This window comes from Furipterus horrens, unplaced genomic scaffold (genome assembly GCF_987537825.1).
Source record: "Furipterus horrens unplaced genomic scaffold, mFurHor1.1.pri manual_scaffold_11, whole genome shotgun sequence".
Taxonomy (NCBI): Eukaryota; Metazoa; Chordata; class Mammalia; order Chiroptera; family Furipteridae; genus Furipterus; species Furipterus horrens.
Genome location: NW_028327181.1, coordinates 75,452,353 through 75,513,300, shown reverse-complemented (window position 1 = coordinate 75,513,300; position 60,948 = coordinate 75,452,353). Strand labels below are relative to the sequence as shown.

The 60,948-nt window shown below is 45.8% G+C and overlaps 1 protein-coding gene across 1 annotated transcript; it reads right to left on the bottom strand.

Moving 5' to 3' along the window:
- Window positions 1-2,694: 2,694 nt before the first annotated feature.
- Window positions 2,695-43,911, bottom strand: FAM117A (family with sequence similarity 117 member A). The gene is made up of 8 exons (XM_090292234.1): window positions 43,681-43,911; window positions 18,912-19,081; window positions 10,626-10,721; window positions 8,960-9,070; window positions 8,398-8,532; window positions 7,167-7,368; window positions 5,868-6,018; window positions 2,695-3,094 (listed from the first exon to the last, which is right to left on the bottom strand). Exons 1-8 carry the CDS (start codon window positions 43,874-43,876, stop codon window positions 2,794-2,796), a joined length of 1,362 nt encoding a protein of 453 aa, XP_090148360.1. The 5' UTR covers window positions 43,877-43,911; the 3' UTR covers window positions 2,695-2,793.
- Window positions 43,912-60,948: the final 17,037 nt, after the last annotated feature.

Sequence of the window (60,948 nt, the reverse complement as noted above, 5' to 3'; positions counted from 1 at the left end):
TCTGAGCCACAGTTTTCTATCTGTAAACTAGGAATAGATAATTAGTAATAGCCACTTGTCACCTCTTGACTGTTCTGAGGATCAAATGAGCTGAGGTTTGTGAAAATGTTTTATAATTGTAGAGTGGGCTTTGCACGTTTAAAGCATTATGATTCATTCTTCTTTCTCAACCCTAATCTTCCTTCCTCATATCCTGGAGGTAGAAATGGAAGCTTACTGAAGAGAATTTTCTTTAGGGTCTCACAACTTAACAACCATGGAGCAAACCAAACCCTCCTGCTGCCCTCCAGATTCTTCCTGATTAATGAACTCCTCGTTGGAGCCCTCCCTTAGCCAAGTATTGGACTTCCACCTGCTGGACCAAGAACCAGGGAAGACTGACCCCAGGTTTTTCCACTACCCACCCCAAACCCTATTTATTTGCACGGGGGGCTGCTAACTGGGGAGAGGCGCTTTCTCCCCTTCCAGCAGCATGCTCCTCTGGCACACCCGCGGGCAAAGGAAGGAAACTCAGGGCAGACCACACCCATCACCCTGGGCCTGACTCACTAAGGCTTTGGGGAGTAGGCCAACTATCTTTGGGGGGTGGGTAAGAGATAGAAGGTAGGGTCTGTCCTCACCCCCCTCTCTCCTTTATATTAGTGGGGCAGGAGGGACCCCTACACATTAGCTTTTGCACAGTGTCTTTTGCACTGAATCAGTCAGTGATTCCAGGGCACCAAGCAGCAACAGGGTGAGAGAGACCTGGGTTCCAGTTCCTAGAATGACCTCTTCGCCAGCTGGAATTTCAAACAATTCACTTGACCTCCGAGTCAAGTTTCCTCATTTAAAATGAAAGGAAATATACTAAGTGGGCCCTGGCTGGTGTGGCTCAGTGGATTGAGGTTGCTGGTTTGATTCCCAGGTGGGTTGCAGGCCAGGTCCCCAGTTGGGGGTGTATGAGAGGCAACTGGTCAGTGTTTCTCTCCCTCTCTGTCTCCCTTCCTTCCCCTCTCTCCAAAAATAAATAAAATAATAATTTTTAAAAGTCGGGGAGTGGTTAGAAGCATGGGCACTGGATTCAAGTGATTTGGTTGCCAATCCCAGCATCATATCTTTGCCTTTGGGGTAAACTTACTCAATCTTTCTGTCCTTCCCTCATGAGTACAATGGGATCTATCGCATTTTTCTCATTGGGTTGTTTTAATATTTCAAAATTTTATGCAAGCACTTAACAGGGTTCTCTGATGCTTAACAAGCCAATGAACTGTAGTTGGGATAGCTGCCTTTGGAGTTTGTCTTGAGGTCTTTCAGACAGATACAATTGTAATTACTATGGCTGCCCTTGGGGTTGTCAACTTTTCATCCATACAATGGGGATTAATGTGTTTTGTGAAAACTCTGTAAATTGCAAAGAATCCCTCTGAATGTTGGCATGGTTATTCCCACTTCCCCCCAAAACCTAGAAGCTCTTACAGGTGTGGCACCATAATAGGTAGGAGGCAGCAAAAGGACAAGAAGTTTCTTCTACTAGTCAAGGAACACTCACAATGCTGAATTGTCTTCCGTGGGTCACCCTCCTTTCCTCTCTTGAGATCCATTCACCCTAGGGAGCTTTTCTGGACTCAAGAAAAAAATGGTTCCTTCACTGCAACTCTACCACACTCTTCACTCTGAATAGCCTTTCCGGGGATCCACTGTTTTTATGTCCCTGTACAGAATCCAAGCCTAGTAGCTTGAGGACAGGGACTCTGTTTATCTACAGCATTATGTGTTACATAAAGGCTCTTCTTAAAGACAAGTCATCAATATAATACCCCCAATTTCCATCCCACTCCCCACTCCCACCCCCAAATATTGAACAGAACCTCAAGCTGCTGGGAATACTTATTTATTTGGTCTATTAACAACAAGATCTGCAAAAAAAAAAAAAGACTTCTAAACACAGGATAAGAAAACTTGAACATTAACATTCTTCAATTTTGTGAAGCTCTGCAGTACGGAAAATATACAAACTTCAAACAGCTGCAAAAATAGTGTCTTTGGGAGAAAATAGAGTTTCTACACTGGTACAAGAAAAATAGGCATTTTTCTAATCCAACCCAGTCCTGGGGCAGGTGGAGGGTATAGAGTCACCACTTGCCACCTAGAGGAATGCTAGCTCTCCCTTCCCCCCCCCGCCCCTACCCACCTGGGGCTGGGCAGGCTGGGCTGCTGCTTAAGACAATCTTAGAATGAAAGCGAGATGAAAATGCCACTTGGGAAAACACAAGGTTCCCCCTCTGCCAGCAGCTGGATTGGTCAAGTGTTATGGCCCTTTAGGGCTGCTTTGGTCAGCTCCTCCAATGAGAGGGAAGCATGGGGATGGAGGCTGAGAGGGTGGGGGTGTCTACATTTGGGTCTCCTCTTCTGTGTCCGTGGAGGAGAGGGAAGGAAATCTGTCATGTCCTTGCTCCGCCAATCATGGCCAGCTTGCTCCATGACAAGGGCAAGGGCCCCATGTACAGTCCTTTGGACTCACACCCAGGCGTGGAGGACCCAAGGCTTCTGGGATAGTTTTCCACCAAGTAAGAGAGGTGGCAAGAACACAGGTGTGACTTGTGAGCTGCCCAGCTGCTAGTGGAGAAGGCAGGTCCCATCCCATTTGGAGGGGACAGTGTCCATCAGAAAGAAGACCCAGGGCTTTGACACAATAAATGAAAGTGCTCGAAGGCCGAGAGGGAAGGGCTCCTTTATCCCCCACTTCAGGGGAGCCAGGGAGGGGCCTGCCACCAAGGCACTGGTCTCCATGGTAAAGTGGTGGGGGTGGGGCCCTCAGACCACCAGGGAGCTCTGGAAAAGCACGGGCTCTTCTGATGGCGGGGTGTGCTGCCATGGCTCGAATGGCAGTGAGGAGGCCTTGGAGGCCTCTGGATCCTTCCGAGGCGGTGGCCTGGGACTGGTGGGAGGAAGGGGGGACCCCGGGCTTGAGGGGCAGTTACGGAAAATGAAGCCCATGCTGGGGAAGAGGGGCTTCATCAAGCTGACGGGGCAGAAGGCCGAGCCGGTTGGGTTGAAATGGACTTTGTTCTTGTCAGGACAGGAAGTCAGGAAGGCCATGTCAGGACCTGGAGACCTGCAGGATGGAGAAAGAAACACACAGATATACATGTGTGTGTACACACATACACACACAGAGAGAAGAGATGAGAGATGTCCCAGTGTCGGGGGAGCAGAGGAGCTGGGTCTCTGTTCAAACAGGATGGTAACTTGACCAAAAAACAGTAAGTTACTGAGCAACAACCAGTCTTTATGCTGCTCAGCTCTTCATGTTTTAGAAATATGGCTAACAGGAAATCTACTATAGCTGGAAACAGGAGACACTGAAGCTAGACAGGAAGAACTTCCTGACAGTGTGATTTTAGAAGAGATTAAGGAATCTCTTAACTTGGGAGATCTCATCAGTGAACAGTGATTTGGGGGCAGACCCCTTGCCTGAAAGCAGACATCCAGGCAAGTGACTTTCTAAGGCTTTGTGCAGTCTAAAGCAGGGTTTCTCAGCCTAGCACGTCTGATATTTTGGGCTGGAAAATTCCTGGTTGGGCGGGAGGGGTCTGTCCTGTGCATTACAAGATGTTTAACAGCATCCCTGGCCCATACCCACTAGGTGCCAGTAGCACCTGACTCCCTTCCCCTCCAGCTGTGACAACAAAAAATGTCTCCTGACATTGCCCAATGTCCTCTAAGGGTAAAAGCTGTCTGCCATTGAAATGTACTGTCCTAAAGATTCTCATTCTTGAGCACATTGGAAAGGTGTGATTTTCAAAATCCTTGCTGGGAGGGAAGGGTAGCAACTGCTGTGAGACAGGCAGCCAGGCCTTATTAGGGGATCTAGGTTCTAACTTACCACATGGTCTTCTTGGTCATGGCCTGAACTGTCTCACCTTCAACATGGACAGAATCATCCCTACCCTTCTGATCACGCAGGGGAAATGAAAGGATAAAAGGGGGTTAGGTCAGAGAATTCTAGAATAAGGACTCCATATGATAAAAAAAAAAAAAAAGAAAAGAAAAGAAAAAGAAAAAGTGTGTAACTATGTTTCAAGGGTGAAACAGCCTGAGAAGCTGCTGGTCGTGAGGATTCTGGATGAGAAGACAAATGTGTAGAAAGATGGGGAATCTCTGTCACCAATGGTTCCCAGTGACTACCATTTTCTTAAGTATAATATATACACAGAAAAATGCATTTAGTGTATAGCTTAATAAGTTGGTAATCATTTTAATTGTAGATTCTAAGAATTCCAAACGCAGGAAGGAGTGAGGCATGAGGAAGAGGTGAAAGGAAGTGAAGGCCTGGGATCCAGAAGACTCCCCAGTAGCAAAGTGTCCCCTGACCAAGAGGGTTTAAAAGGATCTTATTTTATGGAGGGGTTGGGAATGGGCAAGAGACGAAATGCTCTCAGTGTGCACAGGCGCGCCTGAGGAAGGTGACCCAGAGACCAAGTGACTTTGAGATGACCCTGAACAGCTCGATTCCCCCCCTGGGAATTCCAGGCCATCTCACAGGCTAAGCAGCCAGGAAGAGGAAAACGTGGCAAAAGAACCACTAAACACAAGAACTTCCCAACAATCAAGTTGACACAATGAAGAGACCCCAATGAGCTGAGAATTTCCATCCTGGGATATCTTAGAAATAAGTGACAGATCAGATCCTGTCTTAAAGGGTTGACAGAGGGGCAGAAAGCTAGATGAGGTGACTTTAAGACCTCTTCTGACCTTGAGTCTACAACGGAATCAAGACAAGCAACCACCTAATTTCCATAAGCATTCCAGGTTGTAATTACTCAGCTGTAACATGGACTGGGGGAGAGCCCAAGAGTCCAGTCTGCTACACAATCTGGTCTTTCCCCCCACATCACCCCAGAGAACCCAGGGTTCTAGAGAGATACCAGGTGCCAGTGATGATGCAAGAAACACCGGGTGGTTATGGTTTTCCCCTTTACTCCTACTCTGGGTTATGTATGTACCTCCCACTCCTACCATGGGCTGTCCTCGCCCTTACCTGAGATACACATGGAGCCCTCGAGGTCACAAACCCTGGCCCAGCTAAATGTCCACTCATACACTGTGACTAAAATTCCTGACTACCAAGGGCACTACGGCTTCCGTGGTGGACCTGCCTTAATGAATATTGAAGCTGGAGTGGGGAGAGAGAATGAAATGAGCTCTTAGGGTGCCTATCAGAGGGGGCTGGCTGTGTGGGCACGTGGAAAGATCAGCTCTCATTTCTCTCTGCTAATAAGAGGAAATTGCAGTAATCAGCATAAGAATGGCATCTGAATCGTTCAGTTGGCTTTGGGAATATTCCATGGCCCTCTCACTTGTAAGGACTGGAATTTCTGTCTGGACATTCATGACACTTGAACCCCTGCAGGTGCAGGGTAAAGACTTGACTCACAAGCACTTAGAAACCTGTTTAGGTCCCCTTGCCCCTCCAGGGGGGACAAGACACTTCTCATCTCTGCTTGAAGAGAACTACTAATATATTCTCTCTTTCTCTCTCTCTTTGATTATGTCTAGCAAATTCTCACACCTTCCCCAGGGATGGAAAAAAATAGAAGCAACAAAGGGTTTAGGTTTCAGAGCTCTTTCCTTTCCAGCTCCTGCTGCGCTTGTGGCTGGCATGTGGGCAGAGAGCAGGTTTCTATGGAGATAACGATAAGCAAAGATTTAAGCTCTCAGAGTAGGTAATGTCAACAAGTTTGATCATGGAAAATCCGCAATACCAATAATCTAAAGTTGACAGCACCTCTGGGACGAGGTAGAGAGTCAAGACTGAAGCAGGGCCTGTCAGGTGGGACAGCAGAGGGCTAACCCCCCATCCCAGTCCCTCCCTCTGATGTACTCACGTGGCCTCTTCAAACACGCGCACCCTCTCACAGCCCTCCGGGGGCTCCCGTTTGAAGACGTAGCTGTGATTGGGCCGAGGGGAGGAGGCAAAGGCAAGGACCGGAGATTGGCTGCCATCTTCAGGGAAGGCTGGGTGGCCTGGAGAGGAGGCTGCAAACAGAACAAGGCTGAGTGAGGCCAGTGAAGCTGAAGGAAAGACCACCATCCTCAGCTCAGGCCCTGGTGTAAAGGGAAGAAGCTGGGAGACATGATAAGGTCGGGGGCAGACTGCTTGTCTATACTCTACCTTAAAAGATCTTTGAGGTAGCTTACAAAAATTCATATCCTGTTACACAGGACAAACAAACAAAACAAAAAAAACCCAGTTGAACTGATGGAAAAGTCAGGTCTAATACCAATTTATATTCCCAGGAGATAAACAGTGATTGCAACTCCGAGTCTCGGACTTAAAGGAATCCTAACTTCTGTGTGTGCCTTCTTCCAAGACCGCACTGCCCTGCCTGCCAACATACCATGGCTTCCTCCTTTCCACTGCCTTGAAAATCTATCCCTTCTTCCAGGAAGAGCTCTTGCACTGACTCAGAGAAGCAATCTTTACTCAACCCCACTCATGGGATAAAATTCCTCTTGCTTTTCACACAGCGAATGTACTTTGCCTAAGTTGCAAATATTGACTTTATCTGTATTTATCTCACATTTATTCCTTATGACTCTATGCTCTGTTTACCTCTGTGTATTGTTAGATCATGCCCTTGCCGGCCTACCTCATGGGGTTGCAGTGAGAACTGAATGAGGCAACACAGGCAACGGTGCTTTATGATGTGAGGATCATGGCCACCAGGAGGAAGGACTCATAACTCGCCTTGTTCGTGATGCGGGAGCGAACAGACGGAAGGAGCGATTTGGAGTCAGAAAGCTTGGGTTTCCTTCTGGGTCAAACCAGGTGACCATGGGCACATTGTCTTACTCTATGTCATTTACAACAACTTTGACACCATGGACACCCGAACAGACCCTAGGGTTTACCAGCTATGGGGATGGGAGAAAGCGCTTCTCTGAATCACAGTGAGGATTAAATAAAAGTATAGGTGCAGGGACTTTATGTAAATTGTAAATCAGAATCAGTATCAAGACCATTCTTATTACTGGTAAAATATGCAGAATAAAGATAACTCACAAAGATATTCTAGTTGGCTAGTAAATAAAATGCCAGGCCAGAAATTGATCAGACAAAAAAGGGAGTGGAGGTGCCCCTGCACCCCCAAGTAGGTCCTATTGCCTCGGCCTCCTCAACTTACGTTTGTCGCTGGGGATGGATGCCAGCTCCTCAACTGCACCCCGATGTTCTTCATGGCTGGTCTGGCCAGAAGGCTGGGGAGATGCCAGGGGCATGCAGGGAGAGCTGGAGAGGTTGCCAGGCTCCAGGAGGAGGAGGGGGTGATCGCAGCTGCCACTCTGGGGGGGAGCTGGGGCACGGTGCCCATCAGGGATATCAAGGATCTGCCAAGGGAAAGGGTGGGTGATGACTCTCAGGCTTGTCTCTTCATGCATGCAGAGCTGCGGGGACCCTCAGGCTCCTCCCTTTGTCCTCATTGTCATCCTCTATTCATAACACAGAGCAACAACAGGACACCATTTCCTCAAGTCACTGATTGCCCAACCCTCCCCATCCCAATCTGAGGGATACCTCCTCTTATTTCTTCCCCTAGCTCTTCGTTCTCTTCTCTCGAAGTACTTGCAGACTAATTTATAATTATATATTTATTTGATGCTTTCTCAGTGTGTCATCCCCACCAGGCTGTAAGCCTTGCAAGGACAGGGACCTTCTATGTGCCAGCCACTAGGACACCGTAACCGCTGTAGGACACTGTAGGACAAACATCCCTCCCCTCCTTTCACATTTGATGGTACTTGTACTCAGAGCTCACCAAATTGTGTGCTTGTGTTTGGGTGGGTATAAGATCCTACATCTACGCAAATTTAAAATCAACCAGCAAGTAAATCATAAACTGAGGGGTGTGCCCACAAAAATAATATTAGTACTGCCCAACTGGCATTCCCCGATTGTACTGGGTCAGTATAAAAATGTGCCTGAGACTGCAGAAAAGGTAGTAAATAATTCTGCCTGGGAGTGGGGCAGGGAAGAAGGCACTGGGCATGAAGGACGATGAATGTGTGTTACCAGGTGGAGACGGAGGGAAGGGAAGTGGTAACACAGGCAATGGGGCGGCTTCAACTGCGCACAGGCGTGACAGTGCCGATGCCAAGTATGCGGAACAGTGAGCTGGTGCTTTGGCTGAAGAATGATGCCTTGCTCATTCCGCCTTTCTGGGGCCTTCCTCTTTGCCAACCCCTGCTCCTTCTCTGTCAACTCACCACCACCAAGCCCTCCCCAGGCACAGCCACCCAGCTCTGCTGCAGCCATGGCCTGTGAGCCCCGGAGGGCAAGAGTCCTGCCCTCCCAGCCCCCAAGCCCAGACTCAGCAGGACGCTGCCTGTCAGCACCTCCAGGGCGCAGGCCCCACTCACCCGCAGCAGCTCCTCTTCACCCTGCTCCTTCACAAACACCTCCTCCAGCTCTTGGTTGAGCCCTTCCAGGCTCCTGTGTAGGCAGGGGCTGAGTCGAAGGACAGGGGACCCTGAGGAGAAGCTGGGAGGCGACGCCTGAGGAGGAAGCGAATGAAGCACTCACTGAAACCCACCAAACCCGACTGTTGCCAGCTCTGACTGGGGGTAACAATCATGTCTACAAAGCCAAAGCAAGTGAGTAAGGGAGGATTTGGGGGCAGTTACTGACTGCAATAGGTCCACTCCGTGGGGTTTTCTCCAGAATTTGGAGCTTCGAGAGGTCTGGGTGACTTTAAAGGCGCAGGAGCATCACAGCCTCAATTGTACAGGGAATGAGAGTGGAGGAGAGAGAAATTAATTCAGAACAGTAGGAAGCTCTTCCAATGCCATACACCAAGTCCAAGTTTGCACTAAAGCTTCACCTGGGCACAGTGGTTCTGCCCACGTGGCGGGCGGGCGGGTGGGTGAGTGGGGGGCATGGAAGACGACAAAGGGGAGAGGGCAGGAGGCAGGAGGAACGTACCCTAAGTGCTCCCCGCACAGCATGGTCCCCTTGGAGTGGGGAGCCCCGCTCCTTCTCTTTCCCGCTGCGGCTCAGCTTTGTCCTCTGAAGTTGTTGCTTCAACTTGGTAATCTGGTGGCCCAGAGAGGGACAGGGCAGCAGGTGAAGCAAAGCAAAAGTGCGCTGGGTCCCTCCTCCCAGGCACGGCTCCCGCCAGAGGCCCATGAAAATGCATAAAATGGAGATGGCAGTTAATCTTCCATCTCAAAATACCTCAGTCATGTTCAAAACTGTGATGACAGGTTCACCAGGCAAGCTGGATACCTAATTGACTCGATTATTTGATTTTTTCAAATCACCATGTATTCCATAGATGAATCAGTTTCCAACACAACCATTTTTTTGTCTTTCAAGATTCCTAAGGCATGGAATACTACTCTCTATTAATAGAAATTGGAAATAATGTTTTTGAATTCACTCCCCAAGTACATTCACAACTATCTCATCGACTCTGGGACCAGGAAGGATGGAAGGATATCCCCCCCATTTTAAAAGACTGCACTGAGCAAGGAGCAACCTCTACAGAAGGAATATCAGATTTTTGTCCCAACTCCCATTTCCTGTAATAATTATGGATCATCATTAACAATTTTCAACATTAACTGTCACATTTGGAATTCTGGATCTACTTGCCTCAGCTGGCAAATGCTCAAGAGATGCAGAGCTATTAAATATGGGCCTGGGAAGGGCTGGGTGGAGGGGGACAAAGGAGGAAAAATTAGGGCAACTTTAACAGCATGAACAATAAAATATTTACATTTTAAAAAATAAACAGGTGCCTAAATTAAATGGAATTCAGAGGGTAGGTCTGCTGCCCACAGCCATGAAAAAGAAGACTACTGCCAAAAAGAAAGTGCTTTTAGATTCGCTATTGGGGAGCATTCAACCATGACTCCAGGCTTAGTGCAAATAACTTGCTTCCTCTGATAATTACAAACTTTAAATACTTTGTATTTTCCACTAGCCTGAAACACTTCATATTTTTTTCTCTGCTCTTGCAACCAAGATGGCAGAAGTGACTCTCCCTGTAAAGGGGTGGAGGGTAACTCCTAGCAAGCTGTCCCCATCAGGGGCTGTGCCGCGGCATGGCACACAGAACTGGTTTGGGAGTCCTGGAATTCCAGTCTGTGGCTTTTTCTACTCAGCCTCAATGACTGGAACCCTCCTAGGAGAAAAGAAGTGCCAAAAACTGCTTGGGAGCAATAACGATCTTTTTCTTCTTTTAAAACTAAGGCTGGATGAATAGTTAAGTATAATAGTACATGTGGCTGGGGCTTTTCAGTTCCCAGGAACTCACTCCGTATCTTTCTCCAGTCTCTGAACCGCTTATCTGGATCCGCCCTCAAAATAAAATGAGAACAATGGGGGCTCCCACCCTGTGCTTGACTGCTGCAGGGCACCCGCATTCACTGGCCAAGCCCCTGCTGCTGACAAGAGGGTCTTGGCTCAAAAGGTCTGGCCACCAGGCGGCTGGGGAGCAGCTGCGAAGGAGCCATCTCATTAGGGAAAGGCTAGGTGGAGACAAGTGAGATTGGAAGTATGAGTCCACTTTGGAGCAGGTGCACCCACGGTGCTGGGGGTACACAAGGGGCAACTATTCCGGCCAGGAAGTCAAATGGGCAGTTACCTCCTTGCGGTGGTCTGTGCTGCCCCAGGACGCTGAGCGCTTGTGCATACAGGAGCTGGCCCGCTCACCTTCAAGCTCTTGCCAGGACAGGGGGGTCTGTAGGGAGAGGAACCCAGTGAGATAGAGCAGCTTGTCAGGCAGACTCAGGGGAAGCAGACACACCCTTTCCTGGTCTCGGGCAGTGGCTCTTTGAAGTCTTCTCTGTCATCTGCTCATCAGCCTCCTCAGGACGGCCAGCCTCTATTATTCTTTCAGGCTTCTCCACCTGCACGTCCTCTTTCCCAATCACCTTCCTCCAGGAAACCTTCCCCGAGGAGCCAGGAAGGCTAACCTGCTCTTTCCTCTTGTATGACTTCTACACGTGGGTGACAGGCCTAGCTCTCCCAGGTGCTCCCCAACAGTGAGCACAAGCACTGCCCTCCCTGTCACCACCAGCTCCACAAGAGCACAGGCTCAGGGACCCACTGGCATCCTCGATTCCCATACCCTCTATGTGCCTGGCACAGGCCCAGGTTTCTAATGAAAACAAGTTACTAGACAGGACTCTATTAAGGAATCATTAATTGGTAAAGCAGGAAAAAAGGTAAACAGAGACCCCCCCCCTCCCTCCATCCCTGACCAAGCAGGAGACAGTCCATGAGGTGCGGCGCCTCAGACTTGTTCTGCGATCTCCCCCAGGACACAGAGTACTGGGAGCCCTCCAGAATGTGCAGGGGAGGCGACATTTTCAGAAAGGAGGGAGCCAGAATTCCGAACTCAGCCGTGACTCCTGACCCCTCTTGGCTTTATCACAGCTCCTTCTCCTGGGTCCTGCTCTGCCCCTCATGAGCACAGGGTGGTCAGCCTGCTGGCCTCCCTCCCCTGCTGCACAGAAGACAGAGTTGGCCCAAGATGGAGGCAGGGGGAGTTCCCGAGCCCCGACCCGAGGGAGGAAGCTGTTGGCTCCAAGCACGAAGCAGCAGGACAAGATCCCTCCCCACCAACATCCCTATTTCCAACCCAAGGGAGGGGCCCAAGGGGGAATGCGCCAGTGGAACCAGTTCCTCTCTAACTTCTTTGCACAAGCTGCCAAAACCATGAGGGCCTGGGAACCGTCTCCTCCAGCAGATCTGCTGACCTCCCCTGAGAGGTTGCTGCAAACAAAAAGGGGAGGAAAAGAGAAAAAAACCCAACGTCTCAACACCCAACAGCTGCTAAGAAGAGCTCAGCAGGGGCACCGAGCGGGACTGTGTGACAGCTGCCGTGGAGAGGGGCTGCTGAGGGCCAAGGCTCCTTGGCTCTTCCTTCTCTCAGCTGCCCACTGATCAGATGGACCTCTGCCGGGCCGTGCGACCCAGCCAGGGCGAGAAAACTGCCCTGCTTGCCTTCCAGAGGCCAGCACCCCAGGGAGACCATCAGAGATCCATCCCCCCACGATTCCCTTCTTTAGGAGAAGAGCAGGCCACACACCCTTCAGGCCCAGACCCCCGAGCTCCTGAGGGGAAGCTGGCTCTGACAGTCTACGGAAACCAAGCAGCTGTCTACTTCCAAATGCCTACATGTCTCTAAACCAGAGTTGGCAGACACAACCCCAGAAAAGGCTGCTGCAGAGACTGAAAGATGAGGAGGAAGCCCACCTCTCCCACAGATCCCTCGGCCCAGCAGACGCATGAACACGTCTCCTCTCAGGGCTCCAACGCCAACCCCTAGATGATGAGCTCTGCTAATCCAAGTGCCGAGGCCCCCACTAGCCTGTTGTCCTCGGAAAGGTGGCAGAAACTATGGAGGAGAGATGACAAAGGAGAAGGTGATGAGCCCAGTCCCCTCCTCCAGGAAGATACTGTGCTCACAGGTGGGTGGCGAGAGGCAAGAACAGTCACACTCAGGCTGCAGCCGGCTCTGCTAACACCCCTGGCAAGCTCTTCAGCTGCCTTCTTTCTTGTGAGATATGAGGGGGTGGAAGGAGAAATGTAGGCTCATGCTGGAGTTTAGGACATGAAAATTCATGGCAGCAGGGATCATCTCCTGTCAATCCATTTTACGCCCTGCTCTCTCTGCTCTGCAGTATCTCCCAGCAACTACTGCCTACTCTGTAAACAGTGCCACCAAGGCCATTGCTTTGCCTCAACAGCCCACCGTGGCCATCGACATCACCATCTCCCTCCACCCCATGGTCTCTCCTCTCCATTCTCTGTCCTGCCTTTTCCTTACTCACGCACTCAATAAACAGCTACTGAATGCAAACTGTACGTCCAGTACTGTTCCGGTACTGGGGACACCACAATGCACAAAACAACAAAAATCCTCATCCCCTTTGAGTTGACATTCTAGTTGGGGACACAACTTCAACATGCTAAGTACTAAAGAGAAAAATACACAAAGAAAGGGGCTGGGAATGCTGAGGTCGGCTGGGAGGGGGGACCACTTGATTTTAAATGTCCAGAAGTCTCAATGAAAAGGTAATGTCTGAAGAAAGAATGAAGAAGGTGAGGGAGAGAGCCACGTGGACATCTGAGGTACGAGTGATCCAGATGAAAGGAGTGGCAAGTGCCAAGGCCCTGAAGCAGGAGCAAGCCTGATGTGTTTGAGAATGAAGAGGAGGTCAGTGCGGCTAGAGCATAGTGAGCCAGGTGCACGGCAGCAGAGGATGAGGTCATTAGGTATGACAGATTGAAAAATGGTCCCCCAAAGTATAAGGTCCTAATCCCTGGAACCTGTAAATGTTACCTTAGGTGGTAAAGTTTTTGTGGATATGAGTAAGGTGGAAAGAGTATCTTGGGTTATCTGAGTGGCCTTAAGTGCCATTACAAGGGTCCTTATAAGAGAGACATGGCAGGAGATTAGATACACACACACAAAAAGGCAATGTGACCATGGAGGAAGAGAGTGAAGTGACATGGCCAGAAGCCAAAGAATGCTGGCAGCCGCCAGAGGCTGGAAGATGCAAGGAACAGATCTCCTAGAATGCCTCTGGAGAAAGGGCAGCCCTTGCCAACACCTTGATCTTGTCCAGTGAAATAGAATTTGGACTTCTGGCCTCCATTACTATGAGAGAATAAATTTTTGTTGTTTTAAGTCAGCAAGTTTGAGGTGATTTGTTACAGCAGCTTCGGGTACCTAATACACTAGGTTATGCTGTGTTTGAAGCTGTTTATATTTTGACCTTGAGAATTCTTAAGACAGGCATGTGCACTAGTATGGTCTTTGGCCCCTCTAACTGAACTGGGACTGCCAAGAGTGGGGACCATGCCTTGCCCCTTATTTTCAGTGCTCCTGGGTGCACAGGCCCTTCTTCCTCTGGGTCTCATCACAAGGTCTGGGCCAAGATCTCCTTGGAGCACAGAGAAGTCACAGCTATTGAAGGCTACCCTTCAAAGAGTGACCCTTTACGGCACAACAGGGGCCAAACCATGCTACGTGACAGCACTTTAAGTAGTCATTCCAGATGATCCTTTGGAAGCAGAGTAGAGCTTGAGCTCAGCAGGCCAAAGTCATGTTTGTCAAAGAGACTTATGCACTGGAACAGATCTGTTTGAACACCCTGGCCCAGAGCGAAGAGGACCATTTACTAGCCATGGGTGGTGTCAGCCAACTGTGCAGATGATGCTCGGATTAGGCAAAACTGAATGTGGGTTAGTTAACCAAGGAAGCGTTGCCTGAATTCTGGGATCCCAGAGCGACATGTGGAAGCATAACTAGTCATGGGGATGGTGGAGAGATTTCCAAAGAGCAGCCCAATAGAACAAAAAGGCAGGGCCCAGATGGAGCTGAAAAATCCTCCCAACTACAGTCAGTTTCTCTGCCCTCAAGTAAGTTTCTACCTGAACTCTGAGCTAGGAAGAGTCCTGGCTGTGTTGTCTCCAATGACATTGGCAGGACCCAGCTGGGCACTGGAAACATAACACAGTACAGTAGTCCCTCTCTATATCGTAGCTCACTTACCACGGGATTTTTAAAAATATTATATTTAGTTATTTATTGCGGATTTTTCGCTATGTTGCAGGACTTTGCAGTACTGTATACGTATGTTGTTAAAAGTTATGTAGGTTTAAGAGTGTAGAATATGTTTAAGAATATAAGTAGTGTTTATAAAAATGTGGAAAAGGTTAATAAGGGAGTGGGAAAGGTTAATAAGGGACTGGGAACGGTTTATAAGCATGTGGGAAGGGTTTATAAAGCCTTAAAATATATATAAATACTAAAATAAATGTAAGGTTCCTACTTCGCGGATTTTCACCTATCGCAGGGGGTCTAGAACATAATACCCGCGGTAAGTGAGGGATCACTGTACATCTGTGCACAGCACAGGGCAGCGTGGGGCCTGGCCTAGTACAGATGGTCAGTAACTACGTGTTGAAATGAAATCAAGCAGGAAATCAGCCCCCTGGGACTCTGGCCAGACAGAGACAGGAAAGACTCTGAGGGGGTCTGCTGGCCAACTCTGAGAACTCTGGCTGCAGGTGGCCAAGGCGACCATCTCTGGCCGCACAGTGACTATGCAACCCTCACACTTTCCATCATGATCCCATTTCAAACATTCTGTGCTGTTGTCACACCATATGCTGAACAACTGGTCCTGCTCATCAGTTTGGAAAACAGGCGCTGTGCCCAGGCCCCCACGCCCACCAAGGAAGGCCCGTGGTGAGCAGACCGAATTGTGTGTCATCACTGAATGCTGAGGCACTGGCTTGGGAAAAGGAGGAAGACACTACACAGGTAGGGCAAGTCCCAGAAAGGGAAGTCTTCCCAAACAAAGTGTGCCACCTCTGCCTCTGGCCTTCAGGACACTCCATGAGGTTTGTCAAGGACTTGTGCTATTTTTTTCCCCAAAGAGTAAATGAGGCCTAAAGAAATAAGTCTGTCCTGGAGGCTTTCCCACCTCACCTGGAACATGCAGAGGAAGTGGGGCTGGGGGTGAGTAGAAGAGGGGGTGGTGGTGGGGGTGGGTAGGGAGGCAGAGCAGGTACCCAGGGTCCCATCTCTGCAATATGAGAACACCAGCAGGGGAACTTTGCTCAAACAGTCATTCCAGCTGTGGTGAGACCACTTCCTCCCTCCAGAAGAGTATAAGAAGACTCAAATGCTTTGCAGAGCAAGAAGGGAGAGGTGACCGCAGCCGTCATGTGGTGCCATCAGCGCCCTGGCCCAGGCTTCGCTGCTAGGAGAGGCCAGCCCAAAGCACTCAGTGGCCAGCTCTGGTTTACCAGCTGACCTGGAGGAAGGGTGGTCCAGGGAGGGGAAAACATTCAAATTGATCTGGAGAATCCTGATAGTTATCCAGATGATGGTGACTCCGCACAGAGGCCCTCCTCATCCTCCCTGGCTGGCCACTCTGTGTCCAGTCCCCACTGCACCAAGCTCTTCCTTGGACTCACCAAGCTGGTCTCCAGGGGACTTGGTCATCCCTCTCCCATTGCTCATCCTGCCTCAGAATATGCAGTCACTCCAAGCTCTCCTCCCCCAATGACCACATTCACACCTCCTCTCCTTCCTAGAACAACCAGCTTCCCAAAATCCATCTACCTCTCTTCCTCCTCTGCCCTGAATGCTAGGGTAACCCAGCTCTCCGTGTCAGGCTGTAAATTGCCTGGGGACTACCTGTGCTATATTCTCTGCCCACCTGGGCCTTAAAACACAGCTAAGCTGGGGGGGGCGGGGGGGGGGGCTGGGGCTGTTGGCAACATGACATATTTGAGAAGAGGGAGTTTTTCACTCCACCCTCTGCCTTGTGAGGAAGCCTCTGAATGCAGCATGCCTGGCTATCTCAATGGCAGATGTTTTGTGCTTGCTGCTCAGGTCTGAAATTTGCTGAAAACAACAGGGCCCTTGCTTGCTCTAGGGGGGTTCAGAGACGGTAGTTGAACACTGGCTCCCTGCCTTCACTACAAAGCAGGCCCCCAGGAATACCAAGGCTGATGTGATCTCCAAACACACTCTGGCTGCTGGCTCTGGAGTTGGGGGTGGAGGCGTGGGCGAGTGAGAGGTGCAGAGGGAAAGGTAAAAGCACAGAAGTGAGGGTCAGCCAAACACAGTGGGTGTACTATACTGGTCTGGCTGGAGGAGAAACGGTAGAAGGTGGGGTAGGGGTGGGAAGAGGCCCCCTCAGCTCAAAAGAATTAGGGCATCGATCTATTTTTAACAATCAGAAAGCTTTCAAGGACTTTGGTAGATCCCACCTCCCTACCTTTCCTCTACCCTTCCCCACACTCCCTTTATCTCCCTCATCTCCAGTCTGTTCTGGGTGATATACCCGTGCTCAGCAGGGAAACGGCAGGAGAGCCTCAGGTAATCATGGTGTAATACCAATGCGGAAGAAGGTACTTTGTGCCAGACCAGGGACTCAAGCAGAAATTTGAATAGAGCCCAAAACCTAGAAGCAGAAAATTCCCAGAAGTCCAGGCATGAAAGATGGGCAGAGTGCATATTTTGGTTTGGATGCCTACATTGATCAGAATTCTCCCACCTCCTGACTGCAGCCACAATATTGACAGGTTGCTAAGAGTTCCTCGAGGGCTGGAGCCCATCCCAGGGAAAGAGGAAAGCTGCACGGCTCGGCCTTGCCAGACCCATGCAGGCGCATCGCTGACCTCTGTCTTGCCGTGGCAAGAAGCCCAGACTGGTTATATAAAAGATCTGGCCTGCAGCTGGAACCTGAGCAGCAACACACAGCCTAGAGCCCATGCCTCTACATCCAGCTAGGGAACACCCAAGGCCAACCTTGCCTTGAGATGACGAAGAGAATGCTACCTGAGGGGTGGGATGGAGGCTTCCTAGAAGGGTGGCAGCACGAGTGACAGAGACGGGTACATGGAAGCCTGCCGTCTGACAGAAAGGGTTGCAATCATGAGCTTACACACGCAAAGCAACGTCAAGTCCTGCTCATCCAGGAAGCTCTCTTTGACTACATACATTATTTGGGCTAAACATTGTAGCCTATCCTATTCATCCTTCTCACAGGGTACAGGGAACAACAGTGCCCAGGGCTCCTGGGAAGCAGACCTGCTCTGTTTGCTACCTGGAGTGTGCTTTCCCTTCACATTCTGCTCTTTAGATCTAAAGAGGGCCATTGATTTTAATTGTAGTAAATTCTTGTAGGCTCAAGGTAGGGTATTCCCAGGAGAATTCCCCTCCTCTGAAATGTGCAAGACATTTGGCCCCATCTCATCCCTTGGCTGCCTGTTCACTGGCCTTCATGGAACTGGCATCCAGACTCAGGCCAAATCTTGTTCTCATTTCCTCATTCTTCACTTCAACATGCCAAGAACAGTACTGGGCATTCAGACTTTCACTAATAACATTTGAAAATGGATCTCATTTTAAAAAATAAAAGAAAGGGACTGATGTGATGTGTTCAGAAGGGGAGGTAGGGTACAACGAGTGTACAAAACACTTTCACATTTGGCCATCACGCCACCTATGGGCAGGCAGAACGGGCACATGCCCCCCACCCCGCTTGTAAAGGAAGAACTGGCTTGACCAATATCCCCCAGGATGCTGCTTTGCCTCTGAGCCATATCCTCCTTCCTGAGGACAACTCATTTTTCCTGAAGTTGAACAGGAATGGGTTTAAACTGCCTCAAAAGGGAGAAATTTGACTCTTAACAACCTACTGCTAAAACTGTTGAAGTTCTGAATGAGATTAAAATATATCTTTGTATAATTTGCTCAGATAAGATGTCTTTTTGCTCACACTAACATTACCTTATTCAAAAACTGACAAATGGATTGGACAATCTGAGGAGATTGCTTCCAACTTTATGATTCTTAATGAAAAGACTGTCATGAAGAAAAGGGGACCTAGGCTCCATGGGACTCCTCCAATGGGTCCATGAAATCCCAGATGGGAATGCTGGCTAGGGATCAACTCTCCTATTGCCCCAGTGATATCTATTCTGGCTCAACACACTTTTTGGCCACCTCTTCCAGTTGTCCGGGGAATGTAAACTCAATTGAATGTTGGCCCCAGTTTAATTTTAGCAAGGTAAATTCTCGTTTTTTAAAATCTAGAATAAATTCCAAAATCAACACTTGCTTACCCGCACACGAATACTCAAGCCAAACCAACAAACCCAGATTGACTTCTCTCTCCCACCAGTCAGGTGGAATGCAAACTCATTTTTGCGTAAGCTTACAAAGAAAACCAAGCTGGTAAGACATTAGATGACGAAAAGCTACATGGTGAATATGTACAGCCAAAACCCAGGACAAATAATTTCAAGAACTGAGTGTTGGTAAGTAGACCAAAGGCCTCCTCAGCCAGCCCCCTCCCCCATCCTTATCCCTTACCCAGATGGAAGAGAGCATTACCTGGGTGGCCTTGTCATTGGTACAGCAGGTGAAGGCCCCATCAGCATCTCGTGGCCACTGGCCCAGAAGGTATGAGCTGAGGATGGTGTCCAGGGAGAATGTACGTCGGACCTGGGGTGGCTGAGGCCTACACATTGGCTTTTCTGGGGCCACCGAACATGGGACGCTGGCTGGAAGAGAGCACAGCACGCTCTTTGACATCGGCATGGTGGAAAGAGACACGGAAACCAACCTTCTCTCCTCTGGGAAGCCTCACCTTAGTGCCGCCCTTCACTTGTATCCACCTCCTCCTAAAGGAATCTGAAGCTGCCCCTAAAAGCACCTACAGTCTGCGGAGAGCTCTTGGGTCTTAACCAGCTGGCTATTATCACTGGAAACAATTTACACAATTTTACTTTAGACTGGGGTGACTTTATATGCATGTCCTCCATCTTTTTCCTGTTCCTAATGAGCGATAAACTGTCAACTCTGAGATCTCCATACTGAGTTTCCTGAGAGCAGAACTGTTTCTCATCATTAGAGAGGGATCTAGAAGTGGACAAAACCAAGTTTTCCTCCATCTTTTATCTCCTGCCCTTCTCCCTCCCTCCAGCACTCACTGCAGGGCTTCAAAGCAGGGCACAAATTCAACTAACTGAGGGACTCTATACACTTCCTTCAGGAATGGTTAGCCCCAGGGAACCTAGGTGCCTGAGACTAATGACTTTCAATTATCCGGGACTGAGGTATCAATTTAGGGGAATATCCAAGTCTTCTGGTTCTCTCCTCTATCTCTAACTTCTGGCTAAATGGGACAAAAATAAAACAATTATAAATGCTAAAGCTTTCTGGGAGAAGGTAAGAGTATAGACCATTGATAACATTTAAAGGTTCTGGAATCATCTGGGTGGACCGTGTTTTCCATGACCACATTCAAAACACTCTACTGACTTAAGATCTGTAAGACTCTTTCCTTTAAACAGAGCAAATGCTTTCACATCTGTCTAATCCCTTGATAATTCATGTGTGCATTAAGCACAGCAAAAGGAACTGGGGATTGTAGATATAAGTAAACATGAAGAGTTTTACATTAAAAGACACTAACAGGTTGGCAGTTCTTCAAAAAGTTAAACATAGAATTATCGTATGATCCAGCAATTCTGCTTCTAGGTATTATATACAAAGAATTGAAAACGGGGTCTCAAAGAAACACTTGTACACTCATGTCCATAGCAGTATTATTCACAATGGATTAGAAGGTGGAAACAACCCAAGTGTTCATCGACAGATGAACGGATAAACAAAATATGGTATAAATACGCAAGAAAATATTAGTTTCAAAAAGGAATGGAATCCTGATACATGCTACAACATGGATGAAACTTCCAACACTACATTCAGTGAAATAAAAGGCACAAAAGGACAGATATTGTATGATTCCACTTAGGCAAATTCATAGAAACAGAAAGTAGAATAGAGGCTACCAGGGACTGAGGGGGAGAAGTGATTGGGGGGTTACTGTTTAATGGGCACTGAGTTTCTGCTTGGGATAATAAAAACATTCTGGAAATGGAGTGTGATGATGGTCGCACAACACTGTGAAGGTGCTTAATACCAATGAATTTTAAAAAGTAGTTAAAAGGTAAATTTTATGTTATATATATTTTACCACAGTAAAATAATAATAATAATACAATCTATGTTCTCCAAATCCATTTAAGTATTTGCATACTCATACATTTTGACATAGTTGTAATCAATATGTAATGTACCTTATGTTCTACTTTGTTCTATCCATTTCATATATCCATTTCTAAGTATCAGCAGTCTACTACTTATTATTTTTAATGACTATATAATATTCCATTAGGTGGATATACAGTAGTATGCTTAGCCATTCCCATATTACTGGGCATTTGCGGGGGGTGGGGGGGAGGGGCAGGGGCGGTGTCCTTCCCTTCCCATTTTAGATAAGTAATACTGCATGGACTTTTAGTGTCAGTTTTTATTTAATTCCTGGCATATTTTAAGTCACATGCCTCAGCATCATGTAATATGTGCTAATTTAAAACAAACTTAAAATGATTTACAATTACAATAGTAGTAAGTATGAACTGTGGAAAAGTCAAGATATACACAAATATAAACAAAAGAAAAAAAAAAAAATCCTCAACTCTCAACACCCAGAGATAATCGTTGACAATACTATGAGGATAATATACTACCTTCTAGGCCTTGCCTTCTGCATGTCTATGTGTATGCTTTAAAATAAAAAATGAAATAATACTGTATATAATCATTTTGCAATGTGTTTTGGTCTTATATCATAAACACCTTTCCGAATCAATATATACTGACCTATGACACATCCTTTTAAATGATCTTAACATTTGTTAAAACTCTTTAAAGGCCCTCCTTCAAAGGTGGTAGTCAAAGTCCTCATGTTCTAGTCCCACCTACCTGTGCATTACATTTCACTCCTCTTCAAAGCCTCTATGTCCTGGACAAACTACTCTACACACTGTTTCCCACCCATGTTCTGAGCCTTCCCTACTCTGAGGTTTGCACATGTGTCAGGCTGAAATCTCATCTGTCCAGACTAACCTCCTGCCTCCACCTCCACAGAGCCTTCTGGATCCCCTGGAAGAAATGTCTCAGGATTTTCTGATTTCCTCCAGAACTTTGTGTCCTTCTAGTACTTGTCATCCTCTCTCTTGGATCATGGGTGTTTGTAACTCCTAGATAATGAACAACCTGCAGCCAAGGACTATCTCTAATTTATCTTTGTCCCCCTCCCAGTGCCTACAGCATAGGGCTGGTGATTGGCATAAAAATCAAAAAACTCTTATTGCAGGGTAAACCTGCTTTAATATCATGGATTCTGTTTTTCTGCACATCCAAGCTCAACCTAATCCCTGGGTGTAAAGACCCCGAAACTGTTTTTCCCTTTTCCTCTCTCTCAGGCTCAGAATAGCTCAACCGCTTCCCTCCTGATCCTGCGACTTGCCACCTTGTAAGTCAATGACAGGCACACTGGGGTCAAGTCCCAACTTCACCTCCTACACTAGCTTTTCAACCACTCAACTTCCTATTCTGTGCTTAAGATCAAAAAGCAGCAATCAGATATGTCCAGAAACTTCTAACCTATGCCGGCAGCCAAGTCAGACACCAAAATGCTGTCCCCTGTGGCCCTCCTACACTGTCTTTAAGGGCCCAGTGGTGAGGTGGGGGCTCTAGAAAAGCAAGTTTACAAGATTACATGACAGAGAAGCAAAGCAACAGGTGGGAAGCAGATGAGCAAGAGACTGGTATAAAGGCCAGAACGCCACGATTCCTAACGGCTGCGTCATCACGGGGCGAAGGGAGAGAGAGAGAGGGCTGTGACTCTGGGGCTGAAAAAAAAGTGATGGGGAGAGAGATTTCTTGGAGATGCCTCTCCTAGCCCCTCAACAGAAGTTGCTACCTGTGCTCTCCTGTGTTTATATAGTATTCAAGTTTCGCCCCATCCCCATAGTTTTTTAGTGTGTTTTATTTTCTAGCTCTCAAAGGTGCTAGGGAAAGATTGGTAAGGAAACCAAGGCACAGAGAATCCCAGACTCAGACTGGACTGTCACCAGGCAAGTCAGAGACAGTTCTAGATCTAAATTCAGGCCTCCTTCCTCCAAGGGGCATGAGCTCCAGGTCCTTTTGCATGAGATACACCCTGAGGCTGCTGGGACACCTGCAGGGACACCAGCCTGGACACCTGGAGGAAGGATTGTCCCTATAGCTCCTGATGATAGGCCTGACCTAGGGGTCTGCAATGACCTTTTTTGCTTTTGGATTTTTTTTTTTTGTTGGTGGTGTTTTTAAAGATTTTATTTATTTATTTTTAGAGATGGGAAGGGACAGGGAAAGAGAGGGAGAGAAACACTGATGTGGACCTGGGCTGCAATCCAAACATGTGCCTCAACTGGGAATTGAACTGGTGACCCTTTGGTTCGGAGGCCAGCACTCAATCCACTAAGCCACACCAGCCGGGGATGGCTTTTTTTGTTTTTTGTTTTTTGTTTTTAGTAGACATCTTTGAAACCTGGGATAAAGCATTCTGCTATCTCCTGGGGACAATTAAAAAAACACCCATTTTATATCAGTTCCTGTTATCCTTCATATCCCATCCATTCATGAGCTATAGTAGGACTCCAATCTCAAGGACAGCAATCAGACGTGGTACTTTACTCCCAGTACTCACTCAGCTAAGGAGGACCCAGAATCCTGGAATTTGATGTGAGACTCCAACCACCCACTTTGGTCAACTCTGCTTTCTGGCCACCTCTGACCAAAGTTATTCACAAAAACTCTGAGGACTTCATGGGTCCTGACTTACTCCTTCATATACCAGAAAAACAACCAAACAAACAAACAAAAACAAAAACAATACATACAAAAAAAAAAAAAAAAAAAAGCGAGGGAGGCAAGGAGGAAGGGGTTAGATTAGTTAAGGACATCGGGAAAAACCAAGCACCCCAATCCAGACCCAGTGGCCTCAGACACCCTCTTCTCTGCTAGATCTGCAAGGATCTCACCACAGCTAAATTGAACTAGAGGACTTGCCTCAGTTTCTTTTCCTTAAATGAGACAGCTGGGCCTCAGCCCTATTTCTGCAGTGACCACATCCTAGTGCAGGGTGTTGGCAGGGCTCCTAGCCAGCCACAAGATGACAATGTTACCTTCTGTCTCAGAGCCCTCAGCAAGGGCCTCCCCCCTCCCAAACCTCCAAATTCTTGGCATGTCCCGGCCCCTTGGAGGAGACTATAAAATGCCAATGTTTCCTTTATGACCAGAAAATAAGGTGGAAGGGCACTTAAATAATTAAATTTTGTTAGGATAAAAAAAATCTACCACTTATTTCAAAAACCTCATCCAAAATGGTTTGGGGAGCACCTTCTAACTGATTAAGGATTAAACCAAGGTGTCAAGTTCCTTCCAAATGCAATACCAACTAAAGCCAAAATGAGACATTGACATGTTTTGTTCCATCCTCAAAGGGGCTACAGGCTGAAGCAGTGTGGCCCCCGAATATCTGGGCGCTCAGGTGGGAGAGGTCTAGTTCTGACTGCAGCTCTGCCCTCACTGTGTGCGACTTGCACCCAACACCATGCAGCCTCCCTGGGCCTGCTCTCCCACTCGGCGAGCAAGAGCAGTCGGGCCTAAATTCCCTCATAGGGATGCTGTAAGGAACAGAAGATGAGATGCAAATACGCCTTAGAGTCTTCATTAGCTAGATTAAGTCAAATCAGCTGTCACTGAATCCCTCCCCCCCATCATCATCCTTTAGGATTGAAGGTGGGGGCGAGGGAGCCTAGAAAGAGGAGACTGTCCAGAAAAGAGAGCAGAGTGAGTTCCAGCCACCACTGCCTCCTGGGAAGGTGCGCATCTGCAGAGGCAAAGCCCTTCCTTTCCTAGGGACAGTCTAACCCAGCATGGACACTGCCTTGAATAAATAGTGCAGCTGGAAATGGAACTGCCCGTAGACGTGGGCATCAGCAGCGGCGGGTTGGCACTCAAGCTGTGCTACCCTCAGTTGGAAACGTCCCCTGCGCCATCTCACAAGTGGTGCAGTGAAAATAGGAACTCGCCAGCTTATCCCTCATGGGCACACCGGAAAGATCTGGGCAGCGGGATCTGCTCTGCAACTATGTGATTATGGTTAAAGGAGAAGAAGCACTGAAAAGTCACAACAGTTGCTTGTGGTTGGAAGATGAACTGGTTTCATTTCTGGAAAGTACCCCTCTCAGATTTGGGAAATGGGGAGGGAAATAAGACAATCGACTCTCCTATCTGAGAAGAGACGCCCGTATCATGACAGGCCATGACAAAGCAGCAGGCTGCCGGGGCACTGGCTGGGTGGCTGCGGGAGGGTGGAGTGTCCTGTTTACAGCTCTGTGGGGTATTATCGGCCCATCGCATGCAGCAGCCTCCGCGGCTCAACCACCTGGTGAAGTACCCTGGCACAGGGCCAGGCCATTTCACCGTGTAGCTGATCAGTGGCGGATGCTTTGGTTCTTGGGCAACAGCAAATGGAAAAAACAAAAAACAGCACACACCGGAGATAAGAAGCCTTAGGTGCTATCTTCCAGGGCCACTTGGCCCTGTCTCCCAACTGCTGCATTTTTATGGCTTTGGGGAGAGGGGCTCTGAGTGCAGAGGACCAGCAGTCAAGTGTCTGTGCACCAGGGGAGAGTCAAAGGGAGGGGAGCACACAAACGGTAGATAAGACACTGAACCAAGAGTGGCCACGGGTGCCTGGCACACCACCGTGGACGGACCGATCTCTTCAGGAAGCAGATTTTGAGCACCCACCACAAGCCAGATCTGCGATAAGCAATGCTGATACAGGAGGAGTAAGGATAAGACGCTGCTAACAAGGTTGATCCAATCCTTAAGCACCTGAAGTTACCCCAGCCAACGTCTCTTCGGAAGGATCAGCAAACTGCCTCTGCTGTTCTCTCATATCCCTGACTGGAAATCTGCTCCAGCCTGACCACCCCAGCAACCCGCACTCCTGGTACCCAAAGGAGAATGATGACAGCTCTTAGAAGGGCAAGAAGGGGTCAGGGGAAGGAGGAAAGCAGCAGATGACACAGGAAGTGAAGTGTTTGCAGCTGCCTTGTCAACTTGGCAGAGATGGACTGTGGGGTGGAGGCTTAGCAGCTTATGAGGAGAAATCAGGCTCTGACCAAAGGGTCGTGGCTGAGCATCTAGGGGGGCTACTTCATTTATTTTACACTCATGTAGAAGAAGCCTGGGAAATAAGACAAGGCTGCAGTCCACCCATCCTCCATTAGCATGAGGCCTAGTGATCCCCAAATACCCAAGGACTAGAGAAGGAAGAAGACGAAGACAGCCAATGAGACCTAACACATGGTAAGAACTCAACAACTAGCAGGTCCAACTAACAAGTAATAAGTCACTTTCTCATGTTGGGCTTTGAAGCCCTATTAGCGCTAGTCTTCTTGTCTTCCCCCTTAAAGAGAAAATAACTCTTATTTATAACAGAAACTGTGTGTTGGGGGAAGTTAGGAAAATGTGGATGAACAAAAACTGAAAAACAAAAACCATGCATGCCCCCACCCAGAAATAACCACTGTTCCCATCTTTCCTGGTCTCTATTTATACATAGATGTATGCATATATATTTTTAATAAAATGAGGTCACATTACACACGTTTTTCTACAATCTGCTTTTTTCAGTCACTGATCTTTACTTAGGAAGGCCACGCAGGCTGAGCAGGGCAGTCCAGGAGGATGAGGCAGGGCACATGGTTTGCACATGGAGGGAGCAGGCCCTGCCCTGTCCCGTCTCTTAGCTGTAATGCAGCAGTTTGGGGGGAGGGGGGAAGGGAGTTAACCTGGAGAAGAGCAAAGTAAAACAGGGATTTAGAATCTCTAAATATTTCCCCAATAACAGAGTTGCAGTAAGTAGGGTAAGTCCCTCCTAGCCGCTTCACAGGGATTATTTTTCCATTTCTGTACATGTGCTGGGATTAAACAATGCTGTCTTCTGAGTCCCCTGTGCTCCAGCACCACTTAACTGCTTAACTCAGGGACATGTGGGTTTTGGAGGGAAGTTGCGGTCAAACCGAAATCCCCAATATGACTGTATAAGAGTTAGAAGCCCTCCTTGGAAAGCCCAAGGAGACCCCATCCATCCCAGCTGGGAGAATTAAACTTGGGCCTTTGCACACTTCTTTCAACACCAAGCAATAGTTCATTTCAACCATCACAGGGAGGAGAAACCAAAGAAACTAGATTAACAAGAAAGAAATAAACAGTAAAAACATCATATTTCCCTTACCAGAAGGCGTACCCAAAGAGAAAAAAAAGTGATGAGATTTGTATATGCATGAAAAACTTCTCAGGCAGGCCCTCAATTAATTACTGACTCTATATTTAAGTGTGTAGCTCAAATGAAAGCATTTCTGGCTACATGTCTGACTCCCCAGGGTGCAGACCACATCTATAGGCAGCTGGAGAGAAGGGCCAAGGCAAACCCATCTGGAGATGTCATTGTGGGGGAAAAATAAGGAATACACTAAGTCTTCACCACCAGAAGAGGAAAATGGTGATGTGTGTGTGTGTGTGTGTGTGTGTGTGTAGAAAGAGTAGATAACAGTTACTTAAAGACTTTTTGTTCAATTCTCAAGAAGCTGCAGTTTGAGGAAAAGGAAGTGGGGTGAACTTTTCACCTTTTATCTGAATTCTATGAAGAGTTCTGTAGGATTTTGACATTCTTAAAACAAAATACTAGCAATTACTGATTGGAGCAGGCTTTCCGTTAGAATCTATTTGGCCTTTGTAAAAATAACATAAATAGCACATGGTCTAGCCCTATCTCCCTAAAAAAAAACCCTCATTCTGCAGTTTTGGGGAGTGATGAACTTCTGGGTGGCCTATAAACTTAGAGAATAGGCATAAACCCTCCCGTATCTTCACTTCTCACAATGATCTGATTCCTGTCAAGTAGAGAAGAAATCACAACACCCAATCAGCTCATAGGTAGTCTTTTAAGATAAATGAGGTGACGAAAGAACCAAAGATTGAGATTCATCTGCAACACATACTGTGAGAGGACAACTGTGATTGAAACTGCACCCTGATTTCTGTTCTGAATGTGTGCACCCCACATACTCTCATCAATTCTCCTCTGGAAGAGGGGGCAAAGCTTCCAAGTGTTACAGGTTGCAGTGGCGGGGGTCCACAATACACTCTAATGTAGACAGGTACTGACTTCTCCAGTGCCACAGAGCAAATTGAGACGCAGGCCTTCTTCCCCAATAGAAGACTTTTGAAACTACATTTCCCACCTTTGCATTTTATTGTCAGACTCAGCTGTCATATGACTGCCTGACCACCTTGGTCCAGGAACCTCTCCATGGATTGGAAGGATTCTCTTCCTTCTTGCTAGGAACCAGGATCATACACACCTAGGTCTCTGGAACACTGTTTTACCCACTGGCATGTTGGGCGAGGAAAGGAAAATAAGTAAGATATGAGGAATCCCTTTTCTAGTGAGGAAAGTGGGAAGTGAGTGAAAGAAAGAAAAGGAAATAAGAAAACTTTCAAATAGTCAAAATAATTTTTCCTTTGTGAACAAACCATGACTTATTTTTGGCTTCATTCAGCCTGCTTTCTCCCTGACCTCAAACTTCTAGACAACAATGAATGTGTAAGCAAATAATACTTAATTTAATATTAGCCCAAGTCACACAAAATACTTAAAACTTTGAGAATGTGATGGCCCCATTTTGTTGCTTTCCCCCTCAATGATTCCAAAACCCCCAATTTTTTAAACTCTTCTATTGAACTGCTCATGACAATACTTACATTCATTAGTATTAATTCCGAACTGGCTTTATTCTACTCCCAACAATATCCCAATCAGGAAGTCATCAATGGATGCCAGACTACTGGGAGAAAGGTTGTGGGGAACAGAATATTTACATAATGCCAGACTATCATCCTATAAACCACTTATTAAGATAATTTTTAATATTATTTTAGGTATATTTTTACAATGCGAAATTTGGTGACCACTACCTCCAGTGACCAAACTTAGCTAGGAATAGACATTCTGTGCTTCACCCATGAAATACTCTTGCCTAAATGTTTTATCTGAATCAATTCAGACCCCAGACCTAACTTCTCATTTGCATGAAATACAGGTGATAGAGGAACAAGTTAAATGCCACCATGAGGAAACAGAAAAATCAAGAATGTGGGAATGCTAGAAGACAACTGGTCCACACTTTTCAAGTCACTGAACCAAATATATGGTGATGGAAGACAATCTGACTTTGGGTGGCGGGCACGCAATGCAATATACAGATCATGTATCATAGAATACACACTTAAAAACTGTGTGACCCTATGAATCAATGTCACCCCAATAAGTTTATCAGAAAATAAAATAAAGTCATTAAAAAAACCCAACAAACTAAAAACAGGGGTGGGAGTGGAGTTCTAGATAGACTTTTTAAAAAGACATAGCCAAACAAGAACCTTGACACTGGATCCTGGATCCAAACCAAAACAAAAAGAGCCATCAAAGAGGAAACTGAAAATGCACTAGATATGGACTTATAATTTCTTTTGTGTAATAATGATATTGTGATTATGTGGAAGAATGCCCTTATTCTCAGGAGATGTCACTGAAGTAAAGGGCAAAGTGTCATTATATTTGCAACTTACTTTCAAATGGTTCACCAAAAAAGCACATATGGATGCACATATACATACTACAAAGAAGAGAGATTAGACAATTATGGCTCAAAGTTATCGGCGAATCTAGGTGATAATAAATGGGTATGCATTGTGCTTACAACTTTTCTGTAGGTTTGAAATTTTTCCAAAATAAACTGTGAAAAATTTTTTAAAAACCTAGTTTAATTTGGGAAGACAAAAATTCAGTTCATGCTGCAGAAAGAACCTAAACCCTTCAGCGTTTCAGTCTTAGCAGGTTATGGTCAAGTTCACCTGGGTCACTGCTCTGGGTTTCTAATTTGGGAAAGAGAAGATGGGCGAGAAGAAATGAAACAGTGAATGAGGCTTAATCCGAGGCAAGGAACTGAAAGACGTAAATCAGTACAAGGTAGAATAAAGATCCTACTAAATGAATGAGACTTTAAACCGTATTAAGAAGTGTCGTGTCTCAGTGGATTGAGCGGCGGCGGCCTGCGAGACAAGTGTCACTGGTTCGATTCCCAGTCAGGGCACATGACTAGGTTGCACGTCAGGTCCCCGGTTGGGGACGCGAGTGAGAGGCAACCACACAGTGATGTTTCTCTCCCTCTCTTTCTCCTTTCCCCTCTCTCTAAAAATAAAACAAACAAACAAACAAACAAAGAAGAAGTGTCACATCATCCCAGGAACAAGAGCAAGACTGGGTGCAGAATTAAAGTGTTCCTATAGGTCCAGAAACACAGTTGAAGCTGGATATAACCTCATATATGCCCAGTCAAGTTACCCCTGGGCATCCAATTTGCCATTATGGTTCTTCAAAAGGAATGTAGAAACCAGACAAATCCTAGGGAAGATGGATAAGAATGGCTAAAGGAAAGGCAGGTGGCTCCCAGGACAAAGGTGGAATGAATTAGAATTTATCAGTATTCTGTGCAGGTAAAAAAAATGAAAGACATTAAAAAGACTTTAGTTAGGAGAGTCTAGCTGATTAAAATGAACAACTTGCTCATCGGACGTGGATGAGGGAGATTGTAGAATCTACCCAAGAACAACTTCAGGAAGAGATAATTATACGCTCCCAGATGTCTCAGTGATCACCCCCAGAATGCAGGATGTTACATCAGAAGAGTCTGAGCCTCCACTAGTTCTAGAATTCCCCAACTATTAAAGGGTAAATAAAAGGTGGCTTCTGACCAATTCAGCTAAATTGAAAGCTCAGAGTTCATGCTATTATCTGGGGCAAAATAAGGGGAGAAAAAAGGCTCAAAGTCAAGGGAAGACTTGCTGATCAAACAGCTGTGTTGTGGGCTCCCAGATGATCTCTCTCGCCCCCGCCCCCCTCCCCCCAGGCAGGAGAGTTTAAATAGTGCTCAGTTTACCTGTGGCAAGCCACAAGCAGGTCTAATCACATGACTGGGCCAGCCTGGAGTAAACACCTGGTGGACATCAGCACTCAAGAGGGCAGGTTTGCTCACTTGCTACACCTCACTCGTCTGGAATCTGTCAGGACCTCTGCTTTTATCTCTGACTTTGCTGGGCTTAGAGTCGGGAGTAGGGCTATAGGGAGCAATTGTCAGTCTTGTTCCTCAGGGCCTGGAAGGTAGTCACAGAATTTGCTTTGCCTTCAGGATCTAAAATCCTATTAGGGTCACTCTGCTCAATTCTCACAGCCTAGAAAAGCTATGTGGACCATTTAGTACCACCAGCAGAAAGTCCTCTCTGGTTATCTCCATCTCCTTACTCAAGCTCTACTCTGCATCCTTAGCTGCAAAGAGGAGATACCCAAGAGACCACTGCACCCCATCTAGAGGTGCCCTACCTAGCCCCTGACATTCTGGCACTGACCCAGCCTGACTTCAACTCAGTGGCAAACTCCCAGGCTGTGTTCTACAGGTGGAAAAACCCCGAAGTGTGCTGGGCAACCTTCCAGGTCAGCCCCTGGTCTGAAGCCCTGGTCTTGCCTGTTGTTCAGATCTCCTGGGGGAGGCTCAAAGGTTGTGTAGTGCTGCACAACCTAGCCTGGAAAGCAAGATTAGATGGCCTTCCAGAAAGGGCGTTGAAGGGTCTGACACTGGGAAAATCTGTCCTACTATTAGTATACGCCTGACCACTGATACCTTCATAGCAGGATACTTGTCAGCTCACCTCACGTGTGCGTTCAGTCACTGAAGGTAAGTTACACCATCTTGCACTGTATAAGACGGGCTTTGTATCTGCTCTTAAATCAAGGGCTGCTTAACAGTACTGTCACCTTCTTTTATAAGTCAGGTAAAGAAAAGGCTTATCCTCCTGATGCAAAGGGAAACAGTTTGAAATATTAATTACCAAGATGCCCTATCCATGCCTCTTAAGAACTGGAAGGAAAAGGCTCAGTTTTCACTGTCCCCTCTAAGCACACAGCTTTGGCCATTTGTGCAGCTGCTCCAACACAGACCTCTAAGCTGCAGACAACCCCACTGGTTGTCATCCTCTACATCGTGCCCTGGTTCTGGATGCCCATCAAGCAGCACTTATTCTGGGGTAGGGCAGAGCCAAGAAGTAGCAGAGAATAGTGGGGATAGCAGATATAACTTGGTAACTGCCTAAGAAGCTGGGTAATAATATAGTAAATGTTCATGGGCATATTTTACATAACTGGCTGGAGCCTATGAAAAAATTCCCTTGATGCCAACTTAACCAGTCTCACGGCTCTAAAGTAGCTATAGGGAGACATTTCAGATAAAGGACACACACTGAAGCTGAAGACTTTAAAACCTGTTTTTTTTTTTTCTGTTAAGAAATACAGTAGAGTCCTGGCTGGTGTGGGTCAGTGGACTGAGCACCAGCCTGCAGACTGAAAGGTTGCTGGTTTGATTCCTGGTCAGGGCACATGCGTGAGTTGCGGGCCAGGTCCCCAGTTGGGAATGGGCAAAAGGCAACGGATTGATGTTTCTCTCGCACATTGTATTTCCCTCCCTTTCGTTCTCCCTCCCTTCCCCTCTCTCTATAAGTAAGTAAATAAGAAATACTGTAGAACTCATTTACTTACCCCAATTCTGGAAACTAGGTGACACATCAGCAAAAATGTCAGGAATAATTCAAGTGCCTAAATGGAGCACAGATGGATGTATAAAATGTGGTTTGATGTGAGAGAAGAGGAGCAAGGAAATAAAGATCAGTGTCTGAACCTCTAACACCGTCTGCTTAGCAGTGATTACGAGATCTACCCCTCCTTAGGCCCTGTAGTATGTGGAAGGTTTCACTGACTGAGAGTGAGACATGCCTTTTTGTTTGAAGTTGGAACTCCTGTCCACTTGGTAAGACATGCTGCAATAAACCATACAGACGCCCTCTCTCAGGCTCCTGTACGTTCACAAGGCAGTCAGTGCAACAAACCAACTGAGAAAGCTATCTGTCAGGCTCATAACCTGGCATCGCTTTCTAACCCAAATTCAACTTTTTCTCCCTCAGATTTCTACAATAAAAATACAAAGTAGTATTACTCCTTTGGATTTCATGTATTTTAAGAAATGAAGAATAGACTGAAGAGCAGAGTGAGAGCGTTTCTTAGAATAAGGATGCAGTTTACCCCAAGAAGGTATCTGGACACCCTGAACATGCTCAGTGCGTTTTAGGGCTGTTGCAACCCCACCGATCCCTCTGCTGGGTCAGCGTGGGGAATGCGCCGGGCTCGGGCACACAGCAGCAGGCACCCAATCATTCTCAGGATATGATGCCCACCTTGTTCAGCTTGACTAGTGAGGACAAGGTGAAGTCTCCTAAGAGGTGGTCTGCTATACCGGTCAATACCCGGGCCCAAATCCTGCCTCTGCCTCAACGTTCTACATGAACTCAAATGAGTCACTGACTTCTCTGGGCTTCAGTTGCTCTATCTGTTAAATGGAAAGAACAGGAGATGTTATAAGGATGGTAGAAGAAAACTTCTACCATGGTACAGTCGAATTAATTTAGCATGTATCCATTTTTTAAACTTTGTACTTGGAAATGATTTCAAACTTAAAGATGGAAGAACAAGAACAGTACATAGAACACCCATATAACCTTTAACCAGATCCGCCTATTGTTAAATATTTGCCCCATTTGCTTTATGCTTTATCATTTGCTTTCTTTCATGTGCACTTTTTCTCACATACATATACACTCTCCCACATTCACACCCAAGACACACACATTCAGATACACACACACACCATACCACCCTTTCTTGGGTTTCTGTGTGGTGTTCTATTTGAAAACAAGAAAGTATCAGAAGGTGGGAGGTTCAAGATGGAGAAAAAGCAAAAGGGGCCTTGCTACTTGGCGATGATTCCACAGCTCTGCTCCCTTCTCCCTGCCTCCAAAGCAAACAGCAAGCACTCAGGTGTTCTAGTTTAGAGGTGAACTCTTATGTGGACAGGGACCAGAAAAAGCACTTGTTACAGAAGATAGTTATTCTTATCTTTTTCTTTAAACAACAAAAACCACAAAAAACAACCACAAAACATTTATATGAACCATTGAAATTGCTTTATTATACAGAATCATTTTTATAAAATGTGTTACAATGGGATTTTATTTTATGAAGTTAGAAAGTAACTGGGAAAGAAAGGTTCCACGTAAGCATATAGTGATTAGAACATTCAAGAATTCTACACAGAATCTGGTTTTGTAAGAGAGGTAAGGAGGTGATACTGCCCATAACCCCTGTTGGGAGGGTTAGGTAACCTCTGTGAAGCAGGCCAGGCAATTCTCCGTGATACCAAGTCCCTAGGTGGACCTTCTCCTGCATTCAAGTCCCCGCTGTTCCCCTTTCTGGGCACATGCTTAATTCAGAAAGGCACTATCATGTATGACAGTGATTCCAGTCCCCGTTAACCTAAAGCTAGGAGAGGGAGACATGCTCAGGTAGGGGGTGGGGGTTCATGCCGGGGGAGGGGTCAGGAGAAGGTTTGCACTAGGGATTCCCTACCCAGAGGACTAAGTTGTCATGATGGAATGCCACCTGCACCTATCCCCCAACATAGGAATGCACCACCCACGTTTATTCCTAGTTGCTTTTCTCAGATTCCACATAATCACACATAAGAAAGACACCCTCTCCTATAAGCTCCATCTTAAGAGAATCTCCATATGATTCACCCAAGCTTAGGAAAAATGACCATGATGCCACAAGGCAGGAAAACCCTGCCTGCCTCCTGGGCCTTATCTGTCCCTGATTAGCTTCTCATTCCACATGGAAATTGCTTATCTCCAACCAGTTGAAAACACTCAAAAGCCACCACCATATCACACATAAAATGTAATAGCCACCATCTTCCAATTAGCCACACCAAGTGAATAGTCACTTACGGGGTGCTAGAGGAACAAATAGACTTCTCTGAAGCCCATTTTCCTTTCCAATTCTCTAATTTGGTCAACTGAACAAATAACTTTTTGCTCCTGGAATACAGGTACGTACACAGCAGAAGGGAAACCAAGACTGGGTATGTGCTGGGCAGGCAGCAGAGGCGGCCAGCCGAGCAGGACATTTCTAACAGGCTGTCCAGACTATGTGGGAAGAGCCCTGAGATCAGGAGCAAAAAGGCTTTCTTAGTCACGTGGTTTTGGGCAAGTCACTTCCTTTCTTGGCCTCAGTTTCCTTATCTGCAATAAAACTAAATGCCCCCTGCACCTGCAGGACTGTTATACAGATGCAGAAGAGAAACATTCTAGAGTACCGACTATGAGTAACAAAGCTAAACAAACGGTACACGTGGTCAAAACTAAAATCTATACCCTCCACTCCCCCGAAAAATACAGATGTATTTGGGGGTCTACCAGAATCGGGATTTACAAACTCTTCCTTTCCACAAGACACCTGTTTTAGTTCTCTGCTATGAACACAGAACTACCCAGGATTTCAATCCTAATAAGGAGCAGTCCAGGTGCTCAGCATAAAGGTGCACATTCCCCGTGGATGTGAGTCATGTTGCCCTTCTCTCCCAAGTCTCTGAATCCAGACTACGTAATCCTGTGAAAGCTCTCTGGTTGCATCCCCTCTGTCATGCCAAACGCTATCCACCTCCACCCTCCACCCCAGTGTGGATGTCATATCTGATGGGCAGGAGTTACAAAGACAATCCCAAACAGGGGCCATGCGGCAGGTTTTCAGCCAGGGAGCGCACGTGTTATCAACGGTGGTTCTCTCAAAGCCATGTGGGCGATCAAACATGTACAGAGCACAGAAAACCCTTAAAGGGAAGGCAGTGTGTGGGGTAGGGAAGAGAAGGGAGAAGGAGGTTAAGGGAAGCTGACTTTCTTTTCTCCCAATCACATTTTTACTCTTTTCAAAGCTACCTCCAGCCAAGGGGGTTTATAAACCATTTTGACTAAGCCACCAGTCCTGTGGTTGACAACTTGAAAGGCAGGGGAACACAGACTCCATGGATGACAGTGTTTGTGTTCAGGGCCTGAGGAATGATAATGAGATTCTCTTCCCAGGATTTTCCCACATGGCGAGGAAAGAAGGAGAAACAGCAGTGCTTTGTATCACAGGATGGCACCTGGCTTACGGGGGCGGGGGCTTCCAGCCCTATCGCACTTATGAAGCCACCAAAGGGGCCGACAGACAACTCTGCTCCCTGGCCTAGAAAACTCACCAGCTCAGACTTCATCTTCCTGCTTTCCTTTGCTGTATGTTTTAGCACTACTAGGAATTTGGTGCAAATCTGTCTGTAGTGAAAGGACATCCAGTATTCATCTCAGTCTCCTTGGTCTCTCACCCGTATCCACATCTAAGCCTAAAGCCAGGTAGCCTGGCTTTTTTTACAAAATCATTATAAAATCCTAAACATTGGCTGTTTCCATGGATTAACCTGGTAACTAACTACCCAAGTTACTCTCTAGCTTTGTGTGTGGGGAAGAGTCTACCAGCTAGCAATAACATCCATGGAAATGCCACGTCTTTGGCACCAGCTGGGCTTCAAGCCCAATGACCAGGATGAATAGTGATTGAGGGAGAGACAGAGACAGAGAGACAGACAGAGAGAGAGAGAGAGAGAGAGAGAGAGAAGAGAGAGAGAGAGAGAGAGGAGACTAACATTTGGGGGTGGGCGGGTGCTTGTAAGTAGCTGAAGAGAGGTATTATAAAAGGGGCACAGTGTACGGGGACCAGAAGTGGGAAAAAACACTTCAAGTGAGCCTGGGGGAAGTATGGCTCACTCTCCCCACCCCTGTCGCCTTTCCAGCAACTCAATCCAACAAGTATTTATTGAGCACGACACTCCCCATCTGCCCTGGCCCTCCCTCTGCAAAAACACTCAAATCTGTTCAAGCTGCAGGGTGAGTTCCATTGCACTTGAACTTGAAACATGAGGTGCCTACCTTTTAAAAAGGCAGGCACACAATTTCCAGCATGTGGCAGAGGGACTAAAGAGATTTGAGAAAGTTAAGGAACACAGCTGATCAGACAAGGCCACACCAATGCCACTTCTGAAAGGGAAAGGAGAGGAGAGAGTAAAAACCACCTTAGAGAGAATAATATGATGTCCAACTTAAAAAAAAAAAAAAGGCCCACTGGAGAGGTCAACGGGGAGGGAGAAGGAGGGAAAGGGAGGGAGATGGTACAGGAATTAAGAAGCATAGTAGAAGGAAGTGGAGTAGATAGGAAGATGTTGAGAAGAACTATATGTACAACCAATGGGCATGGACTAATGGGGAGGGGGCAGCTGGAGGAAGGGAAGCACTGGATGGAGGGGAACAAAGGGAAAAAAAAGTGGGACAACTGTAACAGCATAATCAATAAAGCATATTTTAAAAAAAAGCCCACTCAAAACCCACTAATTCTCTAGTTAATCCCACCTAACACTGAATACAGTATTCCTTCATCCTATGCTGCCTCTAGCTTGAATTTAATTTTATTCACCTGTGGACATGTTAGTTACTTGCTTTTAGAGTTGTATATTTAATCCTACACCTTTGCCTCTCAAGGAGGTTAGACCTCAATGCTCTCCTGCATGTTTTCTTTCAGGATCAGATGATAAGGGATTCAGGTGGCAGAGCTGGTGGTAAAGAAAGACCATGCTTGTTAACATAGTCCCCCTCCCCCACCCCCCAAAAAGCTACCCACCTTTCACAAAACCAGAAGTGCAGGGTCAAAGAAAAGGCCTCCCAAACTAACAATTCTGCACTGCCAAACGCTGAGCATTCTCTAAGACATCTTCAGTCCCTCAGAGAGAAATCCCACACCCCCCGCCCCTAAATCACAGGCTTGCTGCTTCAGATCAACCAAAACCCTTTAAGGAGTCTTCCCAGGCCTCCCCCAACCTCCACCTCTTTTCTTAGGGAGCTGGAAGCAGAACTGCTAATGTGCAGGCAGGGCTGAGCCCAAGGCACTCCATCCACCCCCAGTGTCAGCTGTGGCTCATGAGCAGGGCAGGGTAAGTGTCTGTACACACCCCAGACTGCAGTTCCAGGTTCCCTAGGGGCTGGAGTGAGAAGTTTTCCTATTATGAAATACTCTGATAGCATTAAGTCTGTTAAAGCTACCTTAGATTAGCTGTGGTGCTCCCACACACAAAAGTCAATTGAGGCTTATTGGAGCTTGAGGATAAACATTTAAATGGTTCCAAGCTGAGCATTCAGCTTTGTAGTGACCCTGAAGAAAAGTGTGGAGGAGGAAGCAAAGTGCCAGGATGAGTTTTCAAAACTGGGAGGTTTGATGGGGACCAGGAGCTGGAGGCCTGAGTGTGAGCAGCCAGCTGTACAGAACCTCCCACCATACAGCTGTTCCCAACAACGGCCCCTTTCCAAGCTCCCCCCGACTGGAGAGGAAATGGAGCACAGATAATTTATAACTTCAAATATGGTCCCAAACTCTTTTTTTCTCTGAGATCAGGATTATTTTTGACCTAACAATGTGAATAGGATCGGCTAATGTTTGGTTAATTCATAAACCTGCAAACCAAATAATGGGAGCCCTCTGTGAAGATTCAATTCAGGTGGACGTAGAAAGATGCCCAGCTTTCCCAAGCATCTTTTCTCTGCTTCCACTCTTCCCTGCTCCTTCTCCTACTCATCTCAGAGGGGAGTAAAACTCATTAACCCATGAAGAGATTGTCCCCTCTCACTAAACTAACTTCCTGGTGGGCACATATTTTGGTTCTGAACTGGGTAGGAAACACAAAGGTTTTCACTTCCAGCCCCTTAAAAAGGGCTCCTGTGAATCAAGAGTAAGCCCAAAGAAGTCAAGTAAAGCATATGAGTTAGTGTCAAGTAGCATTGGATATATAGTGTCAGCAAGAACTCAAAACCAGACCTGGCCCTGGAACGTGCCACACCCTACAGTCTGAATCCTCTGGCACAAAGGCTCTCCCTGAGAGCTGTGAGAATCCAGAGGAGAAAGCTCAATTTCTAACAGTTCCATTAAGATCGAGGAACAGTGTGGCCTTGGGGCCCATCACATCATTCAGTATAACTTAGCAGAAAACGCAAGGAACATGTTCTGTGGCTCTTAAAGCCCACCAACCACTTGGGCAACACTCGTATTTTGCAATCCTGCTTCACATTTTTTCGAGATGTATCTGTATCTAGAACCAGAGAAAATTATGTCTTCTTACCACCACACCCCACTGTTGTTTTCACCCCTCCTCCACAGACCTCAAATGGTTGAAAATATCCTAGCTCTGTGTTACATAAGTGGAGAACATCCCATATGTGCATAATCCTTTGCTACCCAAAATACGGAAGACCACATAGACCCACACTCCTTTGGGTACCAAAGAATAAAGCAGTTAGGCAGTGTGGCCCTCAATGTCAAGGATGCCATTGCTGATAACATTTAAAAGTCAGATACTTTAGCAGTGCATTTTGCTGACCATGTGCCTGGTACTGGCAAAGCTGTCAAAAGCAGTGTCAGGCTGGGAAGTACCTGGTGTTTCATGCTTCCCAAACAGAGGCTGCCTCACTCACAGGGTTTTGAACAACAACTGTAGCACTTAAAGGATTTTAACTGCACCCCCAAGCTCCATTATAGCAAGATGACTCTTTGGCATAGAAAAGTTGCACTCTAAAACCCTAAATAAATGGGGTATATATCTATAACTGTATAAAACATTTGTGGATAGGACTCAGTATATTAAAAATGATGTCATTTCCCCCCAAATTGGTCCCTAAGTTAAATACAATTCCACTTACATTGTGGGGCGGGGTTGCACTCTACCTGGCTGGTGTGGCTCAGTGGATTAAATACCAACCTGTGAACCAAAGGGTCGCTGGTTCAATTCCCAGTCAGGGCACATGCCTGGGTTGCAGGCCAGGTCCCCAGTTGGGGGCGCATGAGAGGCAACCACACATTCATGTTTCTCTCCCTCTCTTTCTCCCTACCTCACCCTCTCTCTAAAAATAAATTAAAAAAATACTTTTAAAAGTTGCGGTCTATTCTAATTTCCAGACTGCTCCTGGCACCAGTGTCCAAAAGGACCGTGATTTGATGAGGACTTCCTCTCCAGACCTCCTATAAGCAACCTCCTTTTACGTGGTTCCATATCTAAACACCCATCCCCCAAGAACTAAGTTTTCAAAGCATTGCTTGGAAAGGAATTGAATGACTACCAATAGCATTGCTAATAACAATGCTGCCTTATATTCACTGAAACTACCATCCTGGAGAACCTAATCAACATTTGAAATAAACCCTTTCCATGTCCCTGTGGGGAAGCCAGTATTTTAGGGCAGCCATGAATGACTACTGCCAGCTCACAATGATCTGCTCAGAAAAATAAAAGGTAACAAGAAAAATCCAAAACAGGAGACAAGCCTAAGGTAATTTCCATCTGATATGAAAATGTGTTCACTGCAGTTGTGAGTTGTTAGGTTCGCAAGGTGGGCAGGTGGGAAGGGGATGCAAATTTGCCTAACAGTTAAACTTTTATGTAAATCCAAATTAGTTTATGTCTACTGAACATATGTCACCTGAAAACAGAGGGGGTGGGCAGCCTGATCTTCCACAAAGACTGAGAACTGACTGGAAGCTGATAACCCCTTTTCTTTACTCCTAAAATACGCATGGTACACAGGCTTGTTAAGTTTTCTTTACCACCTTAGGATTTAAACAATGTTCCTGACCATTATTCCTATATAGAGATCAGTTTCAAATAATAGGAATAATGGTCAGGGACATTGTTTAAGACAAGAATAGGCCAACTTTTTCTGTTAAGTGCCATTTATTTTTGTCTTTGCAGGCCAAGTGGTCTCTATCACAATTACTCAGCTCTGTCATTACTGTGCAAAAGCAGCCACAGACAATACCTCAATGAAGGAGCAAGGCTATGTTCCAGTAAAACTTTATTTACAAAAACAGGCAGAAGCCTGGATTTGGCCTGTAGGCCCTAATTGCCAACCCCTGGTTTAAGAAGGTTCTGGTGGGCAAAGGAGGTACACAGGCAACATTTGGCTCCCCCAGAACCCAGTTGGCTCCAGTGGAGTAGAATCTGCAAAGCTAGATTAACTATTAGCTTCATTCTACGGATATGGAGACAGAGACTCTTAACAGGATAGGAAGACCGGAACCCAAAACAATTTACCTCCTAGTCCCATTTTGTTCATCATCAGTGGTCCTGAAAGAACATAAACATTAACAGCCTCCAAGAGACATAAGACACAAACAAGAATTTAATTAAAGGAGGAATTCCAGTAAGAAATTTATCCTGGGTTTCTATTGCCCACTAGTGACTCTTAGCTTTCTTAGAGTTGACCTTTATTTTTCTCTCTATTCTGTCTTCCACACCTCTAGCCCACGCTCATAAAGTGAAGCCATTCCTCACTTTATGAAGACATCCCTTACGGATGAATGGCCACAGAAGGTAAGTCCTGCTCTTTACAACAGAACCCTTTTTTACAAAGTCTAATGTATCTTGTCAAGAACACAACAGGGAGTGTGGTGGAGAGATAACTGCACAGCACTGAGAGCTACATCACTTTGAGATGGGAAACAGAAACGATGATGACACTTAATTGTTCCTGAAACCCAGTCCCAGTTCACCTGCCTTTTTAAACAGTTGGGTTTCAGAGCCCTGTTTTAAAAAGCTCATTTTAAAAGATGAGGGAATGAAAGTGCAAAGGGAGGCCCTGAAATTCTGAAACCTGCAGTACTGGTTTCAGACCAATATGGGTTTGCTCTTTGAAGCCTGAAAAGGCAATGTGGGCTCTGGCCAACAGTGCTCTCACCTTGGCTAGGTGGAGAGAATAACAATATAAACAGCAGCAAACACTTTTATAGCACCTCCTACCTGCCAAACACTGTTCTAAGCATTTTATATCTAACACCTCATTTGATTCTTATGTTGATATTGTTCGTATTTTACAGATTAGGAAACTGAGGCACAACAGTTAAGTAACTCCCTCCAAACCACATAGTTAAGTGGCAGAACCTAAATTCGAAACCCAGCACTCTGGCACCCAAAGCCATTTTCATAAGGATTTATCACTGCAAAGCCATTTCCTTCTATCATATATGGCCTAGAATGGAAGCAATCTGAACACACATAAAGGTTAAAGTTAACATGCAGAAGACCTGATGTGCTTCAAACCAAAAGGCCAGGTACATTCCCTTAATGTCTGGCCACAAAGGAGTTGCCAGGCTCAGGCTACTCTTTCCTTCTTTTATCTATCCTCTCTTCTGCCTCACTGAAAATCTACAGATAATCCTACCACACACTAGGTAAGTGCTTTATTAATCCTTCTAGGATAGTCATAGGTGAAGAAATAATCCATCAGCCCAATCCCTAAGCAAGAGACCACCCACCTTGCCCTAAATCATTTGACAGGTAATGCAGAACTCTAGTTTCCTATGTTTTTACCAGTGTCTTAAGGCCCCTGGTCCTATAAAAGAACAGGCCATGTAAAGAACCCAGTCATCCAAAGCTACATTCTTCTTTCCACAGCATCCACCAGTGTTTGTCTTTTTAATGTAAGTGCTATGGCAGACACAGAATAACGGTTCTAAAATATTATTGCTAATAGATTTCCAGCTACTATGCAGGCAGGCCTTCTGTTGATTTCTGCTGAAAGTGACTAAGGTTCTGGTGCTTGGTGTTATACTGTTCTCTGGACTCCAAGGAAGCCCAAACAAAACCAACAGGTTTGTAGTACTGTGGTTTACTTTACAGCTCATGATAGGCATGAGTTTGTCTGGGCATTACTTTGCTCTATACTGCCAGATTCTAGGCATACTTTTACTAGTTGGGTCACCATCTTGCTACCAGATTTGACCAAGTTTCTGCATTCCAAGATGTAATGCTAGCTTTTCCAGTAAGGTCCACACAGACTTGGCCTTTCTATTTCAGAGACCCTCTTAATTTCATTCTTACCTAGAAGGCATTGTAACAGTTATACTTTCTGGAGGGGGATGTGCAACAACTAAGCTTAGTAATCACAAAAAGCTCAAGAAACTGTAGTTTAGAGAATGTCATTAACTGTTAGATGGCAGGGAACATGACTTTTGTACATTTGATAGACTCTGAGGCATTGGAAGTGCACTATGATCATTTCACATATGGTGTGAATCAAATGCAAGCCTCGCTTTCAACTTACTGCCAACCTCTTCATGCTTAGGTTCCTTTTCCTACTCCTAACTGCCTGTATGGGGCGGGGGGCATCATAGCTTTGAGTGTGAAAGTCAGGTAAGCTTACTCGTCTGTAGTTTCCCCATACCCACAGCAAGCTGGTATTAAGATGCTGTTTCAGTGCTGCTCAGAAAGTGGGGGTATTTGCCACAGTGCACTTGATTGTAGCCCTCACCCCACTGCCACGTTGGCTGGTAATACCCAGGACAAAAAGGCTTTAGTAAGGAGAGGAGGAAAAGGCAGGGGGACAAACTGCCCAGGTCCTCTCCCTCACACTCACACGGTGGTTGGAATGAGACAGCCATATTAAGGAGGTCAATGATCTGGGAACATGCAACTTCTGGGACATGACCAGAGGAATGTAGGGAACAGGAGTGTTTGTACCTATTCAAAGCCGTTAAACTAACTTATTCCGACTCAGATGGAATCGGCTCCAGGAGGTGGCATAAAGGGAAGAGCAGGAAAGGTGACGGGGAAAGGAACTCCAGAGCAGGATGCTGGGGCCAAACTGAAGGAGCAGTAACACATGGCTCCCCTGCACTCTCCTCTATGCCCTTCCCCCTCCCCATGCACAAGTCCAGCGCCCACCGGTTCCTGCCTCCAGCGCCAACCCTGCACTAGGCGCCCCCATCAGGCGCCACTTACTTCTTCCTCACACCTCGCGGCTACCCCTGCATCTTTCCACTCACCCCCACACGGCACCTCTGCCACTTTTCGGTTACGCCCCCAAAGCCAGCCTCCATCTGCCAGGTCCCTCCCCCCCTCAGCTCCCGGCCCCAAAACCCAGAACACAGTCCCGGCGGTGCACCCCGAGTTCACGGCTCCTCGCTTTCGCTCCCTCCGCCCTCTCAGACTTTGTGCGACCCCCTTTCTCTTTCCTCGCCCCCGTCCACTTTCCCCTCACACTTCTTCCCAATACCCCTCCCCCCACCACGCGGCCCCCTCCCCCAACATCTCCTCCCCCGGCACCCGCTTCAGGCCCAGCTCACCTGCGCGGCCACCCCCGTCCCGGCGCTGGTGCGGCTGCTGCAGCTGGAAGGGGACCGTGGCCCTGAGCGGCTGCAGCCCAGCCCGGGGAGAGCCGGCGGGGGCTGGAGGAGAGCAGCCCCGCCGGAGCCCCCCTGCCCCTCCGCGCCCCGGTCCCCAGGCACCTCCGCCTCTGCCGCCCGCTGCGGCCCCCGCCATTGCCCGCCCGACTGCCTGCCTGCCTCGGCCCCACAGCGAGCCCCACACAGCCCCCAACCCCCGTTGCGGCCGCTTATCTGCCTTACGAGGCGGAGACCGGCCCCCTCAACCCAGAGCTCTCATTGGCCTACGAATTCCCAGGCCTCTCCTCTCAACCAATCCTCGGCTTGATCGTTCTTTCCTAGAGGATAATTGGTCAAAATGCCTAGCGATCCAACCCCAAACCCCACCCCCATCTCGCCCCCGCCTGCTTTCGCAAGTCCGAGGGGCCGTTGATTGGCCTGCCCAGAAGAGGGCTGGTTCTCCGGCGCCTCCAATGAGAAGACGCAGAAAAGGGGAGCGTCACACCCAGTCCCAGGTAGTATGCAAATACGATGTCACGTGACGTAAGACTGAGCAGGGGCGGGGCCAGGCGTAAGATGGAATCAGGCATTGAAATCATCATGGGGGTAGGGAGGAGTGTCAAACTTTCAGAAGTTGAGTCCTCGCAAGCCTCAAGAAAGAGATAATTTCAAAAACCATTACTTTTGGTTTAATCTAAAAACAGGTTTGAACCCTCAAGATCTTAGTGCTGCTTGTGAGCTCGAAAGAGTCTACAAATTAATGCAAAGTTTGCACATATTTGCATGCAATTTGCATTATATGGCTACCAAATCTGATGTGACACCCACATTTGTCTTTCCCCTTGTTTCCAAGTTAGTACTTGGTGTTGGTCCAACTTAAAAAAAAAAAAAAAAAAAAAACCTACTAGCCCGTAAATTAGACTGAGACTGTAAAGGAGCAGGAATTTCTCTTCAGAGTCGTCCATTTCAAGTCTAGCTCCGCAGAGTGGAAGGAATAAAGTGACTGAAAAACTTGTCCAAATTTGCAAGATTACTCCATGCTAAATCCTGGGACCTACCAGTCAAAACAATACTGGATGGTCCCTAAAGAGAATGCATGAGTTGTGAAAATCACATACTAGAATATATAAGAAGACATTTGAGAAAGAAATCAGCACGGAGTTACTATTAAAAATTATTACTCTTCAAAAGAAAAAAATTATTACCCTTGGTATTTATTAGTCATTTTGTTCTATACAAAAAGCAAAAGGCAATCAACCCTGGATTGTCTGCGATAAGGGACCATCCAAATAATTGGACAATTCCCTCCAGATTTATATTTAGCTATGAATTCTAATTTTGATCTTGCTACAAATTTATCTTTCTATTTCTGTTTTTGCCCAGTTTAATGTTAAAATGAAGATATTCCCTGAAGCCATACTAGCTAATCAGAGAAAATGAGGTAATCTGGGAGCATACTGCAAGGCAAGAAGAGGTTATTCTGGGATTAAATATTGAAAGCAATACCCAAAATGGAAATTTAAGAGTTGGGCAAATATTAAAATCAGCCTACATACACAGAACAAATGGAGGCAATGAAACATCCTGAAGAAAGGTTTTCTTTGCAGAGTGTACTCTTGCAGGTTTGAAGGGTTTACTTCAAGATTTGACATTTGAAATTTTTTTTATTGACTGGGAAATACTATACTCCTTTTCCATGAAGACGACAACTTGACCAAAGGCAGGTAGGAATGAACAAAAGCTGATGAACTGATAAAAATTCAATCTTTATACATTTAACTGTTTTTTTAAATCTTGCAGTTTATAAGATTACTCAATTCCAATTAGCTCAAAGTTCATCTATATATGTAAATCCTCACAACAATCAAGAAGAAGAAAAGCATAGATTCTTATTATGGTGCAAGTAGGAAAACTGGGGCCCAAAAAGGTGATTCCTTTTGACTCCTAGCTCAGATCTCTGTCTCACATCTTCATTAATAACAGTAACAGTAGCAGCTACCTAATTCATTGCATTCCTTCTTCCGTGCCAGATACATGTTAAACATGGTGCATACATTATTTCATTTAATGCTCATGACCATACCTATGAGATGAGTTTTGTTTCTTCTTCATTGAGACTTCAGAAAGAAATAACATGCCCAAGGTTACACAGGCATCCTGACTCCAGAGCTGAACTCCTAATCTCTATCCCCCTAAAACTTTCTTATGAGCACAGAAAGCTTACTATTTATATTTTGCATAAAGAATCTCCAAAGATGCACATTTGGCTGAGATGTTAAAATTTACAATTGTCTAATATTTTATAGTTTTTACATATATTATCTCATTAAATTTTCACAACTGGCATGTAAGATAGAAAATGCAGGTATTGTCTCTGTTTTACAGAAGGCCAAGTCACAGAGGTTGGATGGCTTATCCAAGATCATCCACTTAGTGAAGAGCAGACCCTAGGTCTTTTGATTCCAGATTCAAGTCCTTTCTCAACCAGTACTCAACTTCTAGATCATGGGTTTGCCTGAGAGCCAAAGGGTAGGCTGGTCGATCTCTTGAAATTCATTCTTGCCTCACAACTTATTTTAATTTAGGACTCCTCAACATGTAAATTCTCAGGCAGTCATAGGAGATAGTGAGTGATTTATTTTTATTGTTTGAGTCATATAGTGTGTATTAGAGGTGAAAGTCCTGGAATTAAGTCATGAAATACTTTGGGCAAGTGGTATCCTTTCTTTACCCCCGAATCACCTCGGTTGCATCAACCTCACAGAGTAGTTGTAAAGATAAAATGGCATATTATCAGACAGACACATTCTTCCCTTGGAGAGAAGGGTAATGTGGGTCATCTCAAGGACATGGGATTTAAATTTTGTTCCAAAGCCAAGTTACCAGCAATTGAGGGCCTGGACAGTGGACGAAAAGCCAGTGGAGGCAGCACAGCTGAAGAATTGGATCTTCTGAGTCCAGAGAGTCCTGGTCCTTCCTGATAACTTACTGGCAAAAGACACTAAAGTTGACCTAGCTAGAGGAGAGAGAAGGCAGGCAGGCATAGGAGATCCCTGTTCTCTCCTTATCCAGGTATCATGCCCAAACAGCTGTCTCTTATTGCCTTCTCTATCACTGATAGCTCCTCCTGGCATGGGCATGATGGGAGGATAGACTTCATTCTGAAGATCAACGCCTCTCTGTTTCCTCCAATAAAAGAAGCCATGGTGTTGGGGAGAACGGGTGCTGCTAAGGAGAGATGCCTCGCCTTACAAAGTGTCTGTAGCTTACAAGAAACCTTGGTCATTGTCCCCTGTCATCCTTATCAACACGACTGACATTAATTAATTTATTCATCACACATTTATTGAAATGACCAGTATGTGCCGGACACTGAACTATGGTCAGAGATACACTCTCGACACTGGCGTTCACAGCCCAGCAAGCCTTGAAGCCGGTTTGCAGAAGTGGTACGAGGCTAGAGGCTATTCCAATTGAGACATGACCTGGTTCTTGCTTTCAGGGACTTTTGATCAGAGACTGGCACTCATAAACATCAGAAGTGGAGAATTACATATACCAGGTATACCAATAAATGGTTTTTCATCTATAGGAAAATTATTTGCCTCAGAGGGTCCAACAACAAATCTTACTCAGTCCTTTGATCCCAGCCTGCTCTTGGGATGTCCACAGATACCATAATAAAAGAGGACCCAGGGAATTGGATTTTTTTTTTCCTACAGGTATGCTTTAGAGGTATAGCCACTCTTCAGGCAGTGCCCATAAGACCCAAGGGTCTTAAAAGCTGTAGAAGTCTGAGGGATTACCAAGGACAAAAGGCTGTGGGGAGTGCTGGCAAATCAGAGGGAAGCCTGACCCTGCTGGCTACTGAATGAAGAGAAGGCTGGGGTTGTCATAGTCAAGAGAAGCTTTCCAGGTCTGAAGGCACTGTCTGGTCCTACTTCCAGGGCGACTTGACCCTCACCCTGGGCATTTAAGGCACAATAACCAACAAGAACGGGAATTCCAAATCACCATTTTTGTCCTCCAAAATTTGACACTCGGTAGTAATTTTTCAGCAGAGGATAAAGAAGTTCTGATATTCCTTGGTACCTGGGGGACTGGACTTCCTGGTAAATGTCCAAGTGCTTACGTCTTTGGCCCCCAGGGTTCCAAACTAATAAAACAGAAAATAAGATGACGCAGACACACAGCGTCTCTTTTCGACCTACCTCCTTTCCTCAGCTTCTGTCTGAAATGTCAGGCCTCGCTCCTCAGGGAATGAGATCCTGAGGAAATGGGGTCAGAACTAAAGGAGCTGAGCAGCCTGAGAGGAATTGGGAAGGAGGGTTGAGGGAATGAATGAGGTTATGGGAACAGAGTAGGGAGGGGGTCCTAGCTCTCAATACCTTTCCCACTCTGGTGGCCTCCCTCTCCCTATTCCTCGCCCCCACCCTGACTCCCAAGGTAACCAGATGGCCTGGATTTTGACCTACGGTACTCTGTCTGACACATTTCGTCCCCTGCTGCAGCCCACCCACCACTTTCTGTCCCCTAGCTTAGTTACCGCACTTGTTCGTTCTCCTTCATTCAGACAGGATGGCATTCACTCATTAACTCTTCTTTTCATCTCTCTTGGTGGGAATTTAATTTTATTGCTAAAGTGCAGCCTTTCAAATGTTAAGATTCCTTATCCTTGACAATAAAGGAAATGGCAGAAGTTTTAAGTCAGGTAAAGAGTAAACGTAGGATCAGAGATATCAACATTTTGGAATACCGTATCTAGTGGCACTCTGTGAAAAATACAAAAATGAGGTTTTTTAAAAAAGGAATTGAAAGAGACATTAGAGACTATATGTGGTCTAGCCCTTCATTTTACAGGTGGAGAAACGGATGCCCAGACTAGGCAAGGATGTGCCAGAAGCCACTCAGCCAATCAGAGGCAAGGCAGGAGCCCAGGACTCCTGTATCCCATTCAATGTTGCCTCAAAACATAAATAATTTTTAGAAGAATTTAACTGGAATAGTATTCAGCAATAAAACAGGACAAACTATTGGTATAAGCTACAATGTGGATGGACCTTAAAAACATTATATATATGACCCTGGCTGGTTTGGCTCAGTGGATTGAGCGTCGGCCTGCGAGCTAAGTGTCGCTGGTTCGATCTTCCAGTCAGGGCACATCAGAGAAGGAAAACTCTGATTCCAAAAAACCTCCACTGCCTTGCGGCATACCTCTTCAGGGGAAAGGCTAAGGGAGTAAACCCCGACAGAAAATCCGGAGCTGGAGTCCCTAAGGCGGTTTGACGTTGTAGTCAACACCGGCAACTCCTGCGGCGCACCTGAAGCCAAGCTGTATTGACTCCATCTTTCCCTTGGACCCTTCAGCTGCGAAGAGAGGGGGGGTCTGCTGCATGGGCAACAGCAGACCCTCCATATCACCCTGCCCCAGGCTCTGTAGCTTCATCGCAAGATGTCGATTCAACTCGGGAGGAGACAGATACCGTGTCACTCCCGAGTCGGACTGCACAGCCATTCTCGGCGGTGCAGATAGACTCTTAAGAAGCTACACCATCGTCTCTCGAGACGGACGGCTGCTGACGACGATATATATATATATATATATATATATATATATATATATATATATAAAGTGAAAGAAGCCAGATGAAAAAGACCACATACTGTGTGATTCTGTTTATATGAAATGTCCAGAAAAGGCAAATTTATGGAGACAGAAAGCAGATCGTTGGTTGCCTAGGCTTGAGACTGGGAGCAGGGATTACCTGCAAATAGGCACAATGAAACTTTTGGGGTTGTTGGAAATTATCTAAAACTGGAATGTGGTGATGGTTGCACAACTCTATAAATTTACTACAAATCATAGAATTATACATGTATAATTAGTAAATTTTATGGTATATAATTTGTATCTCATCTAGATATTTCCAAAAAGAGGATTTTGATATCTTTATGAATGCGAGATCAATGATGTATGCTAATCTTTTAAGGGAATATCTCAGGAAACAAATGTACCTACCCTCATGATATCCCTGAAAGGTCACTGTGCAAGATGTAATATTTGGCTCTTTGGCCTGTGAAATACCAGACTGGCATTTTTCATTTTTCATTTTTCAAAACTGTTTTCCTCCCTAAAATATGTTTCCTGAGGAGAACAGGTGTGTCTTGGTCATCTCTCTAATACACCTAGCACACTGTGACCAGCATGCCGATGGTGCCTCACAAAATATTCATTAAGGTAAACTCGAGTTCTGCTGCGTCATGTGATTATGGGTACCTTAGGGGACCATCTGGTATCTAGAGCAGTGCCTCAGTGGGAACAGTTTGCATGTCCCATTCCCAACTTTCCCAGGCCCACTCAGAGATCAAAGTTTTTGGAGAGGAGATGTTGGTTTATGTACATTCCCAGGAGACTGCATATAAACCAAAAGGCCCATTCGTCTCAGCCCCCTTTAGCTTCCTTCTTCTCCACCCCCGTTCCCATTTACCTTCCTCAAGTTGGCCTCATAAGTTACAATAGTCTAAACATTCTCCATCTGATTCCAGTCCCTCTCTCTTCTCCTCACACCATGTACCACATCAGACATCAAGTATTATTCCAATTCAAAAATACTATAAATATAACAAAAGGACAAATGATTTGAAAGTTGGTCTGTAGTCTGATTTCCTTTAGATCCAGGGCATAGGCTCCAAAGTTATTTTCAGAGCCAAAAATATTATCTGTAAAGGGCTTTTGTAATAATAGATAACTGCAAAATATCACCACAGGCTCTTCCTCAGTTTTGTTTTCTGTGCCTTGGTTTATTAGCTTTCCTCCTCCCTGCAACTCCATCTTCTTCACCTTCTGCTTCAACTTCCAATTAGACTTCACTTTCTCCAGACATTCCTCAACTGACCTTGTGAGACCTTAATGATTCCCTCAGGACTCAGGTGTTCAGTCTGTAGCCCAGCATTTAAGAGTACTAGCTTATAGGTGGCTTTATCACTTCTGCTAAGTCATTTTGTATCAGCTTGTCCTTTCCAGTTCTGAGCAGAAACCCATTTGTTCTGGTATTTCTTTCTTTCTTTCTTTTTTAAAAGAGTTTATTGATTTATTTTTAGAGAGAGGGGAAGGGAGGGAGAGAAACACGGATTGGTTGCTTCTTGCATGCTTCCAACCAGGGATCTGGCCAGTAACCCAGGCCTGTGCCCCAACTGGGAATTGAACCAGTGACCTTTCAGTCTGTGGGTCGACACCCAGTCCACTGAGCCACACCAGTCATGGCTGTTCTGGTATTTCTTGTCAGCAACTAGTGCAAGCCACTGCATCCAGCCATGTTAAGTTAATGTTGGTTAAGTATTGTATTTGAGCTCTGGCTGGTGTGGCTCAGTGGATTGAGCACCGGCCTGTGAACCGAAAGGTCACGGGTTTGGTTCCCTGTCAGGGCACATGCCTGGGTTGCAGGTCAGGCCCCCATTTGGGGATGTGCAATATTTCTATCCCTCTCTTTCTCCCTCCCTTTCCCTCTCTCTGAAAATAAGTAAATAAAATATATATTTTTAAAAGTATTGTATTTGACTGTTTCTCCAGCTAATGTTTCTGATCACTCCTGAAAGCTGAGACTAAAAGCCCTGTGGACTGAAAGTAGGGAAGGCTTGAGGTTTTGTGAGGTCTAATGGTTATGTCATTTGGGGTTCCTCTTTAAGTTAAAGAGTAAAAAAATTATAGAATTAGGTACGAGGCCTTGGAAGGATTCTGTGCGAGTGAGAAGTTCTGACTCTTAAGTTTCATTAGCTTCATCGTAAATCTGTTTCTAACGGAAAGAATGAAGTCTGGTTACACCCCATCCAACTCTTCAACCCAGACTGAATTAAGTGTCTATTCCTGTTTTTTCCTGTGGATATCCTGTATCCAGCACATCTATTTTTCAAGATGGCTATGGCTGGACAAAATGGCCTTGGCAGTCAAGTCTCTCTTTCTAATGAAAAATCCCCAAAGGGCTGGATTGCCATTCTTCCCACTTGGGAACTTGGTAGTACATAGAACATTGCTCCTTTCAAATCAGGTGGTTTCTCTTCCTGCGCCTGGTGGAGGGCAAGGACCTTGTAACCAGTTCTGGAAGCCCTTGATGTCTCAGAGCCTCAAGGAATTGTGTTGTTGTGCAGCGGAAGGGCCTGGAATGTTCCAGTACATTCCACTAGTGGCCTCTGCGACCCCTGTTTCCATTTAATTTGGGCAAAGGCCTGGTAGTCTACAAAGTGGACTATATTCTGCTGGGGTAGGACGCAGCTTGGGCTTGCTGCTTCCATGCCACTCTGATAAAATCACACAGGTTGGCACCTTCCATGGAAGTCCCACCCAACAGCTCCATCCAATTCTCTCTCTGACTTCCTGGCTGTTTGCCCAGAATGTCAAGCCAGGGTTTAGATACCAACCCTATCAATTTCTTGGCTCTATATACCCATTACTGAATTCTTCCCCAAACAGGCTAGAAATCCTGGAAGCCCTGAATCAGTAGTGGGTCTGCATTCCTTAGAATGTCCAAGGAGCCTGTGCTACCTGAAGAGACAGAAATATCAGGGCTCCAGGAAGGGTGCATTATAATCAGGATACTACAGACTGTTTGCCCCTGTTACACAGTATAGAAGAAAACATTCATTTACTGGGCACTTACCATAGGATGAGCAATTTGCACACATCATCTCATTTAATCCTCATAGTCATCACACTATAGAGTAGGTATAATTATCCTCATTTCACAGGCAAGAAAACTGAGGCTCAGAATGGTTAGGAAACCTGTTGAAGGTTATACAGCTAGAGGCGACCTGCTTTCACCTCTACTGTGTATAATCACAACTGGGAGCGGAGGAAGGGGTACTCAGTTGTTTGGGTGAGGGGGATGCAGACCTAGAGGTCCATTCCTTACCCAGTGGTTGAAGGTCAGAGATGGGAATACAGGCCAGACCAGTCATACTATAAACCACTCCCCTGCCTCCCTGTCACCCTGTCTGTCACTCCCCCAGCCCTAAATTCTCTAGAACTCTGACTTTGTTTATATTGCAGGGGAACAGTGCTCAGAAATCATGTAGGTGAGTCTGGTAGGTTCCAACTGTTCCTGGTGTGTGAGTCAAAGCTTTTTAAATTTTTTAATATTTTTTTAACTCCTTGGCAAAAAGCATGTCTGCCCTTCAGTGGACTAGCTAGCCTAGGACCAAATCCATTCCCTTTCTCCAAGCTTCCCATCTCTGTGGATGAGAGAGAGAGATGGGGAAGTTGGGGGATTTCCATTAAGGAGAAACCAGAGAAGATTAAAGGAGGCAGAAGTGTGGCACTGCCCTTTAAGAAAGCCTGCCAGAACTCTGGAGCTGGGACTCTTAAGAAACTTCTGTTGTGTGCCAGGTAAAGTGAGAAAGCTCTTCGTGGGGTCAGACGAGAAGCTACAAGAGGAGGTGCTAGGTAAGAGTTGGCAGAAGGCGGGGAGTAGGTAAGAATCTATCCAGGACTGAAAGTGTGTTTAATTCTGAAACCACCAAAATCAAAAATAAAGGGATTCACCCTTTGCCTTTGTCTCCCCACCTCTGGGATGGGGCAGCCGAGTAAGGGGAACTCTTGCTGACCGTGCTCCCCATTGCCAGAAAGCTCTGGCTGAACTGCCTGCCCAGCCTGCCAGAGAGCCGCTGGCGAGAGTGACCGACCGCTGTGTCTGGTGATAAATGATGGGCACCCCTGCCTGCTGCCCATTCTCTCTTTTCTCCCTGCTTTGTTTGCAGTCTTCTGCCTGGCGGGGAGCCCCAGAGTAGGGGTGGGGGCGGAAGGGTCCTCTAGACAATATTTAATACTCAGTGATTTATAGGCTGCTGGAAGGAAAGGAAGGGAAGCCTGAGAGGGGAAGCCCCTGGGACTAGTTTCCATGACGCATCAACACACCATTGACAAGAGTCAAAAGTATTTGCTTGGTCAAGTCTGTGCCTTCAGGCCCAAGCTTTGGGACAAGATATAGCCCTCAGCTCTCCTGGGGCCCAAGATTCTTATACCAGTAGACCTTGCTGGAATGAGGTCAATAAATATATATCTAAATCTTTATCATTTTCTTTAAGCCCCATACTGCTGGGAGAGGGAAGGAATAAGTGAGGTTGAGCAGCTCAATGGCTGTTTTTGGAGGATTTATTTTTTTAATATACAAGAATTCTTTTGAACCCTCCATGGCTCCAAGAAAAACTATTTGAAATGTCCCTGCTTAAGGGGCCAGGGGGTTAAGTGCCAGGGATGGAAGACTAAATGCCAGGGGTGCTGGTTGCAGGGATTCTTGGGACTGGGACTAATGGCCTCCCTGCTGTGGGCTCAGGAATACCAGGCCCAGACTCTGGTTGCCCTGAGAGATGCAGCCATTTTTACTTCTGATTGAAGGGCACCACCTTCTGGGATTTTCCCTTTTCTGGTGAAAACTGGAGTAGAATAGGCCCAAAGGACCACAGGGCATGTGCCCAAGAGTCTGGAGGGCACTGGAGGAGATAACAATGTGAGTTAGGGTGAGACCAATGCTTTATATAGTTTAGAATTTGGGCCCTGCTGGTGGAAATAAGATGCATTTTGTGAGAGTGCATGGTAATTGCCCTTCATAAGGATGTTCTCAAAAAGGTCAAGCTAAGGGCCTTGAATAGCCCTAATGCCCCTGAAACAGCCTATTGTATAGCTATTGTTTATACATGTAAAGGAACCCTTCTTGACCCTATTCATTCTTTTTTTTTTTTTTTTTTTTTTTGCCTCTGGTATTTCCCAAGTGAATAATTACGAACGATTTATTCCCAGAACTAGTGGACCTCCTTTAAGCTTCACCAACAAAATAGTTCTGCATTTCTTGAGCTTCTACTATGTGCCAGGTGCTGGAGGTATAGGGATGAATGACACATGGTCTCTTCTCAGGGTCGTCCACAGTCTACTTTTCAGAAGATTTTCCTTCATGCTGACCTTTTGGGATTTACTTAGCATATCGTCATTGATCCCCGTATATTTTCATGTGAATGGATCATATCCTCAGCCTCCATCTTTGCACAATCTTTAAGTTTTGTCTCATCTGGTAACCTCCACTTTTCACCTGACCGATTTAGCTGACTTTCTCTGGACTCTGATATGCCTGCCTTGGGAGCTCAGTAACCAGAATTGAGCACTATATCTCATGTTCAGATGCTACCCAAATGTGTGCACAAGAATAAGCCTGTGTTTTCTAACCTCATTTATTCATTTGCCATTCTTCTGTACATCCAACGCTGACTGAGTGCCTACTAAGCACCATGCACCCACTGTGCTAGGTAATGAAGATAAATGACACTGTCCTCATGAAACCTGCAGTCTGGGTGGTGGTGGTGGGGGCGGTGTTGAGGAAACAGAAGGTAAAGAATTCAAATATATAATTACAAACTGAGAAAAGTATTATGAAGAAAAGTACAGGGTGCTATAAAAGTGTAGAAATGGGGGGCTTTATCTAGTCTGGGAGCTTCAGGAAAGACTTTCCGAGGCAATGACATTTGACCCGAGATCTGAAGGATTAGCAGAAATAGGGAAAAAGAATATGGGGCAAGAACATTCCAGGCAGAGTAAAGAGTATGTGCAAGGATACTGACATGGAAGGACCCGGTGCACTCCTAAGGAATTGCAGGAAGACCAGTCAGGCTGCAGCACAGAGAATAAGGTTGTACGGGGTGGGCTGGAGAGTTAAGCAGAGGAAACATCCTGCAGGACACTGCAGGCCCAGTGTGGAGTTCAGTCTTTATCCCACACAAGCACATGGAATGAAAGTCTTTACCGAAGAGCCGACAATGGCTCTCTTTCCCATATTACTAATGCTGCTTATACGTCTCTTGAAGGAGAACAGGAACAATGTTCTGAACTGCTGGAAACTTCCCCAGTGTCCTTGCATGGTGTGGCTATGTCTGGCGGGCACTGGGGAGCCCCCAAACTGATGAGCCAGCCCCAGTCTGGCAGCCCTGAGATGAGGGATGGCTTCTGCCAGTGTGGACAGAGGGGTTAGGGTGGAGGGTGGGTGGGGTACTTTGCCTAAGGTATCAGCTGCACAGTGACATTTGGAACAGCCCCAAGACTATGGCTCTTGTTCCTAGATAACTCTATCATGTGCACCCCCATTTAAATGGTCTGCTCACCCTGCTGCCCTTCCTATAACAGCTGTGCACCCCACCCAACCTGGGTGGGGTCTTGGCCTGCTGATTTCAGGCCTCTGTGCTGTCTGGAACAGTATATATTTACATATCCTTGATAGTTTTCCAGAGGTATTAGTGGAAGCCATGGGAGAAGAGGGTCATGATGGCTGGACTCAGCCTTTCTGAAGCCCTCTCTTTGCTTCTTAGTTCTCTTTGGAGACTGTGGCTTGGCGTAGTGACATCTACTGGCAAGGCCAGGCAGGTAAGAAAATGACCAGATGCCTACTCATCCTCAAATAATTTCCAGACTAGTGAGAAAATCATTCTTACTCCCTGAGATTGGATTGAGGTTAGTAACCTGAGTTGGTTAGAGCGAGACTAAGAAGTCCAAGGCTGTGGATTTGGACCATGTATGTGCTGGTTTGCCTTAAACAGAGAAATGTTTTTCCCAGTTATAGCTTGCATCCTTCACCTTGGCCAGCTGATTCACATCAGTGTACAGTTAGTTACAAGAGAGACTGGATAAGCATTGTAAATGACTCAGAGGGCCCTGTCCCTAGCGCCCATTCTTGGGAAAGAATCTCCCAACAAAGAAAATGACCCACAGTTTATAAATGGTAGAATGCACGGTCATTTTTCATCCTCCTAAAGCCGGCTGGTTTGGGAAATTTTTTTTTTCTGGGACTCAGTTCTTCCCAGGGGGAAAATAAAATGTCTACAGAACCATATTCAAAGTTTCTATAGTGGCCAAAAGTGATACAGCTTTTAAAGTGGCCCCTTAACTCTTGCTGAGGTCAGACAAAATCTGCCTCCTCATTGTATCATCCATGTCATCTAAACATTTTGTTCATAATCTCATTATATTTTCAACAGGATGCCTACTTGACAAAGAGTTTGCCACTATAGGTAACTGGGAAGCCAGAGTGAAAGTGAGGAGAAAATACTAGAGAAATAATCATGAAGAAAATGTTCTGCCTTCTTAATAACATGGACTCTGTAACTGAATGTGGCTCAGATAAAGCACCCATCTATCGCTCTTTCTATCTCTCACTCGAACTGAAAAGAAAATCATCAAGACACCAGCAGAGAAATGAGTAATGAATAGGATTTCACAGAAGAGGAAACAAAACTAGTACGTAAATACACAGATTGAAATATATCCTAACTAGAAACAAAATCAAAAGCACATTAGAGATAGTTTTCACTTCTACTAAAATTGCAAGATTTTATTAAGTGGTAACACTCAGTTCTAGGAAGAATGTCTTAAAATTGGCACCCTTACGCAATGGTGGTGACACTTTTCAACGTGGGCAAGTCTTTGGGGGGGGGAAGTAATATATAAGAGGAAGGAAAAAAAAGCAAGAGAGAGAGAGAGAGCGAGAGCGAGAGAGAGAGAGAGCTATTGATGTATGTAAATACTCACTGCAGCATCATCTGACATAAAAGACCCTCAATAATCCCTCATAGGGGAATGAGAGCCCATTATGCCAGTACCACAAGGTAATGTCATAGTGATTACAATTACAATTATGAAGACTATTAGAGAAACATGGAAGTGCTGAGAATGTGTAAAAATATGAAATTTCATGTAAATAATGAATGTATCCATACAAAAAGATGAACATGTAATAATACATATGAATGTAGAGAAAAACTGGAAGGCAGTATGTAAAAAATAAAAATAGTTTTGTGACAACAGTGAGATTAAAAATGTCTTTTCTCAAAATTTTTAGTATTATCATATTGGGTTAATAATATTTGAAAAGGTTGAGGGAGTTGGAGCAGGTGAAAGCCATACTCCTGCAGTCTCCTCTTTTCACTCTTTGTCCTAAACTGTCAGTTCTTAGGAAGGGAAGGACCATGTCTATCAGCTCTCAGCCCAGTGCCTAGCACTGACTTATCAGATGCTCAATAAATATTTGTTGAATGAATAAATGAAAATGCCTGAAGTCTAAAGTCTCAACCTATGATGACTGGGTACATTCCTTCCTGAGGAATAAAGAGGAATTAAGTTTTGCTGGAATTAAAAAATGAAGGCCCATCCCTAATGGTAATTCCCTGGTCTTCTTGATAAGTGAATTTGGGAATGAAAAACCCAGGGAGAAGCAGTCTGTTAAAACAAACCCAATTACTACCCAGGAACATATGTTGCCCTGAGGCCTCTGCTGCCATAACAACATCATGTAACTATAACTACAACCCTGAAGGGCTTTGGCCCTGTCAAGTATGGAAAAAGAGGTCTTCATCATAGCACAGCTCTGTGCTCCGATTGGCCCTAGGGAGCTTGGATCAGACACGGGAGGTAGATAAGTGGAAGAAGGTTGTGGGGAGAAGAAGGGCATGAGGAGGAGAACTGCTATTGAGCCAGGAACAGAGTGATTTTCTTAAAAGCAATTCTCAAAATGTGGTTATTTGACTGTTTAGTTTTTTTGGTGGTTATTTATAACCCCAGCTGCAGAGGCGGGGAGCTGTGCCTGAGCCTGCTGGGATCTGTCCAACACCTCCCCCAGGGTGGGGCTGGGAGTGGGTGGTGGGGAAGGGTGATACAAGAACCAAATTAACAAGTGTCCAAGAAGGTAAGAGAAGTTCCAGGTCATCTTCAGCAGGAGTGAAAAAGGAAGGACCATTAGTGGCTGTGCTGACTCTATTTTTAAGGCAGCTCTAAAGAGAAAATATTTCAATATGAATTATGGTGGCATCAGCAACCTTTGAGATTCTCCCAAAGGTATAAAGACTAGGCCAATACTTGGACTCAGGAGTTATGAGATTGGCCCGGCTATATTAGCATTGTCTTAAAAAGGTCAGTCACCAATTTACAGGACAGTTATCTGCACACAGAGGAAACTGCTGTTCCTAACCCCTTCTAGGCACATCACTGGTAAAAATAAATAAATAAATAAAAAGAGGCTTGGAGGAGAGAGGATGGCTGGTTCTGTGCAAGTCTTTTCTAACTGAGCCAACACCTGGCAGTGGCCACCCCATTTACTGAGGCCTTTTAGATGCCAGGCAGCAAAGGAGAAGCTGGAGACGGTGTGGCCAGCCAGGCAAGGCTCCCAACCTCCAGGAGCTTTCAAGCCTTTGAAGCAAACAATGAACAACTACACTTTGTATTTGAAATCTGGTACCTATCATTTTACTGGCAAGGGAGCATTTTAAAGGAAACTGAGGGATTTTTTGGGGGGGGGGTCACAAAAGTAGCTGAGAAGACAAGATAGAGTTAAAAGAAAGGAAGTGAACAAGGACATACCCAGAAGATTGCCCTCACTCCCCCTGCTCTGTTTCGTTCTTCCTCGATTCTGGGTAAGGTTACTACTGCGGTGTTGTTACTGGTCTCTCTGCCACTCTGTTCAGTTCACCTCATAGCTTCCAGAGAGATATTTAAAGCGCAAATCTGAGCACGGGACTCTCCTGCTTGAAGTCCTTCAGAGATCTCCCATCACCCCCAGTCCAGGTACTTAGCAGGGTGTTCAAGGACCTGCGTGAACTGGTTCCCAAAACCATTCCTACCTCTTCTTTAGGCAAACACTCCATCATGCCACCATGCCACTAGTCACCGCATATACAGTGCTGCTCCATGCCTCTGCACTTTTGCACATGCTGTTCCCTTTGCATGAAAATCTCCATTCTTGTCCATTGGCAAGATTATTTGTCCTATGAAATTCCACTCTTACTTCACCTTTTATAAATCCTTTCCTAAACCCTCCAGACAAAGCACTCTACTTCCTCCTCTGTACCACTTCTGAACTTTGCCTACCCTTCTGTTTTCCCATTAATACTCTATAGTATTTTGGAACAATTAGCTTACTGGCTTGGGGAAACAGTTTTGTCCATATTGGTGTGACTCAATGCCTGGTATATAGTGCCTGGGTAATCATTCTGTGTCTCTTGAGCTTAAGTGAGGTTGAACAGACAAGAACAAACAACCACTGAGACCATGTCAAGATATAGCTACAAACATTAAGATGTTTCAGACATGACTAAGATAACTGGAATTAGAAATGTCAATAACAACAACCATTTACTGAGCACTTACTCCGACATGGAACTGTGCTAAGTGCTTTACAACAATCATCTCCTTTAACCCTTAAAACAATTCTGTGAGGTGGCTATGAGTGTCTCTATTTCACAGATGAGAAAATTCAGGAACAGATAAGGCAACGCAGGTAGAAAAGTGGCAGAGCTAAAATTCAAACCCAGATATGACATCAAAGCCCTGTACTGGACACCAGTAGAGCTGATGAATAATATAAATGAAGTTATATGTTCCTATTATTTTGGGGGGAAGGAGAGAGAGGAACAGAATAGCTACCAAATTGTAGCTTTTCCTCTTCCATAAGGAAAAGTATAAATATAGCAGTAGATGCAAAATAACATATCACTATGCCCTACTACCTCAGAAATACTAAATCAGGAAAGACTTCCTGAAGAAAGTAAATTTTAAAGAAGATTGGGAGATGTATAAAAACAGAAGAATTACCTATGTGAAATCTGGTGGATGACGATGGTCATGAGGGCAACTAGTCAAGGGCTTTGAAACCAACATCAGTTCCTGCTTCCAGAGCTAATTGTGTCATGATGAAAATGACACTCAAAGTAAACATCATGTTTAGTTAAAAAAAAAAAAAAAAGAAACTTTCAGGATTCCCCTTTGCCCATTTTAAATATACTTAGATGTTCTCCTTTCATCTTAAATACACATTTTCCTTTGGATTATACTTCTCTCCTACTGGTGTTAGTTTTTTTTCATCCTTCCACCATAGTGTACACTTTCCAAGGACAAGAAACATGTCCGAATCAAACAGTAAACTCTTTCAGTGTTAATGCAGTGTTTGAAAATTCAATGAAGAGATATATGTTGAACTTTTGTAATGCTGGTATTTGTATGATGAATGGTTAAGTCATGATGAGATCTTATTTTAAAATACCAATTTCACCATCTTTGAGTGCTATACACTTAGGGACTATAAAACAGTACACATTCTGATTGACTAGCAAGCATTTACTGTGGGTAGAGCATGGTCTGGGCACTGCGACAGATGGAATGAAAGAGCTATATTCTTAACATAAGAGCTCCTGACCACTAGTCGGGGAGCC

Excerpts from the sequence above, each read along its gene's own strand:
- FAM117A (XM_090292234.1), bottom strand. The coding sequence starts at position 43,876 with ATGGCGGGGGCCGCAGCGGGCGGCAGAGGCGGAGGTGCCTGGGGACCG. Across the intron at positions 8,533-8,959 it reads CTGTGCGGGGAGCACTTAGG|GCGTCGCCTCCCAGCTTCTC; the intron begins GTACGTTCCTCC and ends CTTCCTCCTCAG. Across the intron at positions 7,369-8,397 it reads GTGAAGAGGAGCTGCTGCGG|ATCCTTGATATCCCTGATGG; the intron begins GTGAGTGGGGCC and ends TTCCCTTGGCAG.